The sequence below is a fragment of the Phoenix dactylifera genome, chromosome 1 (assembly GCF_009389715.1).
Source record: "Phoenix dactylifera cultivar Barhee BC4 chromosome 1, palm_55x_up_171113_PBpolish2nd_filt_p, whole genome shotgun sequence".
Lineage (NCBI taxonomy): Eukaryota > Viridiplantae > Streptophyta > Magnoliopsida > Arecales > Arecaceae > Phoenix > Phoenix dactylifera.
Window position 1 is genome coordinate 24,141,382 of NC_052392.1, and position 70,775 is coordinate 24,212,156.

The window sequence follows — 70,775 nt, forward strand, 5'->3', positions numbered from 1 at the left end:
CTCCAACATTCAGGAACCTTTCTCCTTCTTCAAACCTCTTACTGACTTGTAGCCCCTGCAACGAATTGCAAATATTAAAAGGACTACCGGTATCCAATACCCAGGTCGAATTATCACAAATAGAAAAATTGCAAGGTGTTATTATATAAGTACCTTGATTGGCAACTGATTGCCCACTTTTCTTAGGCCAGTTCGGATCGAGGGATGCAATGTAAAGAGGACAGTTCCTCTTCCAATGTCCTTGCTTCTTGCAGAAGAAGCACTCCGCCTTGATCTGATCAGCCTTTTTATTCTTTTTCTGACTAGGCTGAGCATGGTGCACCTGTTTCTTTTGTATTTTATTTTTCTTTTTTCCTTTCTTAAAGGAGCGACCCTTGGATGAACCTCCCACTAAATTCACCGTCTTCTTAAGAAGTTGGTGATCATTCTCAAACGTCTGTAGTAACCCCAACAATTGGTGATAATTCACTACAGGTTTCGTCATACGAAAATGAGTGAGAAAAGGACGGTATGATCCAGGCAATGAGTTTAGTATGGCATCCTTCCCCAATTGATCATGAAGGGGAAAGCCAAGAGAGCTTAGACGCTCAATCAACTCAATCATGTACAGTACATGATCAGTTACCGAGGTCCCATCTTTCATTCGGGCGCTGAAGATGGCACAACTAGTTTTGTGCCTCTCAACGTCGTCAGGAACCCCGAATGATTCATTCAACACTTGAATGATATCTTCCGGCTGCGTATTCTCAAAACGCCTACTAAACTCATCACTCATTGCTGCCAACATGATGCATCGAACAGTGATCCGGTCACTGAGCCACTTCTGATAAGTGTCTCTGGCCGATCTTGATGCATTAGCAGCGGGCTGCTCAGGTGCTTGATCCGTTATCACATAAAGGATCCTCTCATGCTCTAGCACTATTTTCAGTTTCCTATGCCAATTATTGAAATTTGGACCAGTCAACTTGTCATTGTCCAACAATGAGCGAAGTGATAAATTAGTGGCCATTTCTGCATAAAAAGAAAATTTGGCTATTAGTATATGAATTGACTAAACACAGTAGACTTGGACTTTAGTCTAAAGATATTCCCACTATTTTATACAAATTGGTAGCCTCTACCTCTAATTCGAAAAATTACTCCTAATTCTTTAGTGGGCACTAGAACCCAATAGATCCCATATAGGCCCGAGTGTGGCTCGGCCAACCCATATGCACCTATTGGTAGGTTCTTAACCAATTGCTTCACCAAGCAACTTCTAGTGATGATTTTGCTCTAGGTTTTCCGGCAGGCGTGTGGCGCCTCCACCGAATACCCTAGTCAGGTCCAACCATTAAATGATAGGGTTAAGTCTAATCAACTAATAGACGACCAAGCCCGAGTGTGGCTCGGCTCACCTGACCGCCTATTGAAGGTACACTTAACTCATCATATATTGAATGACAATTCCAATGCTTGATAAGTACCAGACGTGTGGCGCCTCCAATAATTATCAAAACATTGGACCCATTATCACCCAACTTAATGGGAGGCTATGACCTAGTTATCTCCATAACCATTTCATTTTAAGGACCTAATAATTTTAGAGGATTTCATAATTAGGATAGATGAGAAGATCCGGTTAGTCTAATTTCTTCCACTGACTTCACCAAATCAGATTAGACTCAAACCGATTAAGGAGACACCTAAATCAGTACACAGGAGGTGGTTGTAGTGATTTCGAAGGGCAGCAGAGTTTCATGGGTGCTTGCTGCAGTGTATGCCAGTACTGACTTCAGGGAGAGGCGGAGACTGTGGGAGGAGGCGTCTCAGTTGATTAGTCAGGGGTATCCTATGATGGTGGCTGGTGACTTCAATTGCATTATTGATCCTCAGGAGAAGATGGGGGGGAAGCCTTTTTCTTATGAGAGGAAGGTTAGGGAATTCCAAGACTTTTTGACATCGAATGGTTTGATAGATCTGGGGTTCTCCGGTCCCAGGTTTACGTGGTGCAACAATCAGCAGGGCCAGGCGAGAGTATGGGAGCGACTTGATAGGGCCTGTGCGACCGCTGGGTGGATTCAGAGCTTTCCGGATCACCGTGTGAGCCACTTGCCCAGGATGGCGTCGGATCATAGTCCATTACTGGTGAGTACAGACACTTATATTCCAGTACGACCTCCCTTTAGATTTGAGAAAATATGGCTTTGTTATCCGAGATCATGGAAGATGGTGAGGGAGGCATGGAGTGCACCAGTTAGAGGAGATGCTATGTATCGGGTGTCCCGCAGATTGGAGTTGACAAGGAGGCGGTTGAGGAGGTGGAACCGTGAGGAGGTGGGAGACATTTTTAGGAGGATTGAGGAGTCTGGGGAGGCTATTGCTAGGTTACAGGCTTAGGAGGACCAGGGGGGTGGCCTTGCGGATGGGGAGATGGGGGAGCTCAGATCATTATTGACATTGCATGATGGTCTCCTTAGACAGCAGGAGATTTTTTGGAGACAGAAATCGAGGGTACAATGGATTGTGGAGGGGGATAGAAACACTAGATTTTTCCACCAGGCGACAGTTATCAGGGGGCATCAGAACAGAATCAGAGTTATCAGGGATGAGGGGGGGCAGCTGTCGGAGGATCCGGAGAGGATTCAGAGGGTTATGGAGAGTTTTTTCAGGGCTAGGTGGACAGAGCAGCCTACAGGTGGGAGCATAGTGGATATCCTTTCGCCTGAGGTAGGGGTATCAGAGGAGGAGACAGCAGAATTGACTAGACCAGTTTCGAAGGTGGAGATCAGAGAGGCAGTGAGGTCCCTCGCGGGGGACAAGGCTCCAGGGCCGGATGGCTTTCCACCCTTATTTTTTCAGAGATATTGGATGATAGTGGGTCGAGATGTGACGGCGACTATACAGCAGTTTTTTCAGCACAGCTGTGATGACATCAGAGTGGCAGAGGACTTTCATTACCTTGATACCGAAGCGGCAGGATGCCACGGAGCCGAGTCACTTTCGTCCGATTAGCCTTTGTACGACCATGTACAAGGCGACGGCGAAGATCCTTGCGGTCCGATTGCGGTGTGTTCTTCCTAGGCTTATTAGCCCAGAGCAGGGGGCCTTTCTGGAGGGGCGGAGTATCTCTGACAATGTACTTATTGCCCAGGAGTTCATGTTCGATCTTGGTAGGGCTCCGGTGAGGAGGAGTTTGATGGGGATCAAGCTAGATATGGAGAGGGCCTATGATAGGGTGAGATGGGATTCCTTGCGGAGGTTTGGATTTTCTGAGACGTGGATCAGGTGGGTGATGGGCTGTGTGTGTATCCCTTCCTTTGCTATCCTGGTGAACGGGATGCCATCCCGATTTTTTGTGTCGGCAGGGGGGTTGCGTCAGGGCTGCCCCCTCTCCCCCCTATTGTTCATCATGTGCTCAGATGCACTGTCTAGAGCACTACGACGGGCAGTGGCTTCTCAGGAGTTGGAGGTTTATAGACCGGTGGTGAGAGCTCTTCCGATTTCCCATTTGTTGTTTGCTGATGACTGTTTGCTCTTGGTCAGGTCGTCGGTGCAGACGGCCCGGATCATCTGTGGGATTATTCGGGACTATTGTGCAGCATCAGGACAGCGGGTCAATTTGACTAAGTCATCTATTATTTTCAGCCCAAAGACCAAAGTGGCAGTGAGGCGGTCTATAGTGGAGACCCTGGGGGTGGGAGAGCAGGTGGGCATGATGACATATCTAGGGGTCCCACTCTACGGTCAGCGGTTGCGGCGGAGGGATTGTACAGCTATGGAGCTCAGCATCAGACGGAGACTAGAGGGGTGGCAGATGCATACACTCTCGATGATGGGTAGGATCACTCTGGTTCGCTCAGTTCTTACCTCGGTTCCTATCTATCTACTTTCCAATACTCTCATTCCAGTTACAGTCCTGAGGTCTCTTGAGCAACTGTTCAGGAACTTTATTTGGGGGAGATGCAGTGGCAGGGGGGGTATCCATTTATTGTCCTGGGATGTTGTGTGCCAGCCGGCTAGCTATGGAGGTTTGGGGGTGCAGTCCCTAGTGGCGACACGGGAGGCACTGATTGCCAGACATGCAGTTAGACTTGTGCTTGAGCCAGAGGGTATGTGGTCCTCGCTGATGAGGGCCAAATATGGTGCCTTGGTTCCTGGGATGCGAGCTGGTCGTCACCATTCTCCGATTTGGAGGGAGATTTGTACTCGAGCAGGGGTGGTACTTCCAGAGATTAGATGGATCATAGGCGATGGTCGGTCTATTGATGTGCTGGAGGATAGCTGGGTGACCGAGATACCGATCTGTCGCATGCCGACTATGGTTGATGTGACGAGTTTAGATGGCTGCAGGGTTAGCGAGCTGCTGACATCAGAGGGGGCCCGATGGAGGGAGGAGATGGTCCGGGAGGTCTTCGGGGAGCAGCTGGCGGAGTCGGTTTTGTCTCTTCCGGTTCCCATCGACGGGGGGGGCGACAGGCTAGTATGGGGTCCGACGGGACGGACGCGAGTGCGTGTCAGAGATCTCCGTGCACTGCTCGGTAGGGAGCCGGCTCGTCAGATTGAGGGTGGCTGGATATGGAGATTGCGGATTCACCCGCGGGTGGCTTTATTCATCTGGAAGGTGGCCTGGGGCTGCCTTCCTACGAGGAGTCTGTTAGCCTCGCGTGGCATGGCGGTCTCTCAGTGCTGTGAGGAGTGTGCAGATAGTGAGGAGACGATCGAGCATGTTATCTTGCACTGTCCCAGAGCCAGAGAGATATGGAGGAGATCACCGATCCTACTACCCGACTCGATAGTTTCTGCGCAGGATATGATACAGATGGTGAGAGCATCCATGTCGAGCCCCCGATCTGTGGAGGTAGGGATTTTGGTGGCATACCTATCCTATCACATTTGGTTGGATAGGAATGCCGGACTATTTGAGGGGAGGAGGTCGTCCCCGAGGAGGGTGGTGGATAGAGCGACGCTATCTGCGAGGGAGGTTTTTGCGGCTACTATGCGGTTTTCTTCTGGGATAGTCAGGGACATCTGGGGTACTCTCCACGCTGCTTCAGCGCCCCGTTTTGCCCTTGTTTCCTGGGTACCCCCACCCCTTGGCTATCTCAAAGTAAACTTCGACGGCAGTCGGTCAGTGGATGGTGTGGCTGGAGGGGTTGGTTTTGTGGTTAGGGACCACCTTGGCAGGATGATAGCAGTAGGAGGACGACGCACGCCTGGACTCACAGTGGTTGGAGCAGAGCTGCGGGCGGCTTGGGAGGGATTATCCTATGTGTGGCGAGTACTTGGTGTGGAGCGGATCTGTCTTGAGGGAGACTCATCTGTGGTTGTCGACTGGCTTCGAGGGGCGGATCGGTTCGGGGATGGCCATCCCCTTATTCGGGAGGCTCGGAGGATGGTGCGGTTGATGCACGATGTTCAGATAGGACATGTGTTCAGGGAGGCGAACAGGGCTGCAGACTGGGTCACCTCTTATGTTGCCCGTCACTCCGGTGATTTTACCTGGACGTCTGATTATGACGTTCCTCCTTCTTTGCTCTTTTTACTTTCTCGCGATTTAGCAGGTTGTACTCACGTTAGAGTTATATGAAATGAGTATCCGCTTTTACCAAAAAAAAAAAAAAAAAGGAGACCCAAAAAGAAAAGAGCCTAATCCACCTTCAGCTTTTTAGAATTCCAGCCAACTCAAAGCGCCTCGTGGCTTCCCCTGGGCTATCAAACTCATATGTCATCTTGTTTAAGGTTGACAGTGGTATGAAAACCCTTGGTTGGCAGCTACCCAGCCATAGCAATGTTTCGGACGAGTCCAAAACTCCAAACTGACCTTCTCACGCTGCCGACGTTCATCTCACCTGCTTCCTCACCCATTAAAGAAAGACAATGTTCCAAGTTTGAAAGCACCAATTAATGGCCCTCACATTCTTCAGACCTCCCCACCAAGAAAAAAAAAAAAAAACAAAGAGTCATTTAAAACTCACCTCGTTTCCAACGCTCTCTCCTCCACCCTTTCCACCTTTCTCCTGCTGATAACGGTATACATCATGCGCTTGTTAACGGTGCTGAGCTGTTATCCATATTTATCATGTTTCTTTCCATCCTTCGTATACTCTTACAAAGCTTGCATCATTCCTTGAATTCTGATAACGGCCATGGCATCCTTCTGGAGAGAGGTCATCCTCACTAGCTCCCCCGACAAGCCCATCACAGCCCACGACCCTCTCACCGGCACCCTGCTTGCCCACTTCTCCGGCAGCCGCCCCCCTCGCAAAGGGCTCGCCCTCGCTGGCAACACCCTCATTGCCGCCTCGCACATTTCAGCCGCTGCTGCAGGCTTTATTAGGCTCTACAACTGGTGGTCCTCCGCCGCTCTCCACTGCATCCAAGCCCCCGAACCAGTAGCTCCCCTTGCTGCGACTCCAGACGGCTCCTACCTTTTCTCTGGGGGCCTCTCTGGCTGCATCCATGCCTTCTCTCTTCCCTCCGGTGATCTGTGCCGCTCGTTTCGGGCACACCGCCAGGCTGTGTCGTGTCTCGTCATCAACGACGATGGCTCTCTACTAATATCGGGCGGTGATGATGGCACCATAGCAATATTCCCAATCCTTCGACTTCTAGATGATGCCTCCAATGAAGAGGATCCTGCCCAACTTGCATTGAACCAATTCTCTGCGCATGGCTCGTCGGTGACAGGCATCGCTGCAGGGCCAGGCGGATGCAATGCTACTGTAGTTTCAAGCTCGCTTGATTGCACTTGTAAGCTTTGGAGCCTGGCAGATGGTGTCAAGCTGCGAACTGTGCAATTCCTGTGCGCAATTTGGTGTGTTGCTGTGGATCCTACTAGTTCTGAGTTCTATGCTGGTGGATCAGATGGGAGGATATATGTTGTACCACTAAGAGTAGGAGGAAGAAAGCTACGAGATGCTGGAGCAGAGGTTACAGCATGGGAATCAGAGCGGAATGGAGCAGTGATGGCAGTGGCAATGGCACACGGGCATCAGAACTTGATATCAGCTTCCGAAGATGGGATCATAAGGATTTGGGATGTAGAGAGCAGATCGGTGGTTCGGATTATTGGACTTGCGGGGGGTGCCCTTAGCGATCTTATAGTGGTGAAAGGGATCAATGCGATCAATGGAGCTCGAAAGGGAGATGAAGTCGTGTCCAATGGGCGGTTTTGTGAGAGGGAGATGGGTAGAAATGTTAATGAGCTGAGAGATGTGGATGAATGCTTGAGTGTAGCAGTGAAGGACAGGAGTAGGGCCATTGACAAGCTTGAGGCTGTGATAGACATCTACAAGAGGCTCTTGGGTCTCCTTCTCAAAGAAGCCAAGAGAGAAAATGGTAAAGAGGAAGCCAACAAGACGGACTACTTTACGTAATGATTATCAGAAAATTGTGCTTGGAATATGCGAGCTAATCTAGTATGATTTGAGATGGCCATCAAGGTTTGACCATATTAGGTAGGTATGTGAATGTATTAACCCTTACATGCAGCAAAAGAACTATATTTAGAATATTGTGAGAGCAAAATTATCCTCAAAAAATGGTGTTAAAGAAACCAGATTGGGAAATTAAATACCTCGAATGGGGTACAAGATCTTGAGGGCAAGAGGCCTATTTGGTTTCCACTACTCGAGATAAATTCCTTCTTGAACCAGTAACACTGATCTCTGTCAGTAGTTGTCCTGTAGATCTTCAGGTCGGTACAAGCCTGAAAGTGAGGTTGATCCTAACAGAATTAGCTTTCACGCGCTTGGGTATTGAGTGAACCCAATCTCTCTGCGTGTAGCCTCTCATCACTAGCAAAGAGCCATGCCTCAGCACAAAGCCATGCTGGTCTGAGGGGCTGCCCTTTGGTCGCTTGCCTGCTGATTTTTCTGCACCTCGAGCAGCTGGTGTAGCATTGGAACATGTAATTAACAGGACTTCCAATATCATAAACCTTAATATTGCTTTTTTTTTCCAGAAACTGAAAATTAGGAATCAGATAAATGTCAGAGTTGACATACCTTGAGGTGTTTTGGCTGGCTTCTTCCTCAATAGAAATTCTCGTTCGCATCCAAAGGAGACTGATGCAATTTCTGGAGTTGGTCCATACAACTTCTCATCATCAGAATGCCAGGCCACATAGTCTGAGCCACTCTTGTATCTATTCAATAACAAGCTATTAAATTTACTTCCTGGAAGTGCCTCATGGACCTGCCATATATATAATTCAGCAAGTCACTCGAAACAAGAAACAGGCAACCCAAAAACAGTAGTCAAACAAAAAATTTTTACTGATACAGATGATGCCATATAGTTGATTTGCAATTTAATACTAATATCCCTCATTTGCAGTTGTAATTACAATAAAAATCACAAATTCATTGTATACCGCTAGCTACACCTGCATGTGGAAGAGCACTCACCGCCTTCAGAATGTCTTTAAGCACAGGGTAGTCATCCCAAGAATATGCATGAGGCTGATACCCACTATATTTTAATTCTGTAAACCCTTCACTTGCAACATAGCATGTGTCCCTGGCTGCAGAAAAATGATCATACATAATTTAAGATTGAACCCTTTGGCATAGTCAAAAAAGAAAGTAGAAAGATAACTTGATTTTTGTGCCTTCAAAGACAAAAGAGCACGAGTTCGAACGTCCAAAAATAGTCACGTCTCGCTCGAAGAGCGATGGGCAGCCCAAGATAATGTGCCCCATGTCCATTGGTACAATGTCACACCAAACATCATCCTCATAGGAAAGGAATTGGATAGGAACAAGACACCTTTCATTGATGGCAATAGAAGAAGTATCAACCCAAGATACTTTGTAAGGATTTGGATGAGGAGTTGGTTTCAATCCTAGGCGGGACACAATGCTAATTGAAACCGCATTGATACAACTGCCGCTATCGATAATCACTTTGCAATCTTTAGTCCCACATTTGATGTATGTGTGGAAGATTGTGCTTCGATGCAAGTCATCGGTCTCCTTAGGTTGGGTCAAAGCACATCTGATGACTCCTAGGGTGGACCGAATGCATCCTACATGATGGTCCTCATAAGCACAATCATTGTCACTATCCTGCACGTCATCGAGATTGGGCTCATAGACTTGCTCGTCGACATTATCTCCCTCGAGCATGTTTTGCTGCTCCCCAAGATAGAGGACCTTGTTAGGACTCTTCATTGCCACATGTCCTACTTGTTTACATTTGTAACATTGATGGGGATCGTTGGATGGCATAGCGTCATTTAGCGGTCCTTTGCCTGTCTCGGTTGGCAGGCAACGTGCTTTGGTTGTATTTATGAGGTGTCGTTGTCGTTTGAGGTTTGGCTCCAGATGGAGCAAAGGTGAAAGGAGTTCGACCAGCAGTTCGTCTTGCCGGTTGTTATTTTGTGACCAGCTCATATTTCAGGACAAAAGAGTAGGCCTGGTCTAACAAAGTTATCTCGTGGAGAACTAACTCTCAGGTTTACCTAGTTAATGAAGAGCTTCATGTAAATTATTTACCTAGTTAAAGACCATCCTCTAAGATTAACATTTTTTATAGTTTAAAATCATTGAAGTAGGGCCTGTTTAGGACTGTTAACCAAAAAAAGTGATTAGAAAGTTTCTGTTTTGTACAAAATGCTGGTAGAGAACCAAAGTTCCAAAGCACTGGTCGCTGGTTGTACTTGTTTTTTCCTTTGTTTAATGACCATGCTAAACAACCTATAAACTTGTCTTATGTGTGTCATCGTTGGTTATAATATTCTTTTCTGCATAAAGAGCATCTTGGCTATGGTCCCAGCTTGCAGCAACAATAGTCATTATATTACATTCTCTGAGCACCTTCTACATCATGCCCTTCCCTGCACCTACACTTCCGGTGTTATTTCTTTTAGTTTTCATGTTTTCTTGTTCTCCTTTGTTCGTTTCCAACACGTCAGGCCTATGTTTTGTATCCTTTTCCTTTTGTCCCTCCATTTTACCATTCTGCTATCAGTGAAACTTGTATGATGGTTGTCTTGTCCATTATGTCTCTTGTGCAAGCAACTCTTCTTCTGATGAATATTCCTAGTTTAGTATGGCATCTTGCTTTTGCACCTCATTGCTGGAGAGACTTACAAGTCTTCCCTTTCATGAACTTTTGTGTGCCTAAGCTTATAGCTGATCCTATAATTGATTGATTGAAGTTTGGATGTCAATACAACTAGAAAACGTGATGCATTTGGTCGAGGGCACGGGTCAATCAAGTCCTGGCCGAAGAGGACGATGTACTGCATGTTCTGTCCCAGAAGATCACTTCAGGTCAAGATTTCCGTAGGATAAAACATAACCCAAACCTGGTACAATACGCTGTGCTTTGGAAAAAAAGAAGGTTCACCACCCTATTCCCCACTGGAATGTGGGATTCAGCGATTGGCTGTATGGTCGTGCTTCTTGAATTGCACCCAGCATGGCCAAATGCTGCACCAATGACGTGGGGATTGGTGCTTAGAAGGGGGTAGAATGGTCGTGCCCCATATCCAGAGCATGACATGATCGTGTTATTGAGGAGTACGGCTCACGATAATACGAAACCAATATTATATTTAGCTTTCAAATCTATTACAAACAAAATATAATAATTAAAAGTCTAATTTTATCATCCATTAGATAAAACCAATATTGGTTCAGAGCATCCAAATCCAAACATAAATACCAAACCCATAATCCTTTCTATTCAGAAAATCACAAACTACAATTTCATAATCAATTGAAAAACTAAAGTTCTACTATGCTATGATAGATCACCAAGCTTGCTATTAAAACTGTAGGCATGGACCATTCTTTGTTCTTATCGACCTTATTCGTTTGGAGAGAGAAGAAAATAGAGGTATATGAGCGACACAGCTCAGTAAGTAAATCTTTCACTACCTAACCAGATCAAACATAAGTTTTTACATGTCAATAAATTGTTTTAAAAAAATAACAGATATTACAAAATACACATTTCATAATACAATATAATAAAATAAGTTATAAAGCAAATCATGCGTGCATAAATTATTTATATTTCATAAACATAGTTCCAAGTATATTTTCATATAAATACATAAGTTGTTCTTTTGCCATTTAGTCATATCAAAGTTCAAATATTGCTCACAGATATTCATGCTACGGTAACCTTATACTCGTGACAGGGCCCATATTCGTAATCAATATAGATTTATGTTTCGTATGCCAACTTTATATCTACTAGTGGGGCCTGTGTTCGTATGGATACTAGCTCCTGGCGTCGATTTTCTCCGTTCTAGAGATTATACATAGCTATCTGAAAGCCTTTAGAAAACTTCTTCTTTTTTACAAAACATACATATAAATAGATAAAAAATACTAAATGGCACGATCAAATTCATATTTCATAACAAAACTATTTTCATTAAAATATTTATAGAACTATTTTTCATAATAAGGCATAATTTTTATAACACATATGATGATCCATAATTCTAAGAAAAGCATGATTTTTCACAAGCAAATTTTAGCACGAAATGATTATTTAAAAAATAATAAGGAGTGTAAGGTCTATTTACCTCTTTCGTCTTAGACCGTCAAACTTCGCTAGATGGCTCCGCTAGACCTATTTAAAATATTAACAACAAAATTAATTTTTAATTGATAATTTTAATAAAATGATACAAAAAAAGATCAGATCTAGACGATTCTTTTAATGAATTGGACTCAATCAGGCTAAGATCAATCAACAAGCGAGTTTTAGGGACATTCAATAGGGCCGGGGTAATTGGTCCAGTAGGCGCCTCGGGCACTAGGATAGTTTAGGGTCTCTTTTCAGGGATCAACTCAGATTTATAGATTAAATCAATGGGACACGATTCGTGGATCCATAGGTCTTCTTGGAGAGAGAAGGAAGTGAGAAAAACAAGAGAGGGGTGACTCTCTCTTCTTCTTCTTCTTCTCTTCTTCTATCCTTCTTTCTTTCTCGGTAAATAGGGGAGGAAGAGAGGTGGGATGGTGGCCGCCGTGGTCACGGTCCGGTGAAGTAGCAGCAAGCGGCAACGGCGATCAACAGGCGGCAGCAGGTGGTCGGTTGGAATCATCCCAAAAATAGAGTCGAACAAGAGGTTATGGCTCGATCGATCTTGGGTCGCAATCCACTTCTCGGCGGCTAGGGGCTTTGGCATCGGCCAAAGGTCGACATAGGGGAGAGGCCAAGACTTTCGACGACGAGTGTCAACTACGGCGGTCGTCGAAAAAGGGGAAAAGAAGGCAAAATAGAGAAAAGCAAGGGATCCTTTTTTTCGAGCAATTTCTGGCCAATTTTTCGGCCGATGACCATGATTCCAAGACATGGAAAGAAGAAAAAGGGAAGAGAACGAAGATCACAATGTTACCTCAGCTCTGGAGGCATCAATGACCCCAATTTCCGAAGAACATAGGGGCGAGCAATCGTGAATTCAATAGAAAAAAAGAAAAGGGAAAGAAAGGATAGAGCTTGAGGTGGAGGGCTAAGAGGGATGGGGAGGTGGTTATATAGAGAAGGCAAGCCTCCCTTGGCTCTTGGCAGTCGACTCCCACCAGGGGTTGAACAAAGAAGAAGACTCCCATCTTCCTCTCTATTTTACCTTTTTTTTATGTGAGCTTGGGTTGGTCCAAGTTCGGATCAGGCTGGTCGAGCGGAACAGGCCATCACACGAGTAGCAGTGCTCTATGTGTTTTCACTTTTGTACAAGAGAGTTCTCTAATTTTGTTCTCACCCTTATTTGGATTTGCAATTAACGTTTCGCTCTTTCCAAATATATGAGGTACAGAAGAGCAGAACTATTTCTTAATTAAAAATAAAATTTTATTTTGATTTAATAGCAAAATTATCTATAAAATGTTTGGGGTCCATCGACACAATTCATGTTAAATAATATAAAATTCTTTTTTAGAGAAAATGAGAGAGAGATTCACGTACCCTATAATCATTCAGGCTCAAATGATGCACAACCAAAGACTCAGGTTGCTAAGTATAAATGGCATGACCGCGGGGGTGGGGGGGGATTGGGGGGGTAGCCATCAAATTGGGCCTGGACAGGTAGATTTCCTCTTTTCCATCATTAATACATCAGGATTTAGAAATAAGTATTGTTTCACAAGCATATTCCATGTGTTTTAACCAAGGAGACCCAAAAAGAAAAGAGCCTAGTCCACTTTCAACTCTTCAGAATTCCAGCCAACTCAAACTGCCTCGTGGCTTCCCTTGGGCTACCCAACTCATACGTCATCTTGTTTTAGGTTGACAGTGGCATGAAAACCCTTGGTTGGCAGCTAGCCAGCCATAGCAATGTTTCAGATGAGTCCAAGACTCCAAACTGACCTTCTCACACTGCCGACGTTCATCTCACCTGCTTCCTCTCCCATTAAAGGAAGACAATGTTCCAAGTTTGAAAGCACCAATTACAGTCATGAGAAAAGTTAGCAATGGCCCTCTGTTGCCCAGATAGACAACCCAAGAGGGGGGGGGTGAATTGGGTTTTAAATTAATTTGGATAATTAAAACGTTATGGATGATTAATTAAAAACTATTGCAAGTTATTTAATTAATGCTAAGTGCTGTGAGTGATGTGAGAGGAAGAAGAGAAGAGACAATCCAATGCAAACACAGAGTTTTATAGTGGTTCGGAGCTACCCCTTGCTCCTACGTCCACTCCCCAAGTCTCTCTTGGGAATTCACTATAACCCCCTTGGATTACAGCCGGTTGTTTTGCAAGCTCACAACCAAACTTGTTGTTTTACGAGCTCACAACGAACTCGGTCGGTTTTCCCAGGCTCACCGACTAGAACCAACCCCGATTGTTTTCCCGGGCTCACAATCAAACCCTTACACACGTTGGTTTTTAACTTGGCTCACCAACCAACCTTAAACCCCTTGATTCAATCCCCCGATTGAATCAAGTAAATACAAGAGATAGAAGAAAACAGAAAATAGCTTCTCAAAAAGCAGATTTAAAACAATATAATCGTAAAGGAGTTAGAAGCCCTCAAACGCTTTTAAGCTGGTGAAGAGGTATGGCTTCTGGAACTCCGGTCTCCTCTTGAAAGAGTGGTCGACTTGAATGCAGGAGGAGGAAGCTTTGATTGTTGGGAAGAAGTTGTTGGAGCAGTAAATGCAGATCTTCCCTTTTTCGTTTAAGAGCACTTGGAGAGCTTGAAAACTTGAATGCTTGGAGTGGAATATCTGTTCTCTACCTTGCTACAGTCCTCTGTGGCTATTTAAGCCAACCCCCACGGAAACTAGCCGTTACTCTGCTTTTTCTGGCCGTTTTGCACACTCTGCGCAGCCTGACAATATGACCGTTGGTGGGTTGGAGTCGACTCGCGCGATCAGGAGTCGACTCGGCTGTAGCAGGAGTCGACTCACGCTTTTCCGGAGTCGACTCGGCAACTGTTCCAAATTTGAATTAAAGTTGCAGTCTTGACTGGGAGTCGACTCGTCTTGACCTGGAGTCGACTCGCCAACTTCTGGAGCTGACGTGGCAATTTTGGAGTCGGCTCATCCACTGAAGTCTGTGGATCCAAATTTGAATTTTGTCCACTCGAGTCGACTCGACTGTCCTGGGAGTCGACTCGAATCTCAGAGCCCGAACTCCCGATTCTCTGTCTTTTGGCTCATCCAGTCTTGGAGTCGACTCGAACTTCCTTGGAGTCGACTCGGCTCTCAGTTTCCGAAAGTTGGTCTTCTGCCTTTTGACGTGAAGCTTGTCTCGGAGTCGACTCGAGCTGTCTGTGAGTCGACTCGAATCTCAGAGGCAGTAACATGGTCTTCTGTCTGTTGATGGTCGCTCAGTCTCGGAGTCGACTCGCGTACTGCGGGAGTCGACTCGAATCTCAGAGTCCGAAGATCGTTCTCTGACTTTTTCTTTGTGTTTCTCTTGGAGTCGACTCTTACTACCCTGGAGTCGACTCGTTGAACATTGGAGTCGACTCGCGCACTTCGAGAGTCGACTCGTTGACAGTTTCTGAGTTGAAGCTTTCTGTCCTTCTGTCTGTTCTCAGTCGGAGTCGACTCGTACTGATCTGGAGTCGACTCGAGCTCGTGCCAGTGAACTTGAAACGCTTGGAGTCGACTCGTGATACTCGGGAGTCAACTCGAGTCTCAGACATTGGTTCATGCAGACTTCTTAACTTATCCAAAATACTATGAACCAAGTCTAGAAACACTTGGACAGGATTTTCACTGAAACACTCAATTGAATTCATTAGTAATCACAAGATATACTCAAATGCTTTGAGCTCATCAAAATCAAATGGGGTTTTAATCAATCACTCCACAATCTCCCCCTTTTTGATGATGACAAAACTTTGAGTATATATAAAGTGAATTGCTCATAAAACAATGAAGTAAAATCCATAAATGAATTCAAATGTCTGATAATTTAATTTATCCAAGTTTGAAAGGAGTGAAACATTAAATTTCGGAGTTAAAGCTCCCCCTTTCATTTGGAATTATATAAGCCTTCATATTATGCAATCAATTGTTCGGCTTATATGTCATTAATGATTTAGCTTGATTAAAATTCAGATTCTCCCCCTCAACATATGCATTCAACTATGTTTTGATTCTCTGAATTTCCTTTTAATGCTTTGAAGTTTTTGAACTGAATTTTATCTTTTTAGAGGGAAAATCTGTCAATTTGTTCTTGAGTAGGATTCAGCTAATCTCCGAATATCCCTTGAATAGATTCTGGAGATTACTCCATTAGGAGCCCCAAAAGAGAGATAATGAGCCTCGAGGTACCGAATCCACTTAGAACAAATTTGTGTGTGTTATTAAGAGTTTATCTTTTTATTTATTTCCATTGATTTCTTTTATATATTTTTTCATATTTCTCCCCTTTTTACATATTTTATACATATTTCTCCCCCTTTTTGTCATCATACCAAAAAGGAGGTAATCACACACAATCAATGGCACAACCAATCATCAAATGGCACATAATTGAAGATAAAATATCTACTCATTGTATTGATATGAATGTGAATACATGTGAGAATACAATAAGTAAAGCAAAGCAAGACAAAACACAACTCAAACACATCTATGTCCTCCTCGAGGATGAAGCTCCCCCTCTCGAGGATGCATCTCCTCCTCTGGAGGGTGTGGCTCCTCCTCTCGAGGATGTGGCACCTCCTCTGGAGGATGGTGCTCCTCCTCTCAATCGGCTCTGCTCCATGAGGGTGACTGCATCTGTCACATGTCCGAGCTGCGTGATAATAGACGTGGTGGCTCTGCTATGTGTAGTGGAGAGCTCTGTCACCGACGCCTGAAGTCCAGTCACCGATGTCTGTAGTGCGTCCAGCTTGTCGATGAGTACATTCGACAAGCGCTCGGCCCCCTCGGTGGTGGTGTGCATGTCACGACCTATCTCCTCTCGCATCTGTCGAGTGGAGCTCGTGACCTCACTCATGCTATGGAACTGGGCCTGGACCAAACTCCGGATATTGTAGATCTCTTCCCGTACATGAGCCGTCATGTCAGTCACGGCTGTCAAGGAAGGGACCAGGGCAGAGGAAGTGGGCGCAGAAGAGGGAGCAGGCACCGAGCCGCGGATCTCCCGAAGCAGCTCGTCCTTCAGATCTCGGACGATCTCCTGCCGCAGCTCCCGGAGCTGCTCTGTATCAATACGGACCTCCATAGATGGTGGAACTGAGGAGGAACGTCCGGCAGAGGTGGTAGGAGCAGGAGGAGTGGATGAGAGGTCTGGATGGTCTGGAAGGTCTGGGTAGTCTGAATCTGGCTCAGGACTGGGTGATGGTCTGGTGGTCTGAGCAGTGAAAGTGGACTTCCTAACCCAGATCCCTTCTCTCTTCCGAAACCCCATCCTGTGCATAGTCCCCGTACATAAGCGATCAGTCCATCGCAAGGCACGAGAGGGTTCCCTCTCAGGAATGGAAATCTCGTACTGCCTAAAAAGAAGAGTGAATAACATCCCGTATGGGAGTGAGAGCCTAGGTCTATCTAGGGGCTCACACATATACCTATAAATGAGCTTTGGGAAGTTGATCGGGGTGTCCTGAAGGATATAAGACATAATAGCTAAGTCCCTCTCATTCACAAAATCAAATCTCCCTGTCTTAGGGAAGATGGACCTGGACAGAATGCTCAAAAGGATTCTCACTTCAATAGGAAGTGAGCTAGCAGATACCTCATCTAGGGGGGACTGAGGTGGATGCCCTAAGACGACCGTAAGGGCCGCAACTCTATCCTCAGGGTGTGCGGGAGCCACCCCTACTAATGGAAGGTGAAGGATATGGGCAATGAGGTCCTCTGTGACACGCAATAGAGAAAAAAAAGCCGGCTATCGGAATCGAACCGATGACCATCGCATTACAAATGCGATGCTCTAACCTCTGAGCTAAGCGGGCTCACATAACAGAAATAGAAATAGTATAACAGCGGAGTGACATAATCAATCGAATTCGACCGGTTCCCCTTATTAGTAAATTCCGCTTTTGACGTATCAGGTGGGAATGGTATCGCCTCTTTTCTTTCCGCAATGGAATCGGCTTAAGCTCGACTGGGACACCTACTACCGTGCCCTCGATACCTCCATCTCCCCGATGGACGGTACTGTAAAACTCTTGAACTAGGCCAGGATAGGTGGGAAGGTCCAAGGTGAGGAAGTACTCTAGGCCCTGGGCTCTAAGCCTATCGCCTATGGTGAACCCCTCCCGGGAGAGATAGTCGAAATCGACAAACCTCCCGGAGGTGACGGCCTTCCCGGCCAACGGCCTAACGAGAACCACCCTAGGCGGGGAACGATCCGGAGGTGGTTGCCTCGCGGGATCGTGCCGCGCCTTGGAGCGCCGCTCGGGACCGGCCTCGGGACGGGACCTCTTCCTAACGACGGTCTTACGAGGCATCTTGACCTAAACGGGAAGAAAAATACCTAGAGAACGGTGAAGGACCGACAGAGGAAGCTCGGGACGGACCGGAAATGACCTAGGAACGGACGGAAGCTCAATGTCCGGCGAAGAATCGACGGGAAAAAGGGCTTGGAGACGATCGGGGATGACCTAGGAGTCGGCTCTAGGGCTTTGTGAACAGTGGCGGCTTGAGGAAAAGTGTTTGCGAAACAACCCTAGGGTTAAAAAGTCGGATCCCGACTGCGAGTCGACTCCCCTGAGTCGCGAGTCGACTCGACCTCGAGTCGACTCCAGAATATGCGCGAGTCGACTCTCTGTTAGCGCATGTAGACTTCGAGTCGACTCCCGACATTGTGCGAGTCGACTCCCCCTCAGCTGCCAACTTTGCGAGTCGACTCCCGCAAATGTGCGAGTCGACTCCCCCTTAGGAGCCGGCTCTGAAACTTACTCGAGTCGTCTCTAACCTTGGCACGCACCTAAAAACCATGCCATAATCGTGCCAAATGAGGGAAAATCAGCTAATTAAGGACTGATTTGATGATCACTGTATAGAAACTCTATTTTAACCTCATTCTAATCATCAAAATCAATTAATCTAGTGAAAAACTCCCACTAGGATGGATCAATCACTCCTAATCCCCTTCTAAGCACACTAAACCTCTCTTCACTTAGGGGTTTTGTAAAAATGTCTGCTAATTGATTATCAGTACACACAAATTGGAGTGACACATCACCATTCAATACATGATCTCTTATGAAGTGATGTCTTATCTCAATGTGTTTAGTTCTTGAGTGTTGAATTGGATTTTTAGTGAGATTTATGGCACTTGTGTTATCACAATTAATGGGGATTTTATCTTGTTTAATGCCATAATCTTCTAATTGTTGTTTAATCCATAAGATTTGAGCACAACAACTCACGGCTGCAACATATTCAGCTTCTGCAGTGGATAATGCAACCGAGTTTTGTTTCTTGCTAAACCATGAGATTAGGTTTTCTCCTAGAAATTGACAGGACCCGCTGGTACTTTTTCTATCCAGCTTACATCCAGCGAAGTCTGAATCTGTGTACCCTATTAAGTTTAGGCTAAATTCTTTAGAGTACCACAGCCCTATGTTCTTAGTTCCAATTAAGTATTTAAAGATTCTCTTAACTGCAGCTAGGTGTGATTCTTTAGGATTAGCCTGATATCTAGCACACATGCACACACTAAACATAATATCAGGCCTACTTGCAGTAAGATACAGTAAAGAACCTATCATACCTCTATAAAGTTTTTGATCTACAGATTTACCTGATTCATCTTGGTCTAACTTGCATGATGAGCTCATGGGGGTGCTGATTGACTTGTTTCCCTCCATATCAAACTTCTTGAGCATCTCCTTGATATATTTTGCTTGATTAATGAAGATGCCTCCTTCAGATTGTTTGATTTGAAGCCCGAGGAAGTAGTTCAGCTCTCCCATCATGCTCATCTCAAACTCACTCTGCATCAAATCAGCAAATTCCTCGCAGAGGCGATTGTTAGTAGCACCGAAAATGATATCATCAACATAAATCTGTACTAATAACATATCCTTATTTTTCTTTTTCAGAAATAATGTTGTATCTACATTTCCCCTAGAGAATTCATGTTCTAATAGGAATTTACTAAGTCTCTCATACCATGCTCTAGGTGCTTGTTTTAGTCCATAAAGTGCTTTGTTCAGTTTATACACATGATTAGGGTATTGATGATTTTCAAAACCAGGAGGTTGTTCTACATACACCTCCTCATTAACCCATTTAGAAAAGCACTCTTTACATCCATTTGATATAGTTTGAAGTCCTTAGAGCATGCATATGCTAATAATAGTCTAATAGCCTCAAGTCTAGCTACGGGAGCAAAGGTTTCATCAAAATCTATGCCTTCTTCTTGATTATAACCCTTTGCCACTAGTCTAGCCTTATTCCTTATAACAATTCCATTTTCATCTAGCTTATTTTTATATATCCATTTTGTACCTATAATTGGATATTTAGAAGGTCTCTCTACTAGATCCCACACTTTGTTTCTAGTAAATTGGTTTAGTTCTTCTTGCATTGCATTTATCCAATTTACATCATTTTCGGCTTCTTCTATATGTTTGGGCTCAAAGTGTGAAACAAAAGCTAGATGGTTATTTAGATTTCTAAGTGAAGCTCTAGTCCTAACCGGTTGAGATGGATCATCTAGAATGAGTTCCTTAGGATGCCCGTGAGCATACCTCCAAGCTTTTGTTAGCCCATGATCCACAATAGCCTCTTGGCTTGATGATTCTCCTTCAATCAACTTTTGATTATTATCTTGAAATCCCATCTCATCTATCTTTTCTTCAAGTATTTCAACATCATCATCAAAATTAACTTTCTTACTAGACGAGATGTCACTAGAGTCATCAAATACTACATGTATAGATTCTTCTATGACTAAGGTTCTTTTATTAAATACTCTATAGGCTTTACTAGTTGTATAGAGTCAAATTTACCTAGATTATCTTTCCCATTATTATGAACAAAACACCTACATCCAAAAACATGAAAGTAATTAACTTTTGGTTTTCTGTTTTTCCAAAGTTCATAAGGTGTTTTCTTTATAATGGGTCTTAACAAAACTCTATTTAATATATGGCAAGACGTATTAATGGCTTCTCCCCAAAAGTACTTAGGGAGGTAACTTTCACATAACATAGTTCTAGCCATTTCTTCTAGTGTTCTATTTTTCCTTTCCACAACTCCATTTTGTTGTGGTGTCCTAGGTGCTGAAAAATTATGGATTATCCCCTTTTTACTACAAAACTCCTCAAATGACTGATTTTCGAATTCGGTACCATGGTCACTTCTAATAGCTATTACTGAGTTATCTCTAGCATTGGTTACTTCTTTATGGAATTTCTTAAAGACAGAAAATGCTTTATCCTTATGTGCTAGGAACATGACCCATGTGTACCTAGAATAATCATCTACAATGACTAGACCATATTTATTTCCACCTAGGCTTGTTGTTCTAGTTGGACCGAATAGATCCATGTGTAATAATTCTAGAGGTCTAGAAGTAGAGACACATTTTATGGATTTAAATGAGTTCATAGATTGTTTGCCAAATTGACATGCTTCACATATTTTGTTCTTTTCAAATTTTAATTTTGGCAAACCTATCACGGAGTCTCTTTTAACTAGTTTAGTTATTGTGTCCATGCTTGCATGACCTAACTTACGGTGCCATAACCAACTAGCATCATTATCTCTAGTTTCATTTACAACTAGACATTGGTTATGTTTTGCAAGATCTTCTAGGGCTACAACATATACATTTCCACGTCTAATTCCTTTAAAAACTAAACTATTATCATTAGGATTTGTTATAATGCATAGTGATGGTTTAAACATAACATCATATCCTATATCACATAATTGACTAATACTTAACAAGTTATGCTTAAGACCATCAACATATCTAACATTATCTATAAAAGTAGAAGGGGTGATTTGAACTTTACCAATACCAATGATATGACCTTGGTTGTTGTCTCCAAAAGTCACAACACCTCCCTTCTTAGCTTCAAGGGCGAAAAATTGATCTTTATCACCCGTCATGTGCCTTGAGCAGCCACTATCCAAATACCAGCGGTTTTTGTTGACCTTGGCTGCAAGACACTCCTACACAAGCAAATCATGTCATCTTAGGTACCCAAGTTTTCTTGGGTCCTTCATGGTTAGTCAAGTTGGTTCCTTTTGGAACCCATACCCTTTTAATTTTTCTTTTTGTTTTACTTTTCCTATAGTCACATGCATTTGCCTTATGTCCTATAGTTCCACAACAAAAGCAGGTTATTTTCTTAGTTTTAGTTTCTCCAACTTTAACAAAGAAGTTACTAAGAAGTTTTTGTTTATTTCTTGGTTTATACCCTAAACCCGCTTTATTAAATACTGCTCGTTGACTATTTAGTATCATATTTAACTTTTCAGAACTATACGTAAACTTTTCAACTAAAGGTTTGTATTTTCCAAGTTCTTTAGTTAATGTTTGATTTTCTGCTTTTAAATCATTTAGTTCTTTTGTGAGATCCTTGTTTAAGATTTGTTTATGGTTTTTAAGTTCTGAAAGTTCCTTAGTTAGTTTTTCATTATCTTTTGTTAAGTTGTTAGTCTTCTTAATTAAGAGTTGATTGCTTGTCTTAAGTTCTAGATTTTCTTTGGTAAGATTATCTTTATCCTTAATTAATGAATCATGTTTATGAATGTAAGTTTGGTTAGTTACTTTTAGTTCTCTGTTTTTAACATTTATATTCTTATATTCAATCATTAATTCATTAAACGCATCATAAAGTTCATCAAATGTAAAATCAAAATGCGTATCGGAAGTTACCTCGTTTTCGTTGGCCATGAAGCAGAAATTGGCCTTCTCTTCTTGTTCTTCATCCGATGATGAAGATGATGCGTCGGAGTCCGATAGGGTGGTGACAAGGGCTTTCTTCTTCTTCTTGTACTTGCTGCCCTTCTTTAGTAAGGGACACTCAGCTCTGATGTGTCCCGGCTTTTTGCACTCATAGCACCAAATCCCCTCATTTTCTCTTTCCTTATCTTTGTCCTTGCGGTAGGAATTTGAGGGGCCTCTCCTTTGATGATAGGACTTCTTGTGGTTGATAAATTTCTTGAACTTGCGCACAAGAAGTGCCTCACCACCATCTTCCTCATCTTCTTCTTCTTCACTACTGCTACTGCAAGATAAATCTTTGTTAGATGAAGTAGACTTTAAAGCTATTACCTTTTTCTTATGGGAGGACTCTTCCTCGTTGTGTTGTTTCATGGTGAGCTCGTGCGTCATAAGGGATCCAAGAAGCTCCTCAAGTGGTAGCTTGTTCAAGTCCTTGGCTTCTTGGATTGCCGTCACTTTAGCTTCCCATGACCTTGGTAGACACCGAAGGATTTTCCTGACAAGCTCACTGTTAGTATAGTTCTTGCCAAGGCTTTTTAGGGCATTGACAATATCAGTAAACCTAGTGAACATGCATGTGATTGTTTCATTTGAATCCATTTTAAATAGTTCATATTTATGAACCAAGATGTTTATTTTGGATTCCTTGACTTGATTCGTTCCCTCATGGGTCACTTCAAGTCTGTCCCAAATTTCTTTTGCAGAATTACAAGTTGAAACCCTATTGAATTCATTACGGTCTAAGGCACAATAAAACACATTCATAGCTTTAGAGTTTAATTGTGCCTTCCTCATGTCATGTTCATCCCAATCCGTTTCTAGTTTGGGTACCTTGACACCATCTACATATATGGATGGGATGTATGGGCCATTCACTACAATGGTCCACATCTCATAGTCTTGGGCTTGGATGAATATTCTCATCCTAGCCTTCCAGTATGAGTAGTCGGATCCATTGAAGAAAGGAGGTCTTTGGGTGGACTGACCCTCAATGTGAGAAGATCCAAATGGGGTTGTCATTTTGATCTTTTAACTCTTGAGTGGAAGAGTTTTGGCTCTGATACCACTTGTTGCCCAGATAGACAACCCAAGAGGGGGGGTGAATTGGGTTTTAAATTAATTTGGATAATTAAAACGTTATGGATGATTAATTAAAAACTATTGCAAGTTATTTAATTAATGCTAAGTGCTGTGAGTGATGTGAGAGGAAGAAGAGAAGAGACAATCCAATGCAAACACAGAGTTTTATAGTGGTTCGGAGCTACCTCTTGCTCCTACGTCCACTCCCCAAGTCTCTCTTGGGAATTCACTATAACCCCCTTGGATTACAGCCGGTTGTTTTGCAAGCTCACAACCAAACTTGTTTTACGAGCTCACAACGAACTCGGTCGGTTTTCCCAGGCTCACCGACTAGAACCAACCCCGATTGTTTTCCCGGGCTCACAATCAAACCCTTACACACGTTGGTTTTTAACTTGGCTCACCAACCAACCTTAAACCCCTTGATTCAATCCCCCGATTGAATCAAGTAAATACAAGAGATAGAAGAAAACAGAAAATAGCTTCTCAAAAAGCAGATTTAAAACAATATAATCGTAAAGGAGTTAGAAGCCCTCAAACGCTTTTAAGCTGGTGAAGAGGTATGGCTTCTGGAACTCCGGTCTCCTCTTGAAAGAGTGGTCGACTTGAATGCAGGAGGAGGAAGCTTTGATTGTTGGGAAGAAGTTGTTGGAGCAGTAAATGCAGATCTTCTCTTTTTCGTTTAAGAGCACTTGGAGAGCTTGAAAACTTGAATGCTTGGAGTGGAATATCTGTTCTCTACCTTGCTACAGTCCTCTGTGGCAATTTAAGCCAACCCCCACGGAAACTAGCCGTTACTCTGCTTTTTCTGGCCGTTCTGCACACTCTGCGCAGCCTGACAATATGACCGTTGGTGGGTTGGAGTCGACTCGCGCGATCAGGAGTCGACTCGGCTGTAGCAGGAGTCGACTCACGCTTTTCCGGAGTCGACTCGGCAACTGTTCCAAATTTGAATTAAAGTTGCAGTCTTGACTGGGAGTCGACTCGTCTTGACCTGGAGTCGACTCGCCAACTTCTGGAGCTGACGTGGCAATTTTGGAGTCGGCTCATCCACTGAAGTCCGTGGATCCAAATTTGAATTTTGTCCACTCGAGTCGACTCGACTGTCCTGGGAGTCGACTCGAATCTCAGAGCCCGAACTCCCGATTCTCTGTCTTTTGGCTCATCCAGTCTTGGAGTCGACTCGAACTTCCTTGGAGTCGACTCGGCTCTCAGTTTCCGAAAGTTGGTCTTCTGCCTTTTGACGTGAAGCTTGTCTCGGAGTCGACTCGAGCTGTCTGTGAGTCGACTCGAATCTCAGAGGCAGTAACATGGTCTTCTGTCTGTTGATGGTCGCTCAGTCTCGGAGTCGACTCGCGTACTGCGGGAGTCGACTCGAATCTCAGAGTCCGAAGATCGTTCTCTGACTTTTTCTTTGTGTTTCTCTTGGAGTCGACTCTTACTACCCTGGAGTCGACTCATTGAACATTGGAGTCGACTCGCGCACTTCGGGAGTCGGCTCGTTGACAGTTTCTGAGTTGAAGCTTTCTGTCCTTCTGTCTGTTCTCAGTCGGAGTCGACTCGTACTGATCTGGAGTCGACTCGAGCTCGTGCCAGTGAACTTGATACGCTTGGAGTCGACTCGTGATACTCGGGAGTTGACTCGAGTCTCAGACATTGGTTCATGCAGACTTCTTAACTTATCCAAAATACTATGAACCAAGTCTAGAAACACTTGGACAGGATTTTCACTGAAACACTCAATTGAATTCATTAGTAATCACAAGATATACTCAAATGCTTTGAGCTCATCAAAATCAAATGGGGTTTTAATCAATCACTCCACACCCTCACATTCTTCAGACCTCCCCACCAAGAAAAAAAAAACAAAGAGTCATTTTAAAACTTGTCACAACCCGGATCCGAATCCGTAGCACGGCCGTGCTATCGCCGACTACCGCCCACGATAGCACAAAATCTCATACATGAATCACAGGGTAGTTAAACTGATCATGCTTTCATATGTAACATTTCCAGTGTAACTTACTAGAAATTGCAAAGTACAGAGCTTCTAAACAGTTTATGTATACAAAATGTATGTTTACCCAAAGAGAAAGAACCCTGAAGCTGAAGTCTTTTACTGCTATCCCTGGGGGTGATCTGAAAAAAAATATAAATAAATGAGTATAAGTTACATAGCTCAGTAAGTAATTCTGCATAATCTTACTGGATCAAAAATAATACTAAACATTTTTAAGCAGGGTTTGAGAAGCTAACATATGCATCAACTAATAGCTTTTTATAATAAAATATTTATACTGAGCCGGTAAATCGGTGCATGTAACAACATATCTTTTCATGAGAAATGCATCGTAAAACTTTATGCCGGTAATTCAGGTTTAAAGCCTACACTCTCAGGTTGCCGCACTTAACTCCCACGGCATGGATCACACGCTTAGTTATTTGTCACCCACTGGTGGGGGCCATACGTTCAGTTATTCTCACCCACTGCCGGAGGCCATACGCTCAGTTATTCTTACCCACTGGCGGGGATCATACGCTCAGTTATTCTTACCTACTGGCGGGGGCCATCCATAGCACCTGAGAGCCCATAAGTAGTATTTTTCACAAATAGTACACATAGGTAGAATGAAAGCTCGTTAATAGCAATTAACAACTGATCTTATGTTCAATGCATTTATAACATCGTAATACATCTCATACATAATTCAGAATGCATGAATAACACTTTAAAATCTTTATAAAATATGATACATACATGATCCATAAGGTAATAAGATTAAGGCAGGTTACTTATAGTTAATTTGCTTTCCAATTCCTCAAATCTGGGTGACAAATCCTCGATCACCTAAAACATTATCATAAGGATCACATTATTCCTTATTCATTTATTATATAATTTCTTAGTTCATCGTACCATGAACTTACTTGATTGGATCCCAACCAAGGATCTAGCCCAAGTCCAATTTACCCAATTTAGAGCCTTTGGGCTCGGTTTAAAACCAGATTGGGTCCGCATAGGTCAATTGGATTTTTAATTAAGGGATTGGGCCTGGTTCATGATTGGGTCTAGCCCCTTTCTAGTCAATTTGGTCTTCTGATTGGGTCATTAGGCTCAACCCAAGTCTAATTGGGTTTAATTTTGGTCCAAGGTCAATGTAGCTCATTTGGGCTTGAGTCAGAGTCAGCCCAAGGCTAAATTGGTCTCTAAACAGTTTACTTGAGCTTGGATTAGGGCCGACCCGGGCCCACTGAATCCAATTTAATCCATCATTTTAAAATACTTTGGGCTTGACCCAAGGCCAGTCCGAGTCCAATCAGTACACAGTCCAATTTGATTGGGTTCAGACCCAATTAAACTTGGACCCAACCCAATTAATTTTATTTGGCTTAATCAATTTAAATCCCAACCTAGTTGGATTTAGATCAGACCCAATCCGAGCTGACCCAAATCGATTTAATTTCTTTAAATCGAATTGCATTGGTTCGGGTTCGGACCCAACCCGTTAACCCGAACCCAACCCATTAACCCACTCTCTTTCTCTTTTCTTTTTCTTTTCTTTTTATTTTCTTTTTCCTTTTCTTCCTTGCTTCTTCCCGAAGCTTCCCTACTCCTTTTTCTTTTTCTTCCCGTAGCTCTCCCTCTCTCTTTTCCTCTCTTCTTCTTCTTCCATCTCCTTCTCTTTCCCTCTCTTCGCCTCTTCTTTCTCTCTCTTCTCCTCCTCATTCTCCCTTCTCAAACCTCCCATATTCTCTCTCGCCCCAAGCACTCTCTTCCTCTCTCTATTCTTCTCCCGTGAAGAAAGAAAGGCGAGCTTGGGAGGGCCAGGCCACGGCCGGTGGCGCCTGCCGCCGATGCCCGCAGCTGGGCCTGCTGCCTGTGGCCAAGCCGAGGCCGGCGGCTCCCGCGACGTTTATGGCCGCTCCCCGCAATGTCGGCAACACTCGCGGCCGCACACGGGTAAGTCCCCTCTTCCCTCTCTTCTTTCTTTCTTTCTTTCATTCTTTCATTCTTTTCTTTCTTTTCTTCATCGCCCTCCCCTCATTTCTTTCCTGTGAAACAAGAGGGGAAAAAAAGGGCGAGAGTTCATTCCCTCCCTGAGAGCAAGAGAGAGAAAAGGGGCCTCTATACTGCAGCCGAAGACGGCGGCACGGCGGATCGACCAAGGTGAGTGCTCTCTCCCCCTCTTTGTTCTTTTCTTTCTTCCTTTTAAATTCGTATGTTGAACAAATTGAAGGGAGGTAGCCGGAAGGAATTTACCTTGATTCTGAAAGGGATTGCAGTGTCCCGTGCTCCTGTGCCTCCACTCCAACACCTCCTCTGTCGATTCACCTGAGATTTTTAGAGGGGGAACCAGGCATGGTAAAGGGTTTAACTAGGCCTTCTTAAGCGGTGTAACCGCCTTTAGCTGGGGTGAGGTGTCACCCCAGCTTCCCCCAATAAAGGGTCTAACAGCTGGACCCTCCTCTGATTCCCACCTGGCCTAGTCACTTCCATCCATATAGCATGAGGTGGCAGCCATCAAATGGGCTGCCAATCATGGATCCTAGTTGGCCCATTAGATGTCAAGGCCCAATGCTCAAATATAGGCCCAAAAAGGGTATTGGGCCAGTTGATTTTTGGGCCTAGGTATTACAAAACTCACCTCGTTTCCAACGTTCTCTCCTCGACCATTTCCACCTTTCTCCTGCTGATAACAGTATACATCCTGCGCTTGTTAACGGTGCTGACCTGCCTTTGCATGGTATCCATATTTATCATGTTTCTTTTCATCCTTTCTTATGCTCTTACTTATGCTCTTACAAAGCTTGCTTCATTCCTTGAATTCTAATAACAGCCATGGCATCCTTCTGGAGGGAGGTCATCCTCACCAGCTCCCCCGACAAGCCCATCACAGCCCATGACCCTCTCACCGGCACCATGCTTGCCCACTTCTCCAGCAGCCGCTCCCCTTGCAAAGGGCTCGCCCTCGCTAGCAACACCCACATTGCCGCTTCGCACATTTCAGCTGCTGCTGCAGGCTTCATCAGGCTCTACAACTGACGGTCCTCTGCCGCTCTCCACTGCATCCAGGCCGCTGAACCAGTAGCTCCCCTCGCTGCGACTCCAGACGGTTCCTACCTTTTCTCTGGGGGCCTCTCTGGCTGCATCCATGCCTTCTCTCTTCGCTCCAGTAATCTGTGTAACTCGTTCGGGCACACCGCCAGCCTGTGCCGTGTCTCGTCGTCAACGACGATGGCTCTCAAATAATATCGAGCGGAGATGATCGCACCATAGCAATATTCCCAATCCTTCGACTTCTAGATGATGCCTCCAACGAAGAGGATTCTGCCCAACTTGCATTGAACCAATTCTCTGCGCATGGCCCGTCGGTGACAGGCATCGCTGCAGGGCCAGGCGGATGCAATGCAACTGTAGTTTCAAGCTCGCTTGATTGCACTGTAAGCTTTGGAGCCTGGCAGATGGTGTCAAGCTGCGAACTGTGCAATTCCTGTGCGCAATTTGGTGTGTTGCTGTGGATCCTACTAGTTCTGAGTTCTATGCTGGTGGATCAGCTGGGAGCATATATGTTGTACCAAGAGTAGGAGGAAGAAAGCTACGAGATGCTGGAGCAGAGGTTACAGCATGGGAATCAGAGCCGAATGGGGCAGTGATGGCAGTGGCAATGGCACATGGGCATCAGAACTTGATATCAGCTTCCGAAGATGGGATCATAAGGATTTGGGATGTAGAGAGCAGATCGGTGGTTCGGATTATTGGACTTGCGGGGGGTGCCCTTAGCGATCTTATAGTGGTGAAAGGGATCAATGCGATCAATGGAGCTCGAAAGGGAATTGAAGTCGTGTCCAATGGGATGGGCGGTTTTGTGAGAGGGAGATGGGTAGAAATGTTAACGAGCTGAGAGAAGTGGATGAATGCTTGTGTAGCAGTGAAGGACAGGAGAGGGCCATTGACAAGCTTGAGGCTGTGATGGACATCTACAAGAGGCTCTTGTGTCTCCTTCTCAAAGAAGCCAAGAGAGAAAATGGTAAAGAGGAAGCCAACAAGATGGACTACTTTACGTAATGATATATCAGAAAATTGTGCTTGGAATATGCGAGCTAATCTAGGATGATTTGAGATGGCCATCAAGGTTTGACCATATTAGGTAGGTATGTGAATGTATTAACTCTTACATGCAGCAAAAGAACTATATTTAGAATATTGTGAGAGCAAAATTATCCTCAAAAAATGGTGTTAAAGAAACCAGATTGGGAAATTAAATACCTCGAATGGGGTACAAGATCTTGAGGGCAAGAGGCCTATTTGGTTTCCACTACAATCGAGATAAATTCCTTCTTGAACCAGTAACACTGATCTCTGTCAGTAGTTGTCCTGTAGATCTTCAGGTCGGTACAAGCCTGAAAGTGAGGTTGATCCTAACAGAATTAGCTTTCACGCGCTTGGGTATTGAGTGAACCCAATCTCTCTGCGTGTAGCCTCTCATCACTAGCAAAGAGCCATGCCTCAGCACAAAGCCATGCTGGTCTGAGGGGCTGCCCTTTGGTCGCTTGCCTGCTGATTTTTCTGCACCTCGAGCAGCTGGTGTAGCATTGGAACATGTAATTAACAGGACTTCCAATATCATAAACCTTAATATTGCTTTTTTTTTTCCAGAAACTGAAAATTAGGAATCAGATAAATGTCAGAGTTGACATACCTTGAGGTGTTTTGGCTGGCTTCTTCCTCAATAGAAATTCTCGTTCGCATCCAAAGGAGACTGATGCAATTTCTGGAGTTGGTCCATACAACTTCTCATCATCAGAATGCCAGGCCACATAGTCTGAGCCACTCTTGTATCTATTCAATAACAAGCTATTAAATTTACTTCCTGGAAGTGCCTCATGGACCTGCCAATATATATAATTCAGCAAGTCACTCGAAACAAGAAACAGGCAACCCAAAGACAGTAGTCAAACAAAAAATTTTTATTGATACAGATGATGCCATATAGTTGATTTGCAATTTAATACTAATGTCCCTCATTTGCAGTTGTAATTACAATAAAAATCAAAAATTCATTGTATACCGCTAGCTACACCTGCATGTGGAAGAGCACTCACCGCCTTCAGAATGTCTTTAAGCACAGGGTAGTCATCCCAAGAATATGCATGAGGCTGATACCCACTATATTTTAATTCTGTAAGCCCTTCACTTGCAACATAACATGTGTCTCTGGGCTGCAGAAAATTGATCATACATAATTTAAGATTGAACCCTTTTGCATAGTCAAAAAAGAAAGTAGAAAGATAAGTTGGTAAATTAAGAAAATTAACTTGTAGCCTCCATCCTATCATTTCCTAGTTAAGATAACCATCTCCTCAATATTACAAAATAGTGAGACCCAAAAGAAATTATTGTGGATAAACAGGTTGTCATAAATACTATAACATGATTTTGTTTTTTTTTCTTCTGAGACTCAACTGCATATAATTCATTTGTGAAGCTTCTCATTTGTTAAAGCAAGTACCCCAAACCCACCCAGTGAATTATTGTAAATCTACACATCTCCACAACATCTTGTTGACTCATAATTAATTTAAATCAGTTAGCCTTGCTATGTATTGATGAGAATTGACTTAATCATTGGCAACTAGAACTCATTCTCTCCAAGGGTACATTCATCCTAGGGCTGCACCATGATGACATAGAGATAATAGAATTTAGTCTCAATGCCATATAAGGATAATGATGCAGAACTCCGAGGTGCTGATGGAATTGACAAGCACGTATTAGAAATGCAGGGTAGCTCTATTGAAATTGTCAAATTGATGAACACTTCTTAATTTTGCTAACTTTCCCCCGCAACATATAAAAGTGAGGAGATGAACACTGATAAAAAGTGATGAGCTCTTTTGCTCCTTCTTTCTACTTGATAAATTTCAATTTCATCTCCCCCTTTTATCTCTCCCTAAGTTTACTGTTTATGTAATATATCAAGCAATCGCTGCATACTACAGGCATGTAGCTACAGACAGTTCAGGATACAACTTTTGCTTCATGCAAAGGCATGTCCAAACAAGTTTGTTTAGTTTGTTTATTAATATAATGCATCCATAATAAACTATATTAAAATAAATGAAAAAGATATTCCAAGTGCATTGACAAGTTGTTTGCATCTTGTAAAGTCTTCTATTAAGTACTCAAACACTTTGGACGTGATCAATTTAAGTACTCTTCTATTATTTTTAACATCCATTCTGATTATTGTGGAAGACAATCTTATAATGAAGATAACAGACATCTAGACTGGTGGAGAACATTGTTCCGCACTCTTCAATGCAACCAAACTAAATCCTTCTAGGATGGTCTTTCTTGACTCCAACTACATCCAGAAAGTGAACATCAATAGAAAGACTTGAACAGAATGCTCCACGACTCAACGAATGCTTGGGTGAATGGAAATATGGAATGGAGTATACAAGTATAACAAAAAAGGAAAAAGTCTTTGCACAGACCATGAAGACAGCCAACATTCATTAAATGGTTGCCATTCTTTTTTTTTTTTTTTTTTTTGGGGGGGGGGGGGGGGGGGGGGGGGGGGGTTGGGGGCACCTAAACTTTCTATCAAATAGATATAATAATTCTTTCTTGATGAGATCTATCTTGAGACTGAGAAGTTTACAAGCAACCTTGGAGCCTTTTGGAACTGTTTAGCCATCAGTATCATGCTATCTATGCAGTTAACACTCTTCAATACTTGCATTGGGTTTTTTTGAAACATCTTCTTGATGTTGGCCATAAAGAGTCATTATGCTCTTCTGAAATATACTCTTTACCCCCTTGTATTGTGCTCAAGATACACTTGGCTCCCTTGGACTTTAAAAAGTCTCAAAACAGCCCACAACTTTAAAAAGTGGCTCTTTCGTCCATCTGTATTAACTAGAGATAAATCTAACTGTAGTAAAAAGCTCATATGACCATCGTGTGAGTTTTAAAATGGGCAGCACAGTGCACAAGGCTCTCACTATTGCGGGGTTAGGAAGAGTCAGATATACGCAGCCTTAACCCCACATGCGGAAAGGCCGTTTCTATGTTCTGAACCTATGATCTCTATGTTCACGAATTAATGGAGTAGCCTTACCATTGCGCCCAGACTCACTCATATCACGCAAGCTTTAAAATTTTGAAAAATCTCTAATATACCCTTGCCTATCCAATTTAGGAAGAAAATCTCTTAGATCCTCTATTTTTCCTTTCTATTTTCCCCTTTCAGTGCTAAAGGATGATGTAGCGCAAGGGTCTCTAGTTGTCAAGGTCACAGTTAAAAAGTCCGACAAAGAACCCATGAGTAATGGCAAAGTTGTTGGGTACTTTCACAGCCCAAACTCTCTCTATCCTGGTGTTCTGCTATTATTCCCTCTCTCTCTCTCAACTTTATCCCCTTCAAAGCCCAAGCTCTCTCTCTCTCCCACTCATCTCATAGTGAAGCTCAAAGATCGGCTTCACCACTCTCCCTCCTCCATCATATCCACCATCCAATACCTATTCGCCACCAAGAGGTCCCATGCAGTTGTGAAGTCAAGTCCAAACTTGACGAGATTTGTGCGATGGAATCCTGACACATTCTACCTCTACCAATAGCAACAGGGGTCATCATTGTTGTTTTCTAGCATCAAAGTGGCTACGGCAACTGCCGCTAGCCATCCTCAACGACCTAGTTGTCACCCAAGTCTCGAGAAGGCCAAGTTGCAACATCAAGCTTGCCATCTTCTACCCTCTGTCATCCATCCTCTACTTTCCCCGCCCTCTACTTCCCCTCGTCGATTTTCTTATGTAATTTCTCAACCACAATCCTCTTGATCTCATGGCAGTGACTCTATTGGGAAGTTGAACAATAACCCATCCGTGTCTTCTCCATATATACTTGCTAATTGGGCTCTAAGACTGCAAGAAGGGGAGCAAGTCACGAAATTAGGATGGAGGTGGAGAACAAGTACCTTATTATCAAAAACTACATCAATTGCTTCCCCTCCAAGTCCAACTTCAAGCTGAGGAGTGCCCCCTAGCCTCAGCGAAGGATTGAAGGATGTAATTGTGAGATACTGGGCTGAAGCCGGCAGCCCCAGCCGACTTCAGCCCAACGCCTCTTTTGGAAGGGGCGTAGCAGGGGATCGCGTCTGCGATCCCCTCCTTCTTCTTCGGGCGCAGAGACGCCGCGGGCATCCCGCGGCTGCACCGCGGTCGTCCCGCGTCCACCTCGCGGCCGCACGCACGGCCGCTGATTTCGCCTCCGCCGCAATTCCCGCAACGGAGAGCCGTTGAAATGGGGTGATAAAACCCCCGTTCCTCCTCCTTCGGAGATCACCCGAGCCCTCCTCCCTCTCCTCCATCTCCTCCTCCTCCTCTTCCCTCCTTCCCTCCTCCTCCTCTCCTTGGTGACCGGCGTGCCCTCCCGGCCGAGTACTGTCCGAAACCCCGTCGCGAGTCTCCCCTGTTTTGAAATCTTCTTCCTGTCGGAGAGCCCCACGGCCATCGCCGCCACTTGACCGCCGAACTGAGCCACCTGCGGCTGGGATCCGCCGCCTCCATCGTCCACCGGTAGGCCTCTTCTTTGGCTCTTCATTTCGTTGCCATTTACCTTTGATTTCTCCTCTGTTTCGGCCCTACAAACCGAGATCATCTCGGTTGCCCTCCTCCCCGTTAGCCGTCGCAGCGGCCGGCTGGCCGTCAACCGAGGGGTGGCCTTCGGCCACCTAGCCAGCCCTCTCCCCTCTCCCCTCTCCCTTCTCTTGGTACCCATCTCCCCTGTCCATGGGGAGTTTGGGGAAGATGAAGGCCCATCGTGGGCCGAACTGGGCCAACTTGGGCCTGGTTCACTGTGGGCCCAACTTAGGCCCAGTTCAATAGTGTTGGGCCCAGATGGGCCATAATCTTTTGTGGGCCCAAATCGGGCCCAGTTCAGCCTAGTTCGGGCCCTATTTGGGTCGTACCCTTTTGTGGGCCCAGTCCAAATATGAAACCCGAACCCAAACCCGAATCCGGAATCCGAACCCATTTGGCCAATAAATGAAATTTTGTAGATAAGCCCTTGCCAGTATATTATTTCACAAAAAGGGTATTCTGTAATTTATGTTTGGTCCCTATAAGAAAGATTATTACATAAGGCTCCCCAAATATATTTGATTGGTCCTTCCACTAAAGTTTATTATAGAACAATACCCTATAATTAAGTATTAGTCCCTGCAATAAATTTTATTGCATAAATGAACCAATTAGAAGCCAACTTTGGGGGCCCTATTTAGCTGGGTCTATGTGGGCCCATTGGACCGTGCCCAATATGGGCCCTATCTGGCCATGCCCATTATGGGCCAACTCTGGACCCTGTTGGGCCGTGACCAATAGTATTATTTTTGGATTTTGCTTAGCTCTGAAATTAATAAGGAATTAATTAAATTTAAACAGGTGAACCTGATCCGTCTATCTGAAGTAGGAATCAAGCGAGAAGAGGTAAGTAACTTAATACTTCAAGTGTAATTTTCAAATTACTTGATAAATAGATTAAATTCTGATAAATATTTTGTATTCTGTAAAATGGGTCAGGCATGTTAAATTTTATTTGAAAATCATGTTATATACTCTGAAATCCGTGAAATATGACTGCACAATTTATGAAAACTATTTTTATATATATATATTCTCAGCATGGCTATGATCTGTTCTGTCCTGTTCTGGCCCCGCCAATGGGGATTATACGTTGGCCCTGTCGACTTGTAATCTGTGAGGAACCGGTTTCGACACCGTACCACCGGTGATTAGAATAGTGGTATTTGGACACCGTACCACCGGTGCTTAATAATAGTGGTGTTTGGCACCTTGTGCAACCCATGCCACTGGGTTACATGGCCGTAGCCCATTATGTTGAGATTCTGATATTATGTTTTCTGAAAAATGATAATAAGTTTTGAAAACAACAAATGATGTTACTTATGATTTATTCCAGATATTATCCTGCATTTGATCTGATATGTTCTGACCCCACTTTGGGGTATTTTGTTGCTTACTGGGCTAGTGTAGCTCATTATTCTATTTTCTTCATTTTTCAGATCCAGAGGCTTGATCTCACGGGATTGAGGAGTGCGTTAGATTTTCCGACGATTTCTTCAGTTATTGGCATTTTAGTTAGTTTAGTTTGGACATTTGAATTATGTTGGCATATGTTATTTTGGAGTTTTGTGAGTCCGCTTTTGAACAATTTAAATAATTATGTCAGTTTTGAATAGCTGTATCTGCTTTGATATGATCCGATGCCTAGCCCGCCCGTGCGGCCCGCCGTGCGGGCGTGCGGCGTCTGCCGCGCCTCGGGCTCGGGGCGTGACAGATTTGGTGGTATCAGAGCTTAGGTTTCAGATTCCTAGGGATTGTATTTGAAATAGTCAGATGGAGCTTAAGTTTTAGGATCTTTAGGATTCGTCAGAAAGTTTGAGAGATGGGTAGACATTAGGCCATTAGATGAAGGCATTTATTTGCTTTTGTTATTGATAAATTTGAGTTATTTTATCATAATTTTGAAATGCTAAAATTAGACTGCAACCTAATTATGGTCGTAACCAAAGTGTGAATGAGCTACTCTAAGAGTTTTCTTGGCAGAGCAACTTGTATTTCAAGTTATGATTAATTAGATTTTGACTAAATTAAGTGAAGGAATATTAATCATGAGTTATTATCGTGCAATGTAATTATTTGGGAAGTTTAACTTGATATCAGGCACTGTGAATATTGCTTCTAGTTGAAGTTAATTATTTTGGTAGCAATTTAAGATTCATCTATAAAAAGATGTTTAAAGCTTGGACTAGAAAATATTCATTGAAATCTGTATGTGGATCATGCATGGAGCTCGTATATAGAAGGAAAATATACTTTGGGATGAGACTTAATAATTCTTATTTGGCTCTACTTGAGACTTAAAACAATTAAGATTGATATTTTGATGGAAAGTCAATTAGTAATCTTGAGAATATTGGTGGATTTAAATATTTTTTTTGGGTTGGTCGAAAATAGGACTTGCTTGATTTAGAAAAGTTCTTGATGCTTGAAAGAAAATAAAAAATAAAAATAAAAATAAAAATCATTGAAAAGTATAGTATTTTTGATTTTGATCGATATGGATATCATTGTGTTATTAGTAAATTCTCTAAGTCCAGTAGATTTACAAGATCCTGAAATGTTTGCAGTATTACAAATAAAAATATTTTACTTATTTGAGGAGTTGATCTCAATGTAAAATCATAGAGTTTATATCTTTGTGGAATTTCTTGTAAATCTTTGAACCAGATTATTGGATTCTTGTTAGTTAAATATTTATAAATCAAGGCTATGAGTTGATTATGGATTTTGTATCACCGTATGAGAAATGCAAGGGGGATTTCATGAGAGGCCAAAATAAGTTTAGCCTAAAAGAAAAGATTCGGGATGATTAAATAAGCTCCTGAGTAAGTTAATCGATCGAGAATCTTTTAATTATCGAAGCTTCGAATAAATATCAACTTGTATAATAGAATTGTTAAGGAAAACTAGAATTGGCTTAGTTCAAATTTGGATCTAGAATATGATTGCTTGATTATATGATGGTACAAATACGATAACTATCTCAAGGGTTAATCATGATCTAGTGTACTTGGGAAGCAAGGATAAAATTTTGTTTGGATATTAAAAAAAAAAAAAATTTTGCTGATGATGTGGGATCAATAAGAAAGTTTGGAAAATATTGATCAGAGTTGCGCAGCGAAAGTATGATGGACTGAGTCAATTTAAACTGGTCAAAAATATTGAATGTGTTTTGGTAACATGTTATTATGAAAGACTATGTTGTTCAATAATGAAAGATTTTGTTAATAAGGGAAGGTGTATGCTATTGATTCTCAGGTCAATCATGATAAGATTATGTTATCTCTTGGATAGACTTTGCTATTTTTGGGTATGCTAAGAAAAATTTGAGGATATCATGACCAAGATTGGTTGATTATTGATTAAATATGGTCTAATTTGTTAAGTATCGGAATAAACCATGCATTATTTGCTTCCATCTTATGATTTATAAGTTTAAGTTAAAAGCTTTGCGACATATTGAATCATAGTATCAATACTTTGCCTTTCCAGACTTGCTTTTGTGATTTGATGCAAATCATTTTTGAGATAAATCGTTGCTACCTAATGATCATCAGTACATGTTCATTTTGCGAATCATATTCTTAGCAATATAATGATTTGACTCTAAGGTTGGTCATTATCTATTGTGGGATCTGCTCCTTACCATAATATGAGCATCAAATTCATTTTATTTCAAGTTCTATCCCAAACACAACTAATTTTAATCAATCCTATTGTGAATCGATCCTGATCCGATCTCGAGTGAACATGCATCAAGATGATAATTTCAGTCTGAGATTTTAGTTAGTCACTTATCTAGTGTTAATCTTGCGAGTTTATATGAAAGTTTTGATAATTGATCTAAAGCTATCTATCACTGATTTTGACCGAGGAGAACGAGATCTTGGATTTGTATTACTCAATAGGCTGAGCATTTCTAAATTTGAAAGGCCTAGATCTCTCAAATTTCGAGGACGAAATTTTCTTAAGGAGGAGAGAATGTGAGATACTGGGCTGAAGCCGGCAGCCCCAGCCGACTTCAGCCCAACGCCTCTTTTGGAAGGGGCGTAGCAGGGGATCGCGTCTGCGATCCCCTCCTTCTTCTTCGGGCGCAGAGACGCCGCGGGCATCCCGCGGCTGCACCGCGGTCGTCCCGCGTCCACCTCGCGGCCGCACGCACGGCCGCTGATTTCGCCTCCGCCGCAATTCCCGCAACGGAGAGCCGTTGAAATGGGGTGATAAAACCCCCGTTCCTCCTCCTTCGGAGATCACCCGAGCCCTCCTCCCTCTCCTCCATCTCCTCCTCCTCTTCCCTCCTTCCCTCCTCCTCCTCTCCTTGGTGACCGGCGTGCCCTCCCGGCCGAGTACTGTCCGAAACCCCGTCGCGAGTCTCCCCTGTTTTGAAATCTTCTTCCTGTCGGAGAGCCCCACGGCCATCGCCGCCACTTGACCGCCGAACTGAGCCACCTGCGGCTGGGATCCGCCGCCTCCATCGTCCACCGATAGGCCTCTTCTTTGGCTCTTCATTTCGTTGCCATTTACCTTTGATTTCTCCTCTGTTTCGGCCCTACAAACCGAGATCATCTCGGTTGCCCTCCTCCGCGTTAGCCGTCGCAGCGGCCGCCGGCCGCCTCCGCGGCCGGCTGGCCGTCAACCGAGGGGTGGCCTTCGGCCACCTAGCCAGCCCTCTCCCCTCTCCCCTCTCCCTTCTCTTGGTACCCATCTCCCCTGTCCATGGGGAGTTTGGGGAAGATGAAGGCCCATCGTGGGCCGAACTGGGCCAACTTGGGCCTGGTTCACTGTGGGCCCAACTTAGGCCCAGTTCAATAGTGTTGGGCCCATATGGGCCATAATCTTTTGTGGGCCCAAATCGGGCCCAGTTCAGCCTAGTTCGGGCCCTATTTGGGTCGTACCCTTTTGTGGGCCCAGTCCAAATATGAAACCCGAATCCGGAATCCGAACCCATTTGGCCAATAAATGAAATTTTGTAGATAAGCCCTTGCCAGTATATTATTTCACAAAAAGGGTATTCTGTAATTTATGTTTGGTCCCTATAAGAAAGATTATTACATAAGGCTCCCCAAATATATTTGATTGGTCCTTCCACTAAAGTTTATTATAGAACAATACCCTATAATTAAGTATTAGTCCCTGCAATAAATTTTATTGCATAAATGAACCAATTAGAAGCCAACTTTGGGGGCCCTATTTAGCTGGGTCTATGTGGGCCCATTGGACCGTGCCCAATATGGGCCCTATCTGGCCATGCCCATTATGGGCCAACTCTGGACCCTGTTGGGCCGTGACCAATAGTATTATTTTTGGATTTTGCTTAGCTCTGAAATTAATAAGGAATTAATTAAATTTAAACAGGTGAACCTGATCCGTCTATCTGAAGTAGGAATCAAGCGAGAAGAGGTAAGTAACTTAATACTTCAAGTGTAATTTTCAAATTACTTGATAAATAGATTAAATTCTGATAAATATTTTGTATTCTGTAAAATGGGTCAGGCATGTTAAATTTTATTTGAAAATCATGTTATATACTCTGAAATCCGTGAAATATGACTGCACAATTTATGAAAACTATTTTTATATATATATATTCTCAGCATGGCTATGATCTGTTCTGTCCTGTTCTGGCCCCGCCAATGGGGATTATACGTTGGCCCTGTCGACTTGTAATCTGTGAGGAACCGGTTTCGACACCGTACCACCGGTGATTAGAATAGTGGTATTTGGACACCGTACCACCGGTGCTTAATAATAGTGGTGTTTGGCACCTTGTGCAACCCATGCCACTGGGTTACATGGCCGTAGCCCATTATGTTGAGATTCTGATATTATGTTTTCTGAAAAATGATAATAAGTTTTGAAAACAACAAATGATGTTACTTATGATTTATTCCAGATATTATCCTGCATTTGATCTGATATGTTCTGACCCCACTTTGGGGTATTTTGTTGCTTACTGGGCTAGTGTAGCTCATTATTCTATTTTCTTCATTTTTCAGATCCAGAGGCTTGATCTCACGGGATTGAGGAGTGCGTTAGATTTTCCGACGATTTCTTCAGTTATTGGCATTTTAGTTAGTTTAGTTTGGACATTTGAATTATGTTGGCATATGTTATTTTGGAGTTTTGTGAGTCCGCTTTTGAACAATTTAAATAATTATGTCAGTTTTGAATAGCTGTATCTGCTTTGATATGATCCGATGCCTAGCCCGCCCGTGCGGCCCGCCGTGCGGGCGTGCGGCGTCTGCCGCGCCTCGGGCTCGGGGCGTGACAGATTTGGTGGTATCAGAGCTTAGGTTTCAGATTCCTAGGGATTGTATTTGAAATAGTCAGATGGAGCTTAAGTTTTAGGATCTTTAGGATTCGTCAGAAAGTTTGAGAGATGGGTAGACATTAGGCCATTAGATGAAGGCATTTATTTGCTTTTGTTATTGATAAATTTGAGTTATTTTATCATAATTTTGAAATGCTAAAATTAGACTGCAACCTAATTATGGTCGTAACCAAAGTGTGAATGAGCTACTCTAAGAGTTTTCTTGGCAGAGCAACTTGTATTTCAAGTTATGATTAATTAGATTTTGACTAAATTAAGTGAAGGAATATTAATCATGAGTTATTATCGTGCAATGTAATTATTTGGGAAGTTTAACTTGATATCAGGCACTGTGAATATTGCTTCTAGTTGAAGTTAATTATTTTGGTAGCAATTTAAGATTCATCTATAAAAAGATGTTTAAAGCTTGGACTAGAAAATATTCATTGAAATCTGTATGTGGATCATGCATGGAGCTCGTATATAGAAGGAAAATATACTTTGGGATGAGACTTAATAATTCTTATTTGGCTCTACTTGAGACTTAAAACAATTAAGATTGATATTTTGATGGAAAGTCAATTAGTAATCTTGAGAATATTGGTGGATTTAAATATTTTTTTTGGGTTGGTCGAAAATAGGACTTGCTTGATTTAGAAAAGTTCTTGATGCTTGAAAGAAAATAAAAAATAAAAATAAAAATAAAAATCATTGAAAAGTATAGTATTTTTGATTTTGATCGATATGGATATCATTGTGTTATTAGTAAATTCTCTAAGTCCAGTAGATTTACAAGATCCTGAAATGTTTGCAGTATTACAAATAAAAATATTTTACTTATTTGAGGAGTTGATCTCAATGTAAAATCATAGAGTTTATATCTTTGTGGAATTTCTTGTAAATCTTTGAACCAGATTATTGGATTCTTGTTAGTTAAATATTTATAAATCAAGGCTATGAGTTGATTATGGATTTTGTATCACCGTATGAGAAATGCAAGGGGGATTTCATGAGAGGCCAAAATAAGTTTAGCCTAAAAGAAAAGATTCGGGATGATTAAATAAGCTCCTGAGTAAGTTAATCGATCGAGAATCTTTTAATTATCGAAGCTTCGAATAAATATCAACTTGTATAATAGAATTGTTAAGGAAAACTAGAATTGGCTTAGTTCAAATTTGGATCTAGAATATGATTGCTTGATTATATGATGGTACAAATACGATAACTATCTCAAGGGTTAATCATGATCTAGTGTACTTGGGAAGCAAGGATAAAATTTTGTTTGGATATTAAAAAAAAAAAAAATTTTGCTGATGATGTGGGATCAATAAGAAAGTTTGGAAAATATTGATCAGAGTTGCGCAGCGAAAGTATGATGGACTGAGTCAATTTAAACTGGTCAAAAATATTGAATGTGTTTTGGTAACATGTTATTATGAAAGACTATGTTGTTCAATAATGAAAGATTTTGTTAATAAGGGAAGGTGTATGCTATTGATTCTCAGGTCAATCATGATAAGATTATGTTATCTCTTGGATAGACTTTGCTATTTTTGGGTATGCTAAGAAAAATTTGAGGATATCATGACCAAGATTGGTTGATTATTGATTAAATATGGTCTAATTTGTTAAGTATCGGAATAAACCATGCATTATTTGCTTCCATCTTATGATTTATAAGTTTAAGTTAAAAGCTTTGCGACATATTGAATCATAGTATCAATACTTTGCCTTTCCAGACTTGCTTTTGTGATTTGATGCAAATCATTTTTGAGATAAATCGTTGCTACCTAATGATCATCAGTACATGTTCATTTTGCGAATCATATTCTTAGCAATATAATGATTTGACTCTAAGGTTGGTCATTATCTATTGTGGGATCTGCTCCTTACCATAATATGAGCATCAAATTCATTTTATTTCAAGTTCTATCCCAAACACAACTAATTTTAATCAATCCTATTGTGAATCGATCCTGATCCGATCTCGAGTGAACATGCATCAAGATGATAATTTCAGTCTGAGATTTTAGTTAGTCACTTATCTAGTGTTAATCTTGCGAGTTTATATGAAAGTTTTGATAATTGATCTAAAGCTATCTATCACTGATTTTGACCGAGGAGAACGAGATCTTGGATTTGTATTACTCAATAGGCTGAGCATTTCTAAATTTGAAAGGCCTAGATCTCTCAAATTTCGAGGACGAAATTTTCTTAAGGAGGAGAGAATGTGAGATACTGGGCTGAAGCCGGCAGCCCCAGCCGACTTCAGCCCAACGCCTCTTTTGGAAGGGGCGTAGCAGGGGATCGCGTCTGCGATCCCCTCCTTCTTCTTCGGGCGCAGAGACGCCGCGGGCATCCCGCGGCTGCACCGCGGTCGTCCCGCGTCCACCTCGCGGCCGCACGCACGGCCGCTGATTTCGCCTCCGCCGCAATTCCCGCAACGGAGAGCCGTTGAAATGGGGTGATAAAACCCCCGTTCCTCCTCCTTCGGAGATCACCCGAGCCCTCCTCCCTCTCCTCCATCTCCTCCTCCTCTTCCCTCCTTCCCTCCTCCTCCTCTCCTTGGTGACCGGCGTGCCCTCCCGGCCGAGTACTGTCCGAAACCCCGTCGCGAGTCTCCCCTGTTTTGAAATCTTCTTCCTGTCGGAGAGCCCCACGGCCATCGCCGCCACTTGACCGCCGAACTGAGCCACCTGCGGCTGGGATCCGCCGCCTCCATCGTCCACCGGTAGGCCTCTTCTTTGGCTCTTCATTTCGTTGCCATTTACCTTTGATTTCTCCTCTGTTTCGGCCCTACAAACCGAGATCATCTCGGTTGCCCTCCTCCGTGTTAGCCGTCGCAGCGGCCGCCGGCCGCCTCCGCGGCCGGCTGGCCGTCAACCGAGGGGTGGCCTTCGGCCACCTAGCCAGCCCTCTCCCCTCTCCCCTCTCCCTTCTCTTGGTACCCATCTCCCCTGTCCATGGGGAGTTTGGGGAAGATGAAGGCCCATCGTGGGCCGAACTGGGCCAACTTGGGCCTGGTTCACTGTGGGCCCAACTTAGGCCCAGTTCAATAGTGTTGGGCCCATATGGGCCATAATCTTTTGTGGGCCCAAATCGGGCCCAGTTCAGCCTAGTTCGGGCCCTATTTGGGTCGTACCCTTTTGTGGGCCCAGTCCAAATATGAAACCCGAACCCAAACCCGAATCCGGAATCCGAACCCATTTGGCCAATAAATGAAATTTTGTAGATAAGCCCTTGCCAGTATATTATTTCACAAAAAGGGTATTCTGTAATTTATGTTTGGTCCCTATAAGAAAGATTATTACATAAGGCTCCCCAAATATATTTGATTGGTCCTTCCACTAAAGTTTATTATAGAACAATACCCTATAATTAAGTATTAGTCCCTGCAATAAATTTTATTGCATAAATGAACCAATTAGAAGCCAACTTTGGGGGCCCTATTTAGCTGGGTCTATGTGGGCCCATTGGACCGTGCCCAATATGGGCCCTATCTGGCCATGCCCATTATGGGCCAACTCTGGACCCTGTTGGGCCGTGACCAATAGTATTATTTTTGGATTTTGCTTAGCTCTGAAATTAATAAGGAATTAATTAAATTTAAACAGGTGAACCTGATCCGTCTATCTGAAGTAGGAATCAAGCGAGAAGAGGTAAGTAACTTAATACTTCAAGTGTAATTTTCAAATTACTTGATAAATAGATTAAATTTTGATAAATATTTTGTATTCTGTAAAATGGGTCAGGCATGTTAAATTTTATTTGAAAATCATGTTATATACTCTGAAATCCGTGAAATATGACTGCACAATTTATGAAAACTATTTTTATATATATATATTCTCAGCATGGCTATGATCTGTTCTGTCCTGTTCTGGCCCCGCCAATGGGGATTATACGTTGGCCCTGTCGACTTGTAATCTGTGAGGAACCGGTTTCGACACCGTACCACCGGTGATTAGAATAGTGGTATTTGGACACCGTACCACCGGTGCTTAATAATAGTGGTGTTTGGCACCTTGTGCAACCCATGCCACTGGGTTACGTGGCCGTAGCCCATTATGTTGAGATTCTGATATTATGTTTTCTGAAAAATGATAATAAGTTTTGAAAACAACAAATGATGTTACTTATGATTTATTCCAGATATTATCCTGCATTTGATCTGATATGTTCTGACCCCACTTTGGGGTATTTTGTTGCTTACTGGGCTAGTGTAGCTCATTATTCTATTTTCTTCATTTTTCAGATCCAGAGGCTTGATCTCACGGGATTGAGGAGTGCGTTAGATTTTCCGACGATTTCTTCAGTTATTGGCATTTTAGTTAGTTTAGTTTGGACATTTGAATTATGTTGGCATATGTTATTTTGGAGTTTTGTGAGTCCGCTTTTGAACAATTTAAATAATTATGTCAGTTTTGAATAGCTGTATCTGCTTTGATATGATCCGATGCCTAGCCCGCCCGTGCGGCCCGCCGTGCGGGCGTGCGGCGTCTGCCGCGCCTCGGGCTCGGGGCGTGACAGTAATCATAAAAGATCTCTTCGTTTCCATTGATCTGTACCAAACCAATCGCATGAAAGAATATAGCTCTTCATAAAAAAACAATGGTTTTCTGGAAATAGCTCCAACTTGGACAGGTGAGTTTAAGCGCGTAGAAATAATACATTAATACAAAAATAGATATGAATTGAATTTGTTTCTCTTTTGTGCATTTTCCAAGTTTTAATTTAAGAAAGCTAAAATTCTTCTTTAATCCAGGACTCATTTCTTTTTTATTTAGTTGTATGTAGAGGATTGATGCATTTGATATGACCTCTGGCAATGTTGTGTTCAGGAGGGATGAGCTAGCGGTTAGGGGTTGGGCTGAGAGGAATACATGGGCAATGAGGACCACTTCAAGGTCATGGTGATGATGGATGTGGTAATGGCGGTGATGGTGGTTGTGTTGATATTGGTATTGGTGGTGGTGGTGGTGGTGGTAGTTCCCTGGAGATGGTGGATGTTGGTATTGGTGGAGGTGATGATGATGGTGATGGTAATAATGGTAGTCATGGGGTGATGGTGGTGGCAATGGTGGTGATTCACATGATGTGGGTTTGCATTGCAAAGTCTGGGACGAGGGCCAGTTGCGAAGACGGGCGTCAACACTCATAAGCAACCTCCTTGGCATAGAAGTCAAAGTGGCGGGTGGTAGTGAAACCGGTAATGGAGGCAGAGGGGTGGTGAGAAAGTGCGTAGGAGGTGGCAAGCATTAGGTTCATTTTCAAAAATTTAGAGAGTGAAAGAAAGGAACACATAATTGAAGTCTTTCTCAAAAATAATAAGGGTATTTTGGTCATTTAAACATTGTTGCCAATGCTGTCAGTAGGGAAATGCATGGAAGGGTTGGTTTGTGATGGAAATATAACTTTGTTGACTGGTCTAAACCTTTATAAATTTGAGGGGGGCCAAGTGTAACTCAGACTCAGTAAGGGGAGGGGGGGCAAATGTATTTTTCCCTATGCTCTTTAAAAGATCGTCTTATGTAGTGTCAGGGTTCTTAATCATTCATGGATACTACAATCACCCCATGTGATATAGCATCTTTAAAAATCACAAACTATAACTTTCTTTACACAATGAACATCAAGATTGTAGCAAAGGTATGCCTCCCACATGACGAAACATGCATGCTTTTGTCTCAAACGCACATAATTGATATGCCAAAGGAGATTAATCTGAACACTCATCTAATTAATGATGAGCTATTCGAGAATTGTTCTTGTAAGTATGCACAATATTCATGTAAAATCTAATTTACCAAATCAGGTTGCACCACTTCAGCATTGTCTGCGCTTCTCTATTTTGCATTCTTCACTACCATCAAGGGACAACAACTCCTTGTTTATTCTTCTTTTCCTTTTTCTTTTTCTTCTGACTCTTCTTTTGGAGCTATGAGCTTCCATGACAGTAGTCGGGCTAGTAATCAAATCAATAAAAATAAACTTACTAATTTAATCATCTTTAGTAGTATTCTCCCCTTTCTCAAAAGAAAAAAAGAGCAGGTAATTCTGCACATCTTAAGTGGGAAATTTGAGTTACCTAAAATGCCGCCTAGTTTTCTTGTCTACAACATGGCTTGGGAACACAAATGCCACTACTTCGGATAGTAATAGTTGAACGATGTTCAAATAGCAAACTGCCTAATATGTTCAAAAGTAATGAAGCACATTGACATAGAATTGGAATTTCCCTTATTTCCATAGAAGAGAAAAGATCAATGCAAAATCTTTGTTATTGTGCAAATCTAAGTTTCCACAATGGTCATATGGCTTGGTGACTCATACAATACTATTATTACTGTACATTATGAACTCTACATTACGATTAGCTAACTGCTCTTTTGACATTCTTCTTCTATACAGTGGTTACTGTGAACCTGAGACATCTCTGATGGTTCTGTTCGACATGTTTATGCATCCAACACTTCTACGTTCTTCGTGTACGTTACAATCATGAAGTATTATCAATCTAGATGATAATTTTATTCTTAAAATGTGAACAAAGAACATTAATGACCTAGACAGTTTTACACCATCCAACACTTCTATGTGTATTCCTTTCACTTCCTAAAAGCTTTGCTTCCTCACATCTTCTACTTTTTTCATCAGTAAAACAACTTATGCATTCAAAGGAAAGTCTCATGGGTGCAAGTAGAGTCAAGTTCTCTTGTAACTCACAGAGAAACATTTGAAGAGATATGGATAATTTGTAACACCGTAGTTCTCAACACTTTCAAAATTAAGAACTTGCCACTTACAGGATACACATTTGAAATTAAGCATTACAAGACTTTTCCACTTGATAAGATTTACCCACAAACTTTATGAGTTAAATTACTATCCACCATTTATCCAATGCCCAAAGCAAGGAATTTTAATGAAACACAAGAAAGCAAACCTTTAAAGCAAAAACAGATATACATTCCAATGATTATGTGTTCAAGATAAAATCTTTATGAACCAAAAAAAAATGGGGCAAAATCCCACAGATTAGAATATGTTCTTGTTCTCAAGATCAAGTCTTTAGGATCTCGTTATACTGAGGCAAAAAATCTCAGAAATTAGAATAGGTTTATAGGGTAAATCTGTACGACGAATTGTTTCAGAGGGGAATAGTTCATACCTGGAGACAAGATTTGCCGAAGACGTGAATCGTAGGTCTCGTCCACGGGATCTCTTTGTCGAGATACTGGAACCAATCCCACGCCTGGTCGCGAGGCACGAATCGCGGGATGTAGATGACCTCGCTGCCGTTTCCGAGATCGATACGCTGTTTTCTTCTATTCTCGCTAGGATTAGGGATAGAGTCGGCCGGTTCGAACCCTCGAAGCCTGGACGTCGACATGGTGGACGGATTCGGGGGAAGGGGGGAGCCGAGGAGGCGAAAAATGAAATTTTCGTGGTGACTTCCCGCGGATGGATAGGTTATTAACTACTTGGTATTTGGCACGAGAGGAGAATACGTGTACTCTTGGCTTAATACAAGATTCCAAGGAAACTTATTATCTTTCTATTCATTATTGAATTTATAGAGTTTTATGTTTTGTATTAGTTATTATCTTTCTATTCATAGTTGAATTTATAGACTTTTATCTTTTGGTAAAGGAAAATAAAATTGCATTTTTTTTTGAATGTTTGATTCTATTAAAACGCAATCTTCTATCAGAAATATATTTATTTTATTTATCTTTTATCAATTAAAATCCAATCTCTTCATGGTTGAGGAGTCTTTAACCTTTATTGCTATACATATATAATCCGAATAAATTTTGTAATCGCCGAGACTATTCGAGAATGAAATAAGAAAAAAATAGTATTGGTATTGAAATAATAATGGACTACTAAAATTTTGCATAATCTTGATTTAGTATTTCTGTTTATATGTGGAAGCATGCTTAAGTATGAACCATGTTAATTTTGTCAAACCACTTTAATGGTGCTTCCGACAAGAAAGAAGAGGGTGTGAATATTTTTTAGTTTGCAAGTGATGTTTTGATCGCAGAATGCGTTCTCTTATTATGATGCTCATCTTTCTCTTTATTGCCATTCAAAATATGACTTCTCTAACATTTCCAAAACACCCTTTCTTTAATTTCTGTCACAATATTACATCTTTGTTTTGTTCTTCATTATGACAATATATAGAACTTCTATAAGATCACCTAGAACTGCTAGGCAGCTGTACAGGCTCCCAACCTTAAGCTGCTTCATTTAAACATCTACTGAGCTCTTTTTTGTAGTTGGCCAATATAATGCTTGTTTTCTCTAAGAGTTCATCCGGATTAGCTAAACTAATTGTTGCTGGAAATTGGACCCGGGGGCGGCCACGAGCTGAGAGGGGAGGAGCTCCGCTGCTGGAACGGTGGGCGGCGGCGCATCAGCTAGTGGCGTCCTCCTGGAGAGTCCTACAAGAAGCCGGTGGCCGGGATCTCCGGCGCCGGCCCTCCGATGCCTAAGTCGGAGGGGGCTAGTATATGAGTGTGGTAAAAGAGGAGAATGTTTGTTCTCTTTCCTTTTCCTCCTTTTCCCCTGGTTCCCTTTTATAGAAGGATATTATGTTACCTGGGAGGTGACAGAGGAAATTGTCTTCTTCGTAATAATTGGGCACGATCATGCTCATTAATGGCGTTGTGGAGAATGAGACCGGATCAGACCGGAGCCAGCGAGTTGTCATGGTTGATCGGACCTATTGGAGTGGTTCAACCGCCGGCCGTGGTGTGCTCGGGGTTCGTAGATAGCAAGTGCATTAATTGCTGAGTGAACCGGTGATCAGGGAGAGCCATACGCTTTGATGGTCCAGTGATCCGGAGATCATCTTGGGCCGTGTTCATTTAATGGTGGAGTGCACTGGAGGCCCGCAGGGGTCACACGCATTAATGATCGGGTGTGCCGGAGGCCTGCGGAGGTCACGTGCCTTAATGGCTTGACGACGGTAACAGAGTACGGTGGAGTTGGATATCTAGTTGTCAGATTCTCTCTAAGGGATTAGGCTGGGGTCGAATATTTAGACAAGGCGTCTTTAGGGCTCGGTACCTGGCCGGGTGCCGAGCCGAGCCAGTTGCTCAGTGGGGTGTCTTGACTCGAGCGTCGCGAGGTCGGCGCGTTCTAGTCGGCGTCTCCTGGTCGGACGCTTTCTGGTCGGGCGCCTTTCTGGTCGGGCGCCACTTGGGTTTTCCCGTGTTGCGAGGTTGGGGCCCCCTGATCGGGCGCTTTCCGGGTCGGGCGCCTTCTGGTCGGCGCCCTCTGGTCGGCGCTCTCTGGTCGGCGCTCCTTAGGCGAGCGCCTCCGGACCGGTGCGACTTGGGTTTTCCCCCAATACTAATGTTTTGGTTATGGTTTTTATTATTATCAAGCTTTTACATTTTGTAGTTCCTAGTTAACACTTCACATGAGAGGTTTCTAATCATTTCTTTGTCGTAATAGTCACAAACTTCAAATTAGGTTAACTCAACATGGCCAACTTTGTCAAACACTTACAAATTGAATTCTGAAATCCCTTGCATTAGAAAATTTAAAAGGAAGTGGGAGGGAGAAATTTCATAAAAAAATAGACATGTAGATGTAATATAAAAATTGCACATATTTTAGAATGAATCCAAATAAAGAGTAGTGTCCCAAAAAGATCAGATAGTGATGGCAAAGGTATTCACTAATTTGGTCTTAGAGGCTTTTTTTCCCTCAGTTTGAAATTTGAAATGTTGGGAAAATGAAATTTGAAGATGTTTCCCATGACGAGGGATATGATGTATGCCTGCTTAGCCTACAATATAATGTGGTTGAGATGGATTGCCTATAATTGAAACAAAAGGCCATAGTTGCTAAGATTCTGTGCAACTTTTATGAAGTTAGGCATAAAAAAGAGTGTCAATATAATCTAAAAAAAGTTTGCAAAAAGTTTTGCACCTTGTAAGAATTCTGTCTGTTCAAGTAGAAAAAAGGGTTGCATCCCCACGCAAGGCATTGTCCGCTTTGAAGAAAGCCGCCTTTTTAGAGCGCCCTCTCATGGCTTTGCCCTTTAAAAAAGGGCCTCGCAAGGGAAAGGATGTACCCCTCCTTAATAAAGCATAATCCTTTCTACTAGCCTCCCAGTGGGAAGGATTCGTGACGACCCAAAAGTTTTACGGGCATAAGGGGAGTCTACGCTCACCGCACCATCTGTTAGAGCAGAAAAAGAAGGTTGCGTCCCCGCACGAGGTTTTGTCCGCTTTAGGAAAGATCGTCTTTCCAGGGCGCCTCCCTCACGGCTTTGTCCTTTAAAAAGATGCCTCGCGAGGGAAGGAGTGTACCGCTCCTTAATAAGGCACAATCCTTTGCACAATTCAACCGATATGGGACTAAGTCCCGGGCTCCCACCGCACCCCAACACTAACCATGACCAAAAGGGAGCAATGTTGCTGATGTATGAGAATTTTAATGCAAAGTACATACCTTGATAATATATGTACACTTCAATCCTCCCTGTGGTGTCTCCTTTACTTACGATGCCAACAAACTTAATAAGATCTAGTACAGTTGGTGGCAATCATCTTAGTTAAAATGCTTTTAACGGTGAAGGAAATGCCATAGGTGATGATAAGAAATAATAGATATAAAGTTATATAACACAGCCGACCTTAGCTCAGTTGGTAGAGCGGAGGACTGTAGTATTGCTTGCAGATGAGAATCCTTAGGTCGCTGGTTCGAATCCGGCAGGTCGGAAATTTTAATTTTTCTCTTTGTTCAAATTGTCAAGACACTAGAAAATTGAATTGTATTTTCTCATTAATATGTTTTTTGTATTTCATATTTATTACATTTTACCTTATTATTTCTCTAAAATGTAAATCATCAAGTACAAGCTAGATTTGTATATCCCAAACATGTCATAAATACTAACTACAGGCACAAAGTGCAAATAAACTCTATGATCAAAAGTTCATATACAAATTGATGTTTAGTGCATTATAACCAATATTACTTACCACATAAAATTTAATTAAACATAATTTATGCTATCCATCCTTACAAAAAGAACATAACTATATGCAATGATTTTTTTTGGAAGGAAACTATATGCAATGACTTTAGTCTTGCATTTTGAGCGAATTAGTATTGCATGCAAACCTTCTAGAACTCTTATCGTAGAAATCCTTGCAAGCAGGTTGTACGGTAGATTTCGATGCTAGGTAGCTGGCTTTCAATGAAATGATATGATCTTATTGAAATTTTCATCTTCCATAATAAAATCTTCTATATATCGTAGTTGTGGAGGAATTTCCTACAATTTTAGTTGTAGACAACCCTTTTTTTTTACCATCAATACACATCATCTCACCATTAAAAAGCAATGCCATTAATAAACGAATGGCAACCAAGTGAAAATGAAGCGCAAGTTACCAAAATTATACTGATTATTCTCAGTATGATATTTCAGTTGGGACTAATCTCCCCTTAGCATGCATCGCCTCTAAAAGTTGAATTTTGAACAAGTTTTTTTTTTTTTTTTTTTTGATGAAAATTTTGATGTTACTCTTCAACACTCAATAGACTTCACCATTTTGAAAGCAAAGCAATCTGATGGAACGAAAGCCAGATAAATCAGGCCCATGATGTTTCCTTCAAACGAATGAGAGAAAAGGAACTCAAAGTGCTTCATTTGTTGCCCGGTATTCTGGGGAAATCATTTGGACATCTGTAGGAGAGATACCTTCTACTATGTACTCTTTACTTTTTTCTGATATTGTTGGATGTACTCACGTTAGAACTATATGAAATACCATCTTTACCAAAAAAAAAAAACTCAAAGTGCCACTAACTCACGGAGATCAAAATCCCTGGGAGCCAAGAAGGTGACCTGCGGGAGTGATTACCCGAACCGAATTGGCTGAGGAAACGAGGTAATTAGAAAGGAGTAAGATTCATGCATAGCCACAGCCACACTTCCACCTTTGCAGGGGCCCTTTTAGAATACTGAAAAATCTCCTCTCCTTCAGCTTTCATTCTGATTTTGCTGGTTAGGTTGTGTTTTATGGTTATCTCTGGTAATAGTTAAGGAATTTGCAAGGATGCGATACTTTTTGAATCATGGAGAGATCGGGTATCATAGCTGGGGAATTTGAGTGAAGGCAGACACATCATTCGTAGTTGGAAATTACAAGAAGATAGTGACAAGTACCTGCATTGTTTCTTTTAGATCATAAACAATTCCCTAAGACGCCATAAGGTAGGCATTTAATAGTCCAATAGTAGTGGAGAAATCTTTTGGTTTCATAGTGGCCAAGGCATTTGATCCTCCAATTCGCCAATGGCATCTCTATTTTTTGTGAGGACATTTGAATGCTTGAGGAATATCCATAATTAGGTGTTTTATTATGCAAGCAAACTATCTTAAGTCCACATGAAAAAAACTAAGCACCTAAAAGGTTAAAAACACTACACTAATAACAAACCACATAGGTCAACTGCATTATTCCATCACAGGCCAAGCTAGAATGGTCAATATATGTCCCAATCCAGTTTCTAAAACGGTAGCCAAGTACCAAATTGCACTAGAAATCCCATAACAAATAACAAATCCAAACTAAGAACAATACCATGAAACCAAAACACATGACTAAACCGTCCAAATCATAAACAAAGCCATCTAAAGTCTCTGAAAGTCCCTAACAAGCAAATAAACAGCTGAATATCTCTAAGCAAACAGCAAAACAACTGAGGCAACCCCAAGGGCAGCCATGATCGCAGAAGATTCAGCAGCAGTCTTGAATGAGGCATTGGACCCCGAAGGTGATCCCTGCTGGCCGGACCCCGAGCCCGAGCCCGAACCTGAGCCCGAGCTCGGGCTGGAGCTTGTGCCCTGGTCGCCACCCGGCTGGGGAGATGGTGCAAGCCCCGGGCCCGGGCTGATGACTTCTGGGTGCACCATGACACGCACGATCATCCTCTCCCCGGCCTCGCAGCGGCCAGGCTCCCCACTGATGAAGTAGAAGAATCCATAGCGGTCGAACCGGAAGGTGGTGTTGCCATCATCAAACTTGTAGAGTGGCTCTGAAGTGTTGCAGTGGTTGTAGTGTCCGTGGTCCACCACCAGCACCGAGTCATTCTCGTACTTGAAATCTAGAATGTTAAAGAGAAGCCATGATGAGTGCAAGTGTTCCAATGAATGAACTCTTTCTAGCGTCGCTTAGCATCATTGGAAATATGTTTATATTTCTAAATGCTATAGCTAGTAATCCCTACGTCATTAAAATGAACTACTATCTCAAAATCTAGCAGTATTTTCTATTTATTCAAGCCAAACAGCTTACACAAGGAATCTCCGACATGGAACCGGTTTCTCGTGGCCCAGTGGTTGTAGGTCTCTGACTCGTTACCGTTGGGCATCGCCCATCCCCTCGGTCCTCCGACACGGAACTCATGAGCGGATATTGTGGAGAGGAGCAGCAGAGAAGTTGAGAGGAAGAAGATGAAGTTGAAACTACTACTAGTAGTAGCAGCAGCAGCCATTGTTGGAATCAGCAAGAGGAGAAGAAGAAACTATGTGCTTCAGTATGGCTTGTGAGTTTATGATAAGAAGAATGGTTGTGGGAAGGAAGAAGTGGACTGTTTTAAAAGGAGGTAGTAGGGGCAGTTAATTTGGCTGTATTGTTTCCTCCGTTGGATGAGGCTAAAAGGGAGTGGTAGAGGAGGAGTGGGGTGTACGTGAGAGTGGTGGCAGTTGATACGATGAGTGCGGTAGAACATGCTTGACCCTTCTAGGTGGTTTAGTGGCGTTGAACAGGTCAGAGCAGGGTAATATGGTCTTTGTGAATAGATTTTGTGGTCAATGTTGTTGAGTTCCGGTTGGATTTGGGTTGGGTACGTATGTGTTCTTTTATGGCCGGTATGTTGGATTTCAGGTCCAGGTCTGGCGACCCCACTCGTTTCTTTAACCCCTAGGTTGTTATTGAGCAATGCCGCGGCATAGCCTTCTTCTCAAAGGATAGGTATGCCTGGCTATATATGGTGCTCATACATGCAGGACGATCCAAAGGGAACCCGAGAACAAGGAGCAAAGCTGGAGACCTCGTAACCAGTTCATGTCGGACCTGAGGAGGAGAGAAAATGGAAGCAGTGCATAGAGGTTATAAGGACTGGCTATGAAAGAGTAAGAATGCCAACATATGCAGTTCGACACAGTGTGACACCGAAGAATTGAGACAAATCGGAGCCGCGCAGGGATATCACGAAATGAACAACACCAAAGCTAACCTAAACGCACGTACAGTTAGGATAGACCTGTACATATCCAAGCTGAGAACCCAACAGATCAACTTCGTTAGGCAAATTTTGGTGACGTACGGATTTCGTAGAACTATACCTCTTGCACAATTTATTTAGGAAACTTATCGTTTGCCTCTTCCCTTTGAATCAATTTCAACTTGGTCGATCCTCGAACAAATTATCAAAAGACAATCCTCATCGATTATACATAAAAGGTCTATGTACATGTCAATATTTCTTCTTTTGTTTCCTTTTTTTTTTTGGTGGGGGGGGGGGGGAGGTGTTGTGGGGTTGGGGGGAGGGGGTAAGGTGGCATGACTACATGGCCCTTATACAAATACAACTGCTAGTGTCTGAGTACAACAAATCATGCGAATAAGGAGGAATATATAGATGGGGGTCGAATCCCAAATCACTGATGCTGTATGATTTGCAACATTTGAAGCAGCACGAATTGTTGGCGCTACACTGAATGCCTCCCTGCAGACATGAGTTGCTTTGAATGATCCCAACATAGAAATCAATTTTCTCAAGTGCATGTGAGTCATCGTGGAGGACTGATGGCCCAGACATCCAATGGATAACAGTGTTGGAATCCCCCCTCCAATACAATGTTGGAATTTAAGGATTGTGACTGCATAGACGAAGTTTTTCTAAGCTCCTTTCAACTATGCTAGTGAAACTGTAATATCATAGAAATGACTTTCTGAGCTGCCCCCAATGATGAACCCTGCACCACTATCTTGTACGTTGCCATCGAAATTGATCAAGGAAGCCAGGGAGTGGAGGCTTTCAAGTGAAATAGAATACCTTGGAGGCCTAGTTTTCCCTAGCTACCAAGGACCACCGACCATCATTAGTATGAATGAATTTAGAGGTGTGCGATCGAGCTTTCATGAGCGTATCAAGGAGACCTGATCCACACCTTCAGAAATGCAACTATTCCTAAACAACCAAATAGGGTAGATGATAAAATAAATAACAATCATCTTACTGATCGCCTTACTGCTTTGCAACTCATCCTTTAGATACCCTAGAAAGTGGTGCCAAGGTTTGAGGCGACCTGCCATGCACCCATGGCTGACATTCTCATCAATCCTTAGAAAACAATGGTAATGATGGGGGATACACATCCCTCTGTGATATAGCATTTATTGACATGGAAAGAGATTCCGAGCCACTTTCTAAAGTAGAAGGGCAACTCTTGGATGAATCCTAAGTTTCCAAACACAAGCAATATCTTTGACCACCAAAGGAGTTGGCCATAGCAGCTTGTGCAAGTCTTTAGATTTAACTTTGGAGCAAATAGAGCCTTCCCAACCTAACCTATCCGGATACTATGATGCGAGGATTGCCATGGAGAGGATTCTTCCAATCCAACCCTCACCAACTATTAGAGTAACATAATTTCATTTCCTTTCAGCATCTGAGAAGAGATTCATAACTCTCATATTCTCCAAGCTACCAAAGTCGATGTTTTGAGAATCCAAATAAGAGGAAGAGCTGAGAACCAGGGATCATGGAGAATATGAACCTACCATCACCAGAGGAAGTTTGCTTGAATAGATGAGGGCAAGATTAAATACTTGGGTCTAGAATGGCAAATAATGCTCATTATATACAAATGAGATAAGGGTTTACCAATTAGCTATTACATAGTGCTTCTTTTGCCACCAGCGTTGAGGGTCATATAATTACTTGTAAAGTGATCTCCTTTTTTGGTATTAAGATCCTAAAATAATATGATTCTGATCAATACTCTTTCACTAAGAAAATTCTTTACCACCATTTGCCCAAGAAAGCAAAACTAAAGTCTATAAGGTTGATAACTAAGAATGCATTTCAATCTTTTCCATAAAAACCACTCTCCATATAACGGAAGTTACCAAACATAACTATTAACAATCAAAATGTTACTCTTTCAGATAAAATAAGGCTAAACTCCATCAATTCTTGGAGTTACCAATGATGAAAAAGTAAAATTATTGTTAGATAAATGTAAGATATTATAAAATTAAATTAATTTAATAAATACTTAATTCAATTTTCTCAATTAATGGCATCCAATCATTTTTAAAAAATTGTCGATCCCATGCGCACGTAATCTATCATGTTAGATGTATATGAGTAGTTGGTATGCTGGGTTAGGCCTTCCCACACAAGGTCCACTGATGAACCAACAAACAAGTTTTTTAGGTTCAACGTTTCAATGCAGAGGACTTTCATGATTTCTAGTAGAAGCAAAACATACTAGCTAGATGCATGCATAAGAGGCATGCCAAGGAAAGACAAAAAGGGATGAATAAAACTCACATCAGATTAGACTATCATTGCATGGGGGACCATCCAAATACATCCATGGGTTTGTGAAAGCAAGACAGACCTCCAGTCTTGAGAATGGTTGTAAGCTAACATAATAAGAGGCATTTGGACTTAAATAAGAATAAATATAATTTTTGTTATTGATGTATTGGGAGGTTCTTTTGTGCCTTTGCGCTATGTACGTAGCTGTTATACTGAGTGAGGTGATCTTGTTCATCATGGTGTTTGACCAAGTTGATGGTAGTGTTTCCTATGTGATTAATTTGTGATGGATGGGCTTATTGATGTGCCCAATGTGTGCTCATTCTTTCGCATTAAAATTGATAGGCCATGCTCCACTAACAATAACTTAACGAGTGAGAAAACTTGCAGTCATGTTTCTTGCCAAATGTGCAACTTCATAATATTCGCCACATATCACTTCTTGAATGGCTTTGGTTAGGATTTGCAATGATGGCTCCATTAATCCAGTGGCAAACCTTTGCACTTAGATACAAAACTTGATGTGATGTGCCATGTTTTCCCACTTCTGCAATAGACCAACATGGCATCTATGTACGAATGTTTGAGTGATATATTACATTCTATGTTAAGTGCCTGCATTAGACACAATAACCCCTAAGTTCATGTACTATTGCATGTCAATTACGACTAGTGTGACTACTGGGCCTGGGCCGCCAGATGGGCCGACCTGGGCCGAGGTCGGCAGCCCATCTAGAGGCCACCATCGCCTGCTTCGGAGAGGAGGGAGGGGGTCCAGCTGCCAGGCGGAAGGGAGGACAAATGCCAAGCCGCTAAAGCGATTACCACCTCCCCTAAAATTCTTCTATTTGTAGGACCCTCTCACCGTTCTCCTCCTTCTTCCTCAGGGATTCTTTAAACTAGCAACGGAGGTGCCGGAGCAAGAGTGGTCGCAGCTACTCCCCGGAGCTAAGTCAGCCCCCTGATCAAGTTATTTTTTCCCTGCTTTCTTCTTCCCTGTTTCCAAAATAAAATAGAGGAGGGACTCCACGGCTCTCGACCGGGTGCTGTAGTTGGGCCGAAGTCCCATCCCCTTCTTTCTCTTTGGTGGTGCAGAGGGCCTCGGTGAAGAAAAGAAGGGAGACAAAAAGAAAAGAAGAAGGGAAGAAAGAAAGAAATAAGAAGAGAGGGAAGAGGGGACTCACCAGTGTGCGGCCACGAGTGTCGCTGGCGTCGTGGGGAGCAGCCACGGAAGTCGCGGGAGCTGTCGGCCTCGGTTCGACTGCAGGCACAAGCTGTAGGCCCGGCCGCGGGCATTGGCTGCAGGTGCTGCCGGTCGTGGCCTGGCCCCTCCCGAGCTTGCCCTCCTCTCTTCGCGGAAGAAGAAAGAGAGGAGAAGATTCGGGAGAAAGTTCTAGAGAGAAGAAGAAGAGAAGAAAAAGAAAAGAAAAAAAAAAGAAAAAAAGAAAAGAAAAGAAAAAAAAATACATAAATAAATAGTTAATAAGTAGATAGAGAATTAAGATAATAGATAAATATTATAGATGTTGAAATAGAAATAGGAGAGAGAGAAGTCATTTTCAGGGCGTACCCCCTCTCTCTACATAATAAATAGTTTTGGGTCAAAGAATAGTGGATAATTTACTTTTAATCATTTGATAGGTACGAAGCATTCGTTAGCTAAGATTAGGATTTTGAGAGCGAACCGAGGTAAGTAACCCTAGCACAATCTTATTAATTTTCAAATCACTATTTAATTGTAAGTATGAAATAAAGAAATATATAATTGTTATGATTTATTTTCACAAAAGTAGAATCAAGCATATGATTGCATGTGATTAATGAATTTGATTAAATTGCATTCCTTCATGAATATGTGATGATTATGATAGATTGCATAAAAAATAAAGTTTTCAGCATGATCATGGATTTTACCCATTACAATTTCATTATTTATCTTTCAATCTACTTATGAAATAAGATTTATGAAAAGCATGATATGATTTAAGAACCCTCAGATTGCTCTGTATGACCCCTGCCAGCAGATAACAGTAGCTCGGCATGTAAACCCCGCTAGTGGGTAATAGTAACTTGGCATACGACCTCCACCAGCGGATAATAGTATCTCAGCATATGACCCCGCCAACGGATAATAATAGTTGGTAAAGGCCTTGCTATGGGAATAAGAGTGACCATAGTTGCACTACCATCTGAGAGTATGGATTTCAAAGTATGAAATAATGGCAAAGTTTTATGATGCATAGCCATATTTATGAACTCGCGTGATTAGATATACATTGCTTTATGACTGTTTTGAGTATATCATCTATGAAATGTTTTATTTTGTTATAATTATTATCTTCTTTAAATGATGCATTGGCATATGAATTATTATGTTTGATCCAATAAGATAGTACACGGTTACTTACTGAGCCACATAGCTCATATGATCCCTATTGTTTTTTTCAGATATATAGGGTTGCTAGGAGGAGAGAGCCCGAAGATTTTTGGGTTGGAAAATTTATTTTGGATGTACAAATTTAGAGCTCTAAAATGTTCTATTTTGGAAAAATACTCTATGAATGAAATGTTACTTTTATATGAATTATTAACGAGGCTTTGTGTTACTGTGGGCAGTAGCTTGCAGTAGCACGGCCGTGTCATGAGCCTGATCTAGGGCGTGACAGTGAGTGGTATCAGAGCAATAGGTTTGATCATGGGGTTAGTAAGAGGGATAGTTAGATTTGGTTTAACTAGTTGTTTAATAAGAATATAAATAAATAATTTAATTTAATTAATTAATTAATTAAATAAAATCTTAGCTATTTTCTTTGACTAATAGCAACATTTTTTAGGCAAAAATGAGCTCCAAGGAGCAGAAGACTTTAGCCAAAATAGTGGCTAAAAAGAGAAGGGCAAGAGCTACCGCGAAAGGAGCTACCAGTGGGCCGGTTGAGCAAGCTCCTACCTCTACAACCACTTAGGCAAACATTACTGGTGTTTGCTAGGTAGTAGCTCAGTTTCTCTCGCAGCAACAGTAGATGCAAGCAACTTCCCCACCTGCACTGTCTACAGACTCCTACTATGAGAGGTTTCAGAGGCTGAATCCTCCTATGTTTGATGGTGGAGCTGATCACTTAGCTGCCGAGACTTGAATTCGAGAAATGGAAGAAATGTTTGTTGCACTATAATTTTTTGAAGATGTCAAGGTTAGACTGGTGATCCCCATGCTTAGAGGATGTTAGTGCTAGCGATAGTGTTGTGATAGGTACTATTTCCATCAACTTAGTTGATGCATCTATACTATTTGATTATGGCTCTACGTATTCTTTTGTATATGCCAAATTATCTAGATCTTTACACTACATACTTGAGAAATTAGAAGAGCCGCTATATGTTCTACACTCCTTCAGAAAATGATAGTTGCTGACATTATATTCAAGAATTGCATAATTCAGATAGGAGAAAGAGAGTTAGAGACAGACTTAATACAACTAGATATGCAAGATTTTGACATCATTTTGAGGATGAATTGGCTATCCAAGTATCATGCTCATATAGACTGTTTCAAAAAGAGAGTAGTATTTTATCAAGGCGACACACCCTTACAAAGTAAGTCCACTTTACAATTTATTTCTGCTATGTGTGCAAGTAAGGCATTAAGAAAGGGGTGTCAGGCCTATTTAGCCTATGTGGTAGATAATCAAATAGAAACAAGGTTGGAAGATATTCCTGTTGTGGAAGAATATCCAAATGTTTTCCCTGATGAACTACCCGGGCTATCTCCAGATCGGGAGATTGATTTCAAGATTGATCTCGTGCCGGAAGTTGGACCAATCTCCTAGCCTCTTTACCGGATGGCCCCTACTGAACTGAAAGAATTGAAGGTCCAATTACAAGAGCTTTTAGAGAAGAAATTCATTTGGCCTAGTGTCTTTCCATGGGGAGCTCCTTCTTGTTTGTGAAAAAGAAGAATGGGAGCATGAGGCTGTGTATTGACTATAGGGAGCTACAAGGTAACTATGAAGAATAAGTATTCCTTGCCACGAATTGATGATCTGTTTGACCAGCTGCAAGGTGCACAAGTCTTCTCAAAGATAGATTTGTGGTCTAGTTATCATCAATTAAAATCCAAGCTAAAGATGTGCCCAAGACAGCATTTTGGACCAGGTATGATCATTATGAATTTTTGGTTATGCCTTTCGGACTAACCAGTGCTCTAGCTGCCTTCATGGACCTGATGAATAGAGTCTTCAAGCAGTTTCTGGATCAGTTTGTCATTGTACTCATTGTACTAGTCTATTCCAAGAGCAAGAAAGAGCATGAAAATCATTTGAGGTTAGTGCTACAAACTTTATGGGAGAAGAAGTTATATGTCAAGCTGAGCAAATGTAAATTATGGCTAGATAGCATTGCATTCTTTGGGCATGTGATCTCCATGAATGGAATTTCAGTAGACCCAAAGAAGATTGAAGCAGTGGTCAACTGGCCTCGCCCTGCTAATGTAACTGAGATCAGAAGCTTCTTGGGTTTGGCTGGATATTACCAGAGATTTGTGGAAGGATTTTCCTAGATAGCCACTCCTTTGACTCGTTTGACTCAGAAACGAGCAAAGTATGAATGGAGTTAGTAATGTGAGCAGAGTTTTCAAGAGTTGAAGCGGAGACTAGTATCTGCTATTATTCTCACCCTACCATTTAGTTCTGGGAGTTTCACCATTTACAGTGATGCCTCCAAAAAAGAGTTGGGTTGTGTATTGATGCAAAATGATAAAGTAGTGGCATATTCCTTTAGACATCCCTATGAGCAGAACTATCCAACAGATGATTTAGAATTGGCAGAGATAGTCTTTGCTCTAAAGATTTGGTGGCACTATCTATATGGAGAGCCATGTAAAGTCTTTACTGATCATAAAAGCTTAAAATACATATTTACACAAAAGGAGCTTAATATAAGGTAGAGGAGATGGCTAGAGCTGCCGAAAGATTATGACTTAAGCATAAAATATCATTTGAGAAAGGCTAATGTGGTGGCTGATGTTCTCAGTAGAAAGTCAACGGTAGGCACCACAGCGCTACTCACCACTCAAAAGCAAATTGTAAAAGATCTCAATATGATGCAGATTGAGGTGACTGCTACAAGTGCTGGGGGAATGCTGGCTAGTCTAATGGTGCAACCGATATTGCTTGAGAGAATCAAGACTATCCAACAGACTGATGCCCACTTATGTCAGCTTAAAGAAGATGCAGAAAGAGGGTTGCGACCCAAACTCAGGATTTACCTAAATGGTACTCTATGATTTGGCAGTAGACTGTGTGTACCAAAAGATGTTGACTTGAAGAGAGAGATTTTGGAGGAAGCTCACCAGTCCCGGTTATTTATTTATTTTGGTAACACTAAAATGTATAGAGATTTAAGGAAGCATTTTTGGTGGAATGGCATGAAAAGGAAGATAGCTGAATTTGTAGCTCAGTGCTTGGTAAATCAACAGGTGAAAGCCGAACATCAAAGGCTTGCCGGTTTGCTGGAGCCACTAGAGATACCAAAATAAAAATGGAAGCATATTACTATGGATTTTGTTACTGGGCTTCCAAGGACAACAAAGAAAAATGATGCAGCATGGGTGATTGTTGATCGCCTCACAAAGTTCGCTCACTTTTTACTCTTTAGGGTTGGCACGGAGGTGCGTTGATGAGATTGTGCGCCTACATGGGGTACTGGTGAGCATTGTACCCTCGAAAGATGTCATGAGATTTGGAAGACATTGTAAGCTAAATTCTTGCTACATTGGCCCCTTTGAGATTCTGACTAAGGTAGGAGAGGTTGCTTACCGATTGACCTTGCCACTAGAGTTGTCCAGTGTACATAACATCTTCCATATTTTTCTTCTGTGGAAATACATATCAGATCCCAGTCATGTGGTGCAGTATAAGCCACTACAAATAGATAGAGATTTGACTTATGAAGAGTTTTCTCTACGTATCATGGATCGTAAGGAACATATTTTGAGACGTTGCACCATTCCCTATGTGAAAGTACAGTGGAGCAACCACTCAGAGATAGAGGCCACATAGGAACTTGAAGAGAAAATGTGTGCGAGGCATCCACAGCTTTTTGAAAACTTAAGTATGTAAATTTCGAGGACGAATTTTTTTTAAAAAAGGGAAGAATGTGACTACTGGGCCTGGGTTGCCAGATGGGCCGACCTGGACCAAGGTCGGCAGCCTATCTGGAGGCCACACCACCTCCTACTTCGGAGAGGAGGGAGGGGGTCCAGCTGCCAGGCGGAAGGGAGGACAAATGCCCAGCAGCTAAAGCGGTTACCACCGCCCCCGAAATTCTCCTATTTGTAGAACCTTCTCACCATTCTCCTCCTTCCTCAGGGATTTCCTTTGAACCAACAACGGAAGTGCCGGAGCAGGGGTTGGTCGCAGCTACTCCCTCAAAGCTAGGGAGGAGAGTGCCACAGGCATCGGCCGCAGGCACGACCAAGGGAGCCGTGGGCTCGGCCATGAGTCCCGCTGGCCATGGCCTGGCCCCTCCCGAGCTCGCCCTCCTCCCTTCGCGGAAGAAGAAATGAAGGAGAAGATTCGAGAGAGTTCTGGAGAGAAGAAGAGAGGAAAAAGAAAAAAAAATAGAAAAGAAAAGAAAAAGAAAATACCTAAATAAATAGTGAATAAGTAGATAGAGAATTAAGATAATAGATAAACAATATAGATGTTGAAATAGAATTAGAAGAGAGAAGTTATTTTTAGGGTGTACCCCCTCTCTTTACATGATAAGTAGTTTTGGGTCAAAGAACAGTGGATAATTCATTTTTAATCATTTGATAGATACAGAGCATTGTTGGCCGAGATTAAGGTTCTGGGAGCGAATCGAGGTAAGTAATCCTGGCACAATCTTATTGATTTTTAAATCACTATTTAATCGTAAGTATGAAATAAAAAAATTTATTCTTGTTATGATGTATTTCACAAAAGTAGGATCAAGCATATTGTTGATGGAAATTGGACGCGGGGGCGACCGCGGACCGAGGAGGAGAAGCTCCGGTGCGGAAATAGCGGGTGGCGGTATGTCGGCGGGCTGTGTCCTCCGGGGGACCTGCAAAAAGCCGGTGGCCGGGGTTTCTGGCGCCGGCCCTCCGATGCTTAAGTCAGAGGGGGGCTTAATTTTGGAGAAGGAGATGGACTGTATGTAGAAGTCCGAAGCTCTCACTTAGGAGGAAGAAGCTCCCTTTTGGAGGGAGAAGCTCCCCTTTTTATAGGGGGAGTGGCAGGGTTACCTGTGATGTGACTGAGCGAATTAATGGGTTACCGTCACGATTGGACGTGGGCGTGTGAAGTAATGAGTTGCCATGGATGGCTCGTTCCCATCGTGGGAGGAGATGGCGCGCAGCCAGAGCTTGCTTGTGGCGCGCAGTGCAGTCCATTCTTGGAAATGGTGAGGCGTTGACAGTCGTAGCAGGGTATGATCCCTGATTGATATGTCGTAGCATGGCTTGCAAGTAAAGCATAGTACGATGAGGCTGCTGCAGGGCATGGCCGCAGTATGTGGACGATGAGGTCGACCTTTTGAGGTCAGCTCGGCCATCTGTGCTCGGCCTTCTGTGCTCGGCAGCCTTCTGTGCTCGGCCATCTGAGCTCGGCCTATATGAGCTCGGCCCGCATGAGCTCAGTCTTCTGAGCTCGGTCTGCATGAGCTCGGTCTGCATGAGCTCGGCTCGGCCTTCTGAGCTCGGCTTGCATGAGCTCGGCTCGGTCTTCTAAGCTCGGCTCTCATGAGCTCGGTCTGCATGAGCTCGGCTTGGCCTGCATGAGCTCGGCTCGGTCTTCTAAGCTCGGCTCGGCCTGCATGAGCTCAGCTCGGCCTTCTGAGCTCGACTTGCATGAGCTCGGCTCGGCCTGCATGAGCTCGGCTCGGTCTTCTGAGCTCGGCTCGGCTTGCATGAGCTCGGCTTGCTGTCCGATTTGGGTACTTCAATTGTATTTGTGGGGTGGTCCATTTTTTTCCCCAACACTACCCCCCGACTTCCGAGTTCGAGCTACTTTTTGGCTCGGGCGAAGGAAGTAGTCTAGTTGTCGATCATCCTATAATATAGCCAAATATCTATGGAGATGTACGTGCCAAGTAGGGTGTACCTCTTATACAGTTGGAGTTAAGTGCTTCAGGTCGACTCAGCGGCCTTCTTTGGCTTGTGGTCGACTCAGCAGGGTGCCCACACTCAAATCGGGGCGTGTTGTCGTAGGAGACGTCGAATGACGTTGAATGTCATCGAAAATGTCGTCGAAGTGTCGTCGAATGTCGTCGAAGGGCGTCGAATGTCATCGAAGGTCGTCGAATGTCTTTCCGAGGTCTAGGGGGCTTGGGCTCGCTGTCGACTCAGCGGGGCATCCCGACCTTAGTCGGGGGATCGAGCATGAGGTCGAAGGAGCTTGGGCTCGCTGTCGACCTGGTGACGCTTCTCGAGGTCGAGGGAGCTTGGGCTCGCTGTCGACTCAGCAGGGCATCCCGACCTTAGTCGGGGGATTGAGCACGAGGTCGAGGGAGCTTGGGCTCGCTGTCGACCTGGTGACGCTTTCCGAGGTCGAGGGAGCTTAGGCTCACTGCCGAACAATGGGGCATCTCGAGTTTGGTCAGGGTCTTTGATGGAGATGGAGACTGGAGATAGCCTTGTCCGTTTCAAATGAGTTGGCTTGAGGCCTTCCTTTGTAAAAACCCAATTCGATCGTGCGTTCCCACCTGGAGTGGGGCGACGTTGGAGATAGAGATACCCGTAGGTCGTCTTTTGCATTCTCCGACTTAGAGATAGGTAAAATATTAAAATTATTTAAAGCCAAAGTGGCATCCTGTACCTTTTGGAGACATTTTGATGGCTTCCAAACTTCGAAGTCCCTCAGGACTTGGCTTAGTACCAGCTTTCTTTGGCTTGATTTTCTAGGGGAGGTGCTCTGCGCTCGGGCTTCTGAGCTCGGGCTTCTAAGCTCGGCAGCCTTCTGAGTTGGGCAGCCTTCTGAGCTCGGCCTTCTGTGCTCGGCAGCCTTCTGTGCTCGACGGCCTTCTGTGCTCGGCGGCCTTCTGTGCTCGGCGGCTTTCTGAGCTCGGCGGGGGCTTCGGTGATGGCGACGCTTTGAAGGAGAGCAACGTCGCGGGCGTCGTCCTTTTGCCACAGAGGCTTATAGTCCCATTTTAAAGCTCCATAATTCTCCTCCTCTAAACCTCAGCTTTTATTTTTCTTCCCCTCCAACTTGTTGGCGTGAGACTCGGGCTACTGGTTCCCCCCACGTCCCACATCGTTGCAGCGGGAGCCGTGCCTGATTTGAGATGGCTCGGGTGAAAGTTTCTTCCTCCACTTGAGGTGAACCCGTGGAGGCGGCACAGGAGGGGCCTCCACTTGTTGCAGGCTTTGGACTGCAATGGCTAGCGCTTGGACTTGCCGCATCAGCGCGTCGAACTGCTCGGGTTGGACTTGTGCAACTTGATCTATCGAAGGTCTTGGTGGTGAATTCTGGACTGAGCATCCGGAACTTGGAGCATGATGCCGAGAGGCATTAAAGACTCCTCTGCTCCTTAGTTTCATGGCCGCAACTCGGTCCCTTTCTCTAGCGCCAACTGTTGCTGAAAATTGGACCCGGGGGCGACTGTGGACCGAGGAGGAGGAGCTCCGGTGCGGGGATGGTGGGTGGCGGTACGTCGGCGGGCTGTATCCTCTGGGGGACCTGCAAAAAGCCGGTGGCCGGGGTTTCCGGCGCCGGCCCTTCGATGCTTAAGTCAGAGGGGGGCTTAATTTTGGAGAAGGAGATGGACTGTATGTAAAAGTCCGAAGCCCTCCCTTGGGAGGAAGAAGCTCCCTTTTAGAGAGAGAAGCTCCTCTTTTTATAGAGGGAGTGGCAGGGTTACCTGTGATGTGACTGGGCGAATTAATGGGTTACCGTCACGATTGCATGTGATTCATAATTTGATTAAACAACATTCCTTCATAAATATGTGATTGGGTATGAATTATGATTATGATAGATTGCATGAAAAATGAAGTTTGCAGCATGATCATGGAATTTACATATTACAATATCATTATTCATCTTTCAATATACTTATGAAGTAAGATTTATAAAAAGCATGATATGATTTATGAACTCTCATATTGCTATGTATGACCTCCGCCAGCAGGTAACAGTAGCTCGGTATATGACCTCTGCCAGTGGATAATAATAACTTGGCATACGACCCCCGCCAGTGGGTAATAATAGCTCGGCATATGACCCCACCAACGGACAATAATAGTTGGTAAAGGCCTTGCCGTGGAAATAAGAGCGGCCATAGTTGCACTACCATCTGAGAGCACGGATTTTAAAGTATGGAATAATGGTAAAGTTTTATGATGCATAGCTATATTTATGAACTCGCGTGATTGGACATACATTGCTTTATGACCGTTTTGAGTATATCATCTATGAAATACTGTATTTTGCTATAATTGTTATCTTTTTTAAATGATGCATTGGCATATGAATTATTATACTTGATCCAATAAGATAGTACATGATTACTTACTGAGCCGCATAGCTCATATAATCTCTGTTGTTTTTTTTTCCAAATATATAGTGTTGCTAGGAGCAAAGAGCCCCAAGATTTTTAGTTTGAAAAATCTATTTTGGATGTGCAAATTTAGATCTCTGTACGGTTCTATTTTAGAAAAATACTCTATAAATGAAATGTTACTTCTATATGAATTATTAATGAGGCTTTGTGTTACTGTGGGCAGTAGCTGGCGGTAGCACGGCTGTGTCACAGGCCTGATCTGGGGCGTGACAACTAGTGAGACCATTCATTTTGCCATAAGTCTGGATTAGTGTGTGAGTTGAATTTTGGATAAATATAAATTATCATATTGAAGAGGTACCCAAAGTCCTGATAGTGATCTTCGTACTTCGTATTCAACATTATTGCCAAACTAGACAAGCCTACATCACATTCACAACCCCACAGAAGAAACTTTTAGAAAATTTTATTTCAACCCTAATGCCACTGATAACATTTAAAAATTAAATTAAGATTCTTAGTGCATGTCAACATTGCTAATGGAACAAGGATATTATGTATCTTGCTAATTCATGGAATAATTATAAAAATGTTTATGCTGCCAAATTTTGGGTAAGAAATTTGGTTTATCCTATTATATATCTTTCAAAATCAAACTTCATTAAGATACTTTTCTCCCTACTTCCATGAGAATTGTAAAATAATACTGTGATGTTATTATCAATTATTTTTTATAACAATAGCTATTAATAGTCATTGTGTCTTTATTTAATATTAGATAAACCTAATATAGCTAGAGTAGATATGGATAAGTATCGGGTACTATTTTCATTTCAATAGAAAATAATGATTATGGAGCCAGTTTGTTATTGAAATCTTGCAAAAAAAGAAAAAAGAAAATGAATGGCCATCATCATTTAATCTTGAGACAAACATTGATAGTGATCTTCACACTTCATGTTCAACATTGCTGCCAAACTATTCAAGCCTATATCGCTTTCACACCCCCCCCCCAACCCCCCGCCAAAAAAAAAAAACTTTTGGAAAATTTCACTTATTGTACCATAACGCCATTGATGACATTAGGGGGGCGTTTGGTAACCCCAACAGGATCACCACAATGATCTAAGATCCCCGGTGATTTGAATACTGGGGTGATTTGATCCCCGGTGATCTAAGATCAATGTGTTTAGTAGGTCATGGTCCAGTGATTAAAAATTTCTGGATATCCATGAGTACTTGTTTGGTATGATACGGGGATCCAAGATTACTGACTACGTAATATCACAAATACCCTTGATATATCTTAGATGGATTTTTTAAGTATTTTTAATTCTCATGAATTAAAAATGTAAGTCAATATACTAATTTCCGTAATAGCTCCATAATTTTGTCACATATTCTACTTTTAGTAGCCCTTATCATATATTTATTAATCATATAAAATGTATTATAATAAAATATTAATATATTTATCAATATATTAATTATTGGTATATTCTATAAAAATATATTTATTACTCTGATAAATTATTAATCTTATAAAAATATGTTATTTTTCATTATAGAATTAATATTTTTATTTATACTTATAATAGATTTTTGTAATACTAATAATTATTTTGATTAGAAAAATAAGGTAAATAGGAGTAATATAGTAATATATTAAATATTTTCATTATATAAATATAAAATATAATAATATATGTATATTAGAATTTAAAATTATCCTTCAATAATAATAGGACAATAATATGATTAGTAATATATTATAATATAATATATATCATTAATATAATATATAATATCAACATAATAATATATATAACATTGACATAATATATTGATGGTATATTGATATATCAATTTTTTTGCTAACTTGAGGGGTATTTTTATCTTTAACTTTCAACCTAGGATCACTGCCCTGGGGTGATCTTGGATTTCCGACCTCAAGGACGGATATCCCATCACCGAGTTGGGGGTGATTTGAGGAGTGGAGGTGATTTAAGATCACCACCACGTAGGATCACCGTGGTGCAACCAAACGTAGTGATCTCATCACCTCCACCCATATCACCCTTAATCTTAGGACAATCACCCCATACCAAACGCCCCCTAGAAAATAAAAATTAAGATTATAAATTCATGTCAATGTTGCTGACAGAATAAGATGGTGTTATCCACAAAATATGAATATATCTAGCTAATTCTTGGAATAATAAAAATCTTTATGTTGCAATATTTTTGGTAAGAAATCAAACTTAATGAAGATACTTTTCTCCCTATTTCCATGAAAGTTGTTAGATGATATTGTTCTGCTATTATTAACTATTTTTATTATTATGTTACCTATTGATAGTCATTATAAGTCTTTATTTTAATCCTAGATAAACCCAATTTAGCTACAGCAGAACTGGATAAGTAACAACTAATACTATTTCCATTACAATCTTTCACAAATGATTATATAGCAAGTCTTTTAGTGAAATCTTTTGAAATAAGAGAAAAGAAAACAAAAGGTGGCCACCATTAAATTTTTTGGTAAACATAAATGATCGCCCAATATGATAGATATCTTGCATGACTTGGCATTCAATATTGCTGCCAAATTATTCAAGCCTACATCACTTTCACACACACTCCCCAGCCCCAAGAAAAAAGGTTTTGGAAACTTTCATTTGAACGCTAATGTCATTGATAACATAAAATAATAAAATTAGGATTCTCAATTCATGTTGATATCGTTAATAGAATAAGATGGTATGATCCGCAAAATATGAATATGCATCTAGCTAATTCATAGAAAAATAAAAAACGTGTATGCTGTCATATATTTTTTCAAAATAAGATTTCATGAAGATACTTTTTTTCCTATTTACATGATAATTGTAAAATAATATCATTCTAAGATTATTTATTACCTTTTATTTTTTAAGTATCTATCTTAACCCTAGATAATCCAATTTAGCTAGAGACAAATAAGGAGGCATTATTTCCATTATGCTGTCGTTATTAAAATCTTGTGAAAAAGGAGAAAGAAAACCAATGGCCACCTCAATCCAAATGTGAGGGTCACGAATTTTGTTACATGGAAGTTGGCCCATGATGCAACATCTGACTGCTTCCTCGTGGAGTCCGAACAGGGTCCCCCACCTGGCAACCTGCGACAGCCGGTCACCATCACAACCTCTAATTTTAGCCCACCATTAATGGCCTCCTTCCCCTCCCTGCCTTCTAATTAAACCCCCCCTCTGGCCAAAAAGGCCGTTTCGGGAGCGCATTTAAAGGCTGCCAACCCATAACCG

At 42.3% G+C, this 70,775-nt stretch overlaps 5 protein-coding genes and 2 non-coding genes across 8 annotated transcripts; 3 read left to right on the forward strand and 4 right to left on the reverse strand.

The window, feature by feature from the left end:
- Positions 1-6,128: 6,128 nt before the first annotated feature.
- On the forward strand, positions 6,129-7,358 carry LOC120111278 (protein ROOT INITIATION DEFECTIVE 3-like). The gene has a single exon (XM_039127846.1). The coding sequence runs from the start codon at positions 6,129-6,131 to the stop codon at positions 7,356-7,358; it is 1,230 nt and encodes a 409-aa protein (XP_038983774.1).
- Positions 7,359-7,468: 110 nt separating this feature from the next.
- LOC120111282 (alpha-ketoglutarate-dependent dioxygenase alkB homolog 3-like) lies at positions 7,469-9,155 on the reverse strand. Its single transcript, XM_039127886.1, has 4 exons — positions 8,624-9,155; positions 8,391-8,506; positions 7,989-8,178; positions 7,469-7,871 (listed from the first exon to the last, which is right to left on the reverse strand). The coding sequence occupies exons 1-4, from the start codon at positions 9,153-9,155 to the stop codon at positions 7,675-7,677; spliced, it is 1,035 nt and encodes a 344-aa protein (XP_038983814.1). The 3' UTR covers positions 7,469-7,674.
- Positions 9,156-17,290: 8,135 nt separating this feature from the next.
- TRNAT-UGU lies at positions 17,291-17,363 on the reverse strand. Its single transcript has one exon. It is a non-coding gene; the product is annotated as a tRNA-Thr (tRNA).
- An 8,015-nt stretch (positions 17,364-25,378) lies between these two features.
- On the reverse strand, positions 25,379-47,832 carry LOC103720690 (DNA oxidative demethylase ALKBH2). 2 transcript variants are annotated; one of them, XR_005513435.1, is made up of 5 exons: positions 47,531-47,831; positions 30,506-30,622; positions 30,103-30,292; positions 29,670-29,984; positions 25,379-25,540 (listed from the first exon to the last, which is right to left on the reverse strand). XR_005513435.1 is itself a non-coding variant. In XM_039130344.1 (4 exons), exons 1-4 carry the CDS (start codon positions 47,750-47,752, stop codon positions 29,788-29,790), a joined length of 726 nt encoding a protein of 241 aa, XP_038986272.1. In that variant the 5' UTR covers positions 47,753-47,832; the 3' UTR covers positions 29,580-29,787. The 2 variants fall into 2 exon arrangements, 1 of the variants encoding a protein (XP_038986272.1); XM_039130344.1 differs by lacking the exon at positions 25,379-25,540 and having other exon boundaries at positions 29,580-29,984; positions 47,531-47,832.
- On the forward strand, positions 28,242-29,304 carry LOC120111287 (protein ROOT INITIATION DEFECTIVE 3-like). Its single transcript, XM_039127909.1, has 2 exons — positions 28,242-28,422; positions 28,865-29,304. The coding sequence occupies exons 1-2, from the start codon at positions 28,242-28,244 to the stop codon at positions 29,302-29,304; spliced, it is 621 nt and encodes a 206-aa protein (XP_038983837.1).
- Positions 47,833-51,014: 3,182 nt separating the features above from the next.
- TRNAY-GUA lies at positions 51,015-51,105 on the forward strand. The gene is given in 2 exon segments: positions 51,015-51,051; positions 51,070-51,105. It is a non-coding gene; the product is annotated as a tRNA-Tyr (tRNA).
- A 1,841-nt stretch (positions 51,106-52,946) lies between these two features.
- On the reverse strand, positions 52,947-53,892 carry LOC103720697 (early nodulin-like protein 1). The gene is made up of 2 exons (XM_008810530.2): positions 53,694-53,892; positions 52,947-53,502 (listed from the first exon to the last, which is right to left on the reverse strand). Exons 1-2 carry the CDS (start codon positions 53,890-53,892, stop codon positions 53,078-53,080), a joined length of 624 nt encoding a protein of 207 aa, XP_008808752.1. The 3' UTR covers positions 52,947-53,077.
- Between the last annotated feature and the right edge of the window lie 16,883 nt (positions 53,893-70,775).

Bases quoted from the DNA above. Each gene is read 5' to 3' on its own strand.
- LOC120111278 (XM_039127846.1), top strand. From the start codon at position 6,129: ATGGCATCCTTCTGGAGAGAGGTCATCCTCACTAGCTCCCCCGACAAG.
- LOC120111282 (XM_039127886.1), bottom strand. From the start codon at position 9,155: ATGAAGAGTCCTAACAAGGTCCTCTATCTTGGGGAGCAGCAAAACATG. The intron at 8,179-8,390 runs GTGAGTGCTCTT...TATATATGGCAG, and splicing joins TTAAAGACATTCTGAAGGCG to GTCCATGAGGCACTTCCAGG. The intron at 7,872-7,988 runs GTATGTCAACTC...ATGCTACACCAG, and splicing joins GCCAGCCAAAACACCTCAAG to CTGCTCGAGGTGCAGAAAAA.
- LOC120111287 (XM_039127909.1), top strand. From the start codon at position 28,242: ATGGCATCCTTCTGGAGGGAGGTCATCCTCACCAGCTCCCCCGACAAG. The intron at 28,423-28,864 runs GCTTCATCAGGC...GGAGCCTGGCAG, and splicing joins CATTTCAGCTGCTGCTGCAG to ATGGTGTCAAGCTGCGAACT.
- LOC103720690 (XM_039130344.1), bottom strand. From the start codon at position 47,752: ATGTCGACGTCCAGGCTTCGAGGGTTCGAACCGGCCGACTCTATCCCT. The intron at 30,623-47,530 runs GTATGAACTATT...AATTTTCTGCAG, and splicing joins TCGGCAAATCTTGTCTCCAG to CCCAGAGACACATGTTATGT. The intron at 30,293-30,505 runs GTGAGTGCTCTT...ATATATTGGCAG, and splicing joins TTAAAGACATTCTGAAGGCG to GTCCATGAGGCACTTCCAGG.
- LOC103720697 (XM_008810530.2), bottom strand. From the start codon at position 53,892: ATGGCTGCTGCTGCTACTACTAGTAGTAGTTTCAACTTCATCTTCTTC. The intron at 53,503-53,693 runs GTAAGCTGTTTG...TTAACATTCTAG, and splicing joins CCATGTCGGAGATTCCTTGT to ATTTCAAGTACGAGAATGAC.